This window comes from Procambarus clarkii, chromosome 68 (assembly GCF_040958095.1).
Source record: "Procambarus clarkii isolate CNS0578487 chromosome 68, FALCON_Pclarkii_2.0, whole genome shotgun sequence".
NCBI classification, from domain to species: Eukaryota; Metazoa; Arthropoda; class Malacostraca; order Decapoda; family Cambaridae; genus Procambarus; species Procambarus clarkii.
The window spans coordinates 4253804-4325892 of NC_091217.1; the positions used below are offsets into that span (position 1 = coordinate 4253804).

General features: G+C 43.3%; 1 protein-coding gene and 1 pseudogene across 1 annotated transcript; one reads left to right on the plus strand and one right to left on the minus strand.

Annotated features, from left to right (window-relative positions):
- Positions 1 to 2339: 2339 nt before the first annotated feature.
- LOC123774683 (PGC-1 and ERR-induced regulator in muscle protein 1-like) lies at positions 2340 to 3089 on the minus strand. The gene has a single exon (XM_045769192.1). The coding sequence runs from the start codon at positions 3087 to 3089 to the stop codon at positions 2340 to 2342; it is 750 nt and encodes a 249-aa protein (XP_045625148.1).
- LOC123774682 (uncharacterized) lies at positions 3018 to 44693 on the plus strand (annotated as a pseudogene).
- Positions 44694 to 72089: the final 27396 nt, after the last annotated feature.

Consider the following 72089-nt stretch of genomic DNA (forward strand, 5'->3'; position numbering starts at 1 on the left):
ATTACGTAGCACTCATATGTATGCTTAACAACCGTTAATCTTCAAGAAGCTCCTCGTTAAGGACGGTAGCGCGTACCGAGGATGCTGCCACAGCATTTCCTCTCTAAATAGCAACATTGAGACGCTGAGAAGTGGAACTTGATTTCCTCGAGCATTTCACTTGCCCTAATGAGTCTATCGTCCATTTCACTGACGATCCTGACTGTACATTCACCCCCCCCCCCCCCCAGGAGCCGAGGGCCTCAGAATTTATTTGAACGTAGGACGTATTTATTTGGACGTAATTAGGAGCCTGATGCTTGCACTCAGCGCAGGTGTAAGTGCGTTAGCCAATGTGAATTCTCGTGCATTGTGAATTCTATTTTTTTTCCGAACAGACGTTTCGTAAATTTGGATCACACGCGGGTTTTCTGTCTGATTTTGCGACGTGATGTTTCATAAATGTGGATCACACGCTGGCTTTCAGTCCCCCGCGTCGGAATATTCATAGCTAATCTATGGAAATGTATTCTCGGCGATCTATACGCTAATCGCAGCTATAATGCCATTTCGTTGTATGCTGTTATAGGCAGCAGTAAGTTTCCTCATTATATATTCACACGGCATTACGTAGCGACAATACCGTCAGAAGGGGGGGGGGGTGATCTGGGAAAGGTGGGAGGGAGAGTGACCAGGGATAGGTGAGAGAGGGAGGGGGGGGTTGATCTGGGAGAGGAAGGAGGGTGTGTGATCTGGGAGAAGGAGGAGGAGGGAGTGATCTGGGAGAGGAAGGAGAGGGGGGGGATGATCTAGGAGAGGAAGAGAGGAAGGAGGGAGGGTAAAGAGGGAGAAAAGGGGAGGGGGGGGTGAAATGGGAGGGAAGGGAGGGAAGGATATGAATTTATACATGAAAAGTGAAGGTAGGAAAACATGATATGCTTGAGGAAGAGGAGGTAAAGGAGTTGGGTGATCGATCATTAAGTATAGAGCCAAAGAAGGAAAGAAAGAGGCAAGACAGGGTAAAGAAGGGATAGAAATAAAGAATAGGGAGTATGAATGGGAAGAGAAGGAGTATATTCCAATTGTTTCATCAGTCCTCCATTCTTTCAGTCACTTGAAGACAAATATCTTTCTTACCTCTCCATTTCTATATATTTATCCTTCCTCCTCTTCCTCTTCCTCTCTCCTCCTCCTGCCTTCGTTACCAGGAGGCACGAACCCAGGTATTCTGGACCTACACAACCCAGGCCGCGCACTGGCAATCGTTCCCAAGCTGAATAAAAAATAGAAACCGTTTGGGCTTTACCGTTGACGGGCAGCCGCCGCTGCTGCTGTCAGACGTGGAGTGGTTGTGGTGACTGGAGTGTTAGGAGACCATGGAGGGTGTTGGTAAAGGGGGGGGGATGAGAGGTGTATGGGGGTGTGTATGGGGGCCCAGATTCTCGCCACAGCTATGGTACTCACCCCCATGATACTTCCTGCTGGTGGAATGCAATTCAGAGTGTTAATCAAGCCGTAATATCCCTGCGTTTATAGGCTACATAGAATTGGAATGGCCGAGAAATAGGCATTAGTCAGCGTCGGTGTTTACGGGATAATGAGACGAGGGGAACGGTGCAGTGAATGATGGTTGGGGGCGGTCACGCAGGTGGTCGTGGCCAAGCACACGCAGGAGGTGGCGGCCAAGCACACGCAGGAGGTGGCGGCCAAGCACACGCAGGAGGTGGCGGCCAAGCACACGCAGCAGCAGGAGGTGGTGGCCACCTGGAAGCCTCGCAACCATCTGTTTGCTGCTCGTTTGCTAGGACGGGTTGTGTTACGACCCGGAGCGGCCAGTAATTTCCGCGGCGGAAGTGTGTGTGTGTTGATCATTGCCCTGCGCTCTCTCTCTCTCTCTCTCTCTCTCTCTCTCTCTCTCTCTCTCTCTCTCTCTCTCTCTCTCTCTCTCTCTCTCTCTCTCTCTCTCTCTCTATCATTATAGCTAGTCGTATATATGAATTTCTGTCTGTGTCATGTATCTTTCTCTGTCTTTTATCTTCTCCGTGTTTTCGTCCCTTTATCTCCCTCTTTTTCTTCAGTTCGTTATTGCGGTGACTGAGATTTTTCTCTCTCAGTCACTTAATGAAGAAATCTTGCCTAATTAGCGTCGTAATCCGTCAACTTTTCTTTCCATACCCCTTTTTTTCTAATCATAATTTCAAAAGAGGGTCGGTTTCCTGTGGACGAGCGTCTCGTCTCGAACACGGTCGAGACGAGATGATTCATCATGAATGATTCATCATGAATGATTTATCATGAATGCCTTCCTGATTCATCATGCAGTATCTAAGTACTAAAAATGTAGCTACTTAAAATGTAGTTTATGTCACCAACCTTCCAGGACGATCCTGGAAGGTTGGGGACGATCCTGGAAGGTTGGGGACGATCCTGGAAGGTTGGGGGCGATCCTGGAAGGTTGGGGACGATCCTGGAAGGTTGGGGACGATCCTGGAAGGTTGGGGACGATCCTGGAAGGTTGGGGACGATCCTGGAAGGTTGGGGACGAGCCTGGAAGGTTGGGGACGAGCCTGGAAGGTTGGGGACGATCCTGGAAGGTTGGGGACGATCCTGGAAGGTTGGGGGCGATCCTGGAAGGTTGGGGGCGATCCTGGAAGGTTGGGGACGATCCTGGAAGGTTGGGGGCGATCCTGGAAAGTTGGGGGCGATCCTGGAAGGTTGGGGACGATCCTGGAAGGTTGGGGACGATCCTGGAAGGTTGGAGGCGATCCTGGAAGGTTGGGGACGATCCTGGAAGGTTGGGGACGATCCTGGAAGGTTGGGGACGATCCTGGAAGGTTGGGGACGATCCTGAAAGGTTGGGGACGATCCTGTACGTTGGGGACGATCCTATAAGGTTTGGAACGATCCTGAAGGAGGTGTAAGGTAGGATCCTGGTGGGGTGGCGGGAAGGGCTGGTGAGGATACAGGGGGGAAGGGGCTGTACTGGGAGTGTGTGGGGAATGGCAGGGACGAAGGAGAGAGTCAGTGTTGGTCTGGACGTCGGAGGTGACGGAGCGGCAACAGGCTGCTGCTGCTGCTGCTGCTGCTGCTGTAACAGAGGTTCCCGCCATGTGGACTGGCTGCACCGAGGGGAGTCAGTCACGCCTCTGCCGTCGTCCGCTCTGCGTCGCCGCGCTGCTCCGGTGAACACTTGTGAATGCTACAAGCAGCAGAAGCTTGCAATGAAATACTCTGACGAGAGGCGGTTCTGCGGCCTGTCGAGGACTCTGATATCCCAAGGCTGAGACGTGCATTCTGTTGACGATGTTAGGACATTCTTACCTGGCCCAGGAATATGACTCCTCACTCTGGGGATTATCGATGAGGACTGGCCAGCTCTACTGAGCAGTGATATATGACAATGTCAACGCAATCTGCCCCACGGCGAGGCACATACGGGTGTTCCACCTGTTTACTCTAACGTGAAGACCGACCTAAGGTGAGTCGTGGTTGAATAACCAACCGTAGAATTCTCTTCTCAGGAATAAGGGTAACTTAGAGATAATCTTGTAACTTGCTACTCAATAAGTTCAGCCTGGCCTAAGTTGTTGTAGGGAGGTGTGAGACAGGACCTACACGGCCCCTTGTATGTAACAAACGGTGAAACAAAACACAAGAGGATTAACACCTAGTTAGCACCTAGTTAGCACCTAGTTAAACACAAGCTAACCTAGTTAAACTAGTTAAACCTAGTTAAACACAGCTAACACCTAGTTAAACACAGCTAACACCTAGTTAAACACAAGACAAAGTTAGAGAAGATTCAGCGGTATGCCACCAGGCTCATCCCGGAACTAAGAGGATTGAGCTACGAGGAAAGGCTAAAGGAGCTGAACCTCACATCCCTGGAAAACAGAAGAGTAAGGGGAGACATGATAACCACCTACAAAATTCTCAGGGGAATTGACAGGGTGGACAAAGACAAACTCTTCAGCACGGGTGGGACACGAACAAGGGGACACAGGTGGAAACTTAGTACCCAGATGAGCCACAGAGACGTTAGAAAGAATTTTTTCAGTGTCAGAGTAGTTAATAAATGGAATGCATTAGGCAGTGATGTGGTGGAGGCTGACTCCACACACAGTTTCAAATGTAGATATGATAGAGCCCAGTAGGCTCAGGAATCTGTACACCAGTTGATTGACAGTTGAGAGGCGGGACCAAAGAGCCAAAGCTCAACCCCCGCAAGCACAATTAGGTGAGTACAATTAGGTGAGTACCTAATTAACACCTATAATTTTCGCGGCGAATTATGTTAAACTCGTGAAAATTAGCATAATATATATCATAATTTTAGCTACTTATTGGATCTCAGTCAAAGGAGATTATTTAATTTTCACATCATTGCAGGGGAGAAACTGAATGATAAGTTTCAATTGAACACGAGTTATAACAAGCTGGCATTGAACTCTAACTTTGACAGAAAAAAAACTTAATACTATGTGGGACTTGAGTTGACATCAATTACGATGTAGTATGACTTTCACTCGAGTGACTAGGATCACTCTAGGGTGATGATAAGGATTAATTTAGAGTGCGTTTGCTGACCAGGATTACTCTTAGAGTCCTCTGCCAGGGATTATTTTAGAGCTCGTTACGTGACAGGGGTTATTCTAGAGTGCGTCCACTGACAGGAATTACCGAGTGCGTTCTCCGACAGAGATAAATGAGTGCGTTTTTTAACTAGGATTTCTTTAGGGCGAGTTCTCTGACAGGGATTACCTCTGAGAAGTGCGACTTCGCGTCTATGTACAAGGATTTCTCTTAAGAGTCAATATTATCGAAAATATTACTCTAGATTAAATCCACTAACAATTGTAACCTTAGAGCGCGTTTTCTAGAAAGGATTTCTGTAGAACGCGAGAGAGAATCCGTTTCTGTTGAGAGGATTCCACTAGAGTACAAACTGGATTCTATACAGTTTTCACAAATGTTACCTGGAATACAATTGTTATAAAAAAATAAAAAATATTTTACTTGTATTTTTAGGGGGTCTAATCAGTTGATAAACTAATTAATTGCTTAATTATTTAAGTGATTGGCTAATTCAATCGTTGCTCAGCAGCAAACTGGATTTGGTTATAATTGAATTTAGTATATGTATATTCAAGCCTGCTTGATGTTGTTCATTGTTGTTGTTGTTCATTGTTGTTCATGTTGTTCATGTTGTTCATGTTGTTCATTGTTGATGTTGTTCATTGTTCAATGTTGTTCATTGATTTAATTGTTTTTCATATAATTGAGGAAGGGAAATTTGTTTCACAAAATTCAACTTTTTTTAAACAACAAAGAGGATGCGACTCCTCCTTTAGTCACTGTAGCCAAACCAGTTTAGATTTGTAAATCTGACTTAATACAGCTACAATACAATACAGTTACAATACAATTACAACGCAATGCAATCACAGTAACATAATACAGTAACAATAACGCGGATATAAGCAAGTAACACATGAAGTGAAAGTGATGGTGTCAATGCTGTCTTGGACCAATAGCAGTAAATAGGTACCTGGGAGTTAGACAGCTGCTACAGACTGCTTCCTGGGGGTGTGTAACAAAAAGGAGGCCTGGTCGAGGACCGGGCCGCGGGGACGCTAAGCCCCGAAATCATCTCAAGATAACCTCAAGATAACCGCTAGGAAGTGGTGACGACGCAAGAGTGGGAGAGGGAGATAGTATAAGGGAAGGGGGAGAGGCACGAGTGATGGGAAAGGAGGTGATGGGGTAAGGAAAAGGAATTATGGAAGTCGGTCGGCCGAGGGGATAGCACGCTGGACTTGTGATCCTGTGGTCCCGGGTTCGATCCCGGGCGCCGGCGAGAAACAATGGGCAGAGTTTCTTTCACCCTATGCTCCTGTTACCTAGCAGTAAATAGGTACCTGGGTGTTAGTCAGCTGTCACGGGCTGCTTCCTGGGGTGGAGGCCTGGTCGAGGACCGGGCCGCGGGGACACTAAAGCCCCGAAATCATCTCAAGATAACCTCAAGATAACCTGCATATAAGGTCGACTGGCGCCATACAATATTAATTCCCCCATATTTCAGGGCATTTCACCTACGTTAATTAGTAAAGTGTAAAATTAATCCTGCACATTGCACATGGTCTGAAAGTGTTGCATATGATGCATGTGCTCTTGTCACGTTGCAGTGCCATCTCACAGCATTGGCTCAAACACTGTTCACTGTTATCATTATGCTAGTAGTGATTTAACAATCATTTCTAAGTTCATTTTGGTGTCGGCTGCAACAACTTATTTACGACAAAATCGTATGATACTTGATATTATTTTTTTGCCTCCTTATAAACGATCGCTGGTGAAGTGGTTATGGTACTCTGTACGCCAGAGAGTGATTCCCTACGACGGAGGTTCGAGCCCTGGCCGGGTCATAGAGTTCTTAGGTGATATTTGTATGTTTTGCCCGTTATTAGGACGTTTTCACGACAGTAACGCATATATGACGTTTTCATATATGATGTTTTCGTATATGACGAAAACGTTTTCATATATGAAAACGTTTTCATATATGACGTTTTCACGACAATAACGCAAGAACCGGCCACCTTACCTTATTCGTCAACGACCCTCCAGTAAATACACAGCGTTATTTTAACTATGCATGCGTTATGAGGACGTTTTAACAAGGCAGTAATGATTAAAATAGCTATATGGACTACCTCAGTAGCACACGAAGGTTCGGAATGCATCCAGAATTAGAATGCTGGTCGGATCTACCATGCAGGCATTCCAAGTTGTTCACTGCCTTGCAATCTTGCAAGTTCTTGGTGCTCGAGCAATTTCTTAACAGCCTCAAGTTGCACAAGAACAAGATAATATATACTTGATCAGTCCGTTGAACTGCATGAGAATTATATATATCTTAACTAGACCCCCTCCTCCCCTACACAACTTCCTTACTGGACCCCCCACCCCACACTTACCTTACTGGACCCCCACAGTTCCCTTACTGGACCCCACACAAGTCCTGGACCCCACAGTTCCCTTACTGGACCCCTCCTACACTTCCCTTACTGGGCCCCACAGTTCCCTTACTGGACCCCACAGTTCCCTTACTGGACCCCCCTACACTTTCCTTGCTGGACCCCACAGTTCCTTTACTGGACCCCACAGTTCCCTTACTGGACCCCACAGTTCCCTTACTGAACCCCACAGTTCCTTTACTGGACCCCACAGTTCCCTTACTGGACCCCCCTACACTTACCTTGCTGGACCCCACAGTTCCCTTACTGGACCCCTCCTACACTTACCTTACTGGACCCCCACAGTTCCCTTACTGGACCCCACACAAGTCCTGGACCCCACGCTACTCCTGCTGCACCCCATATTATCCCCCTCCCCCTCCCCTCTTATGAATCTCCGAATAGCCCATTAATCTACCATTATCTCAGACTACTAAATATACTAAAGGGTGAACAGCTCCCATGTTCAACAGGATGAACAGTTATGTGTAACCTGTACATGATGAACAGATACAGTGTACTACACTATGAACAACTCATAAGTACTACAGGACTAACAGCTCCCATATAGATGACGAACCCTCCTGGATCTGAAATAAAAATTGGAAAAACAGATTAAATATTTGTAAATACTTTCAAGAATAGGTTAGAAATTGTATAATGGGAAACTCATATAAAATGGGGAAAAGGAGGTGGCGGGGGTATGGTGATAATTGGGGGATTATAAATATAAATAGGGGTTAGCTGTTAATTTGGTGGTAATTGTAAATGGTAAATATTAATTAATAGGGTGATTAATATTAATAGGGTGTAATAAATGTTAATGGGGGGGGGGTGAAGGAATCATGTTAATGGTGATAAATGCTTAATGGGGAGAATATTAATCAATGTTCTAGAGGGTGAAAATGATTAATGGGTAAGTTAAATATTAAGATGATTATAAACTCTAATGGGATAATAACATCTGAATGGGTTAACGTACATGATATGTATTGATCTTATTATTCATTTCCTCTCTCTCTCTCTCTCTCTCTCTCTCTCTCTCTCTCTCTCTCTCTCTCTCTCTCTCTCTCTCTCTCTCTCTCTCTCTCTCTCTCTCTCTCTCTCTCTTTCTCCCCCCAATAATATTACAAATAACCGAATTATCTTTATTTGCTTCGTATCCTCACGAGCAAAAAACTAACTAATTAAATGAGCAACATGTCAGGTATAATTTTCACTGTTGCGTTAACAGTGAAAGCTGCACCGTGGCTCTGCCCCGTCCATTTACACTCAACTCATTTTCATTTAAAATAATAGCAGGAAAATAACTCTGATTTATCTCTGTTCGGCTTGAGCGCCCGTAGTACTTGCTGGGGGTTACCGTGGGTCATGTGGGTGTGGTGTTGGGCCGACGATACCAGCGTGACCCTAAACGATACCAGCGTCACCCTAAGCGATACCAGCGTCACCCTAAACGATAGCAGGGTCACCCTAAGCGATACCAGCGTCACCCTAAGCGATACCAGCGTCACCCTAAACGATACCAGCGACACCCTAAGCGATACCAGCGTTACCCTCGACGATAATCCATTCATTCGTTGAATTCCCAGAAGGTCACATCATTTCCGACACACACACACACACACACACACACACACACACACACACACACACACACACACACACACACACACACACACACACACACACACACACACACACATATATATGCAAATTAGCTCCCCCGTTAGTCGTTCTTAAATCCTGTAATGACTATCCCCCCCTGACCCCTAGTTAGGACTTGTATAATAATAAACATTTGCTTCATTAATTAAGCTGAGTGAGGAAAGGCGCGGATAGTTGAGCTGTGGAGGCAATTTACCCCAATCACCGTTCATCACATTATGGCTGATTACCTTGTTAGTGGCTGCCCCTTGCATGAATTCCTAAGGATTTTTATATATAAAAATAATACGTGAAAGTGTACACGGAGTGGGGGGGGGGGGGGGGAGAGGGGGAACTTGTCCCAATAATGCTAGTTTGTTTCCTTTCGTGTTAATTATTGGAGGAATATTTTTTTATATTGGATATAATTAACTATGGACGGGAGAGGCTTTTTGGGGACGGTTTTCCTGTCAGGTGTACTCACCGGGTTGTACTCACCCAGGTACCTAGTTGTACTCACCCAGGTACCTAGTTGTACTCACGTAGTTGTACTGACGTAGTTGTACTCACCTAGTTGTACTCACGTAGTTGTACTGACGTAGTTGTACTCACCTAGTTGTACTCACGTAGTTGTACTGACGTAGTTGTACTCACCTAGTTGTACTCACGTAGTTGTACTCACGTAGTTGTACTGACGTAGTTGTACTCACCTAGTTGTACTCACCTAGTTGTGCTCACGTAGTTGTACTGACGTAGTTGTACTCACGTAGTTGTACTCACGTAGTTGTTCTCACGTAGTTGTTCTCACGTAGTTGTACTCACCTAGTTGTACTCACCTAGTTGTACTCACCTAGTTGTTCTCACGTAGTTGTACTCACGTAGTTGTTCTCACGTAGTTGTACTCACGTAGTTGTACTCGTCTAGTTGTACTCACCTAGTTGTACTCACGTAGTTGTACTCACCTAGTTGTACTCACCTAGTTGTACTCATCTAGTTGTTTTTTGCGGGGGTTGAACTCCTCAGTGAACTATGGCCGCAACATAACTGACAGCATCTTCATCTCCTGTAAAGATTTGACCCAACCTGACCCACTGGTGAACCTAGTCCTTGTTACGGCGCCTGAGGTGTGAATTCTATTGTGTAGAGCAAACTGGTATAGTCGCCTCACCTTGACATGTTCCACTGTTAACTGTTCTGTTGTTCAACTCTCTACTGCACTCTTTTTGTAGTAAATGGTGAGCCATATCTTCCCGCCAAACACACACCGAAACTACGACGTTGGTGCAACGTTCGAACAAGTTTTAACACCTCCTAACCAGTTATAACAACCAATATAGCAAGTTGTAACAACGTTCTAATACGTCATAAACACGTTAAGCCAAGATGTAACAACTTTATTACAAGTTGTAACAAGCGGAAAATAGAGACAGTTTCGGTTTGTGTTTCCAGGGTTATTATTTTTACTACAAAAGTCGTCAACTTGGGGGGACTATCAACCTCAATAATCTCAATATATAGGCAAGACAACAAGTGCCGGACAATGCACATAATAAAAGGACTACATCAAAGATCTTGTAATAATTTTTCACAAAGTCACACCATCAGCTGAGACATTCTGACCAGAACGGCTTAATATAATAGACAGATATAGCTACAATAGGAGATTAGACATAGCTGAAGCCGTTCACCCCAAGCACTCTCACTCAAATATTAACAATAAATTTATACTTTGTTATGTCCCAACCACCTTCAGGACCAAGACTGAACTTCAAGGTTACCCCCCACACCTGTTGCCTCTGCTGACGAATGGAAATAAAAGGAAAAGATTACTCAATGCCCCTCGAATGGGCAACCACTTCAGAGTCGAGAAGAACCTCACTCAATACCACACACACACACTCGACAAATCCCTACTCGAGCCACACGCACACTCGCAAATCCTCCGTCGACAACGTACTCAAGTCCTACTGGCTTCACGTTCTCTCCAAAGGATTACCTTCACTCGCAAACTCAACGTACCATCGATTACCAGTGACTTCTCCTTGGCGGGTGTCTTCCACTGCCCCTCTTGAAGCTCAAACACATTCTCAGCCTAACTCATCTGCGTGAGCTATCAATTCTCGTTCATCACCACGAGAAAAAAAATATTGCGTATAAAAGAAAAACTTGATTATCTTTGATTATCTTCATTATCTATATTACCGAAGAAAGATATATATATATATGTGTTTCAACCCTGAGCCCAATTTATTATTCAGCATAATTAAATTGGGGCAATGCCCATCATCTCATTCGCCCTCTTTAAAAGCTAATTATAAAATAATTAGAACTCGTGCACCATACTGCATCACCTACTGATTATAGACGCATTATAAATCTATAATGATCAACCCCCCCCCCCCCCCCCTCCTCCACTTAACCACCACTCAAGCTGTTCTGCTTTGCCAGTCATTATATCCGGCTCATCCTCCTATTTTGGTAGTACAATGAATACTAACTTTGGTAATGATGAGGACCATAGTATATATACCGACATACAACGAAGTTAGATAGTAGAAATCGGCACTATTGAGTTGAGCAAAACCGGAAAACTATTTTCTACTTATGTTGGAAAGACAAAGTAACCTTACCTTCTCAGGCCTATTACACGCTTTCTGAGGCCTAGTATAGTACAAATGTGTGCTATACTAGGCCTAGGGAATATTTAATTTAGTTTTTTAGCTTAACTTTTTCCGACTCTATAAAATGAATGGTACAAGGTTCTACTAATTGCTTAAAACGGCAATCTTTGTACAATGGTGCATATATATATATATATATATATATATATATATATATATATATATATATATATATATATATATATATATATATATATATATATATATATGTCGTACCTAGTAGCCAGAACGCACTTCTCAGCCTACTATGCAAGGCCCAATTTGCCTAATAAGCCAAGTTTTCATAAATTAATTGTTTTTCGACTACCTAACCTAACTTTTTCGGCTACCTAACCTAACCTATAAAGATAGGTTAGGTTAGGTAGGGTTGGTTAGGTTCGGTCATATATCTACGTTAATTTTAACTCCAATAAAAAAAAATTTACCTCATACATAATGAAATGGGTAGCTTTATCATTTCATAAGAAAAAAATTAGAGGAAATATATTAATTCAAGAAAACTTGGCTTATTAGGCAAATCGGGCCTTGCATAGTAGGCTGAGAAGTGCGTTCTGGCTACTAGGTACGACATATATATATATTATATATATATATAATTATATATATATATATAATATATATATATATATATATATATATATATATATATATATTTTATTAAATATGACCGAAAAAGTAAGATTAATAATTCTAACACGAATTTTCTCAATCTTTCGTACATTATGCTTCACTGTTGGAGGTAAATCAAAAATCACTTCTCCAAAATTCATTTTTATTTCTAGTCTGACGCGACACGGGCGCGTTTCGTAAAACTTATTACATTTTCAAAGACTTCACAAATACACAACTGATTAGAACTTGCGTTTCCCTGATTTTATATCTACATTTGAGTGAGGTGGGAAGGGTGATGTGGCATTACATTTGAGTGAGGTGGGAAGGATGATGTGGCATTAGAGGATATTAATAGGGTATTAAAAGTATCAACACAAGACAGAACACGAAACAATGGATATTGAATAGAAGTGTTTGTAGAAAGCCTATTGGTCCATATTTCTTGATGCTTCTATATTGGAGCGGAGTCTTGAGGTGGGTAGAATATAGTTGTGCAATAATTGGCTGTTGATTGCTGGTGTTGACTTCTTGATGTGTAGTGCCTCGCAAACGTCAAGCCGCCTGCTATCGCTGTATCTATCGATGATTTCTGTGTTGTTTACTAGGATTTCTCTGGCGATGGTTTGGTTATGGGAAGAGATTATATGTTCCTTAATGGAGCCCTGTTGTTTATGCATCGTTAAACGCCTAGAAAGAGATGTTGTTGTCTTGCCTATATACTGGGTTTTTTGGAGCTTACAGTCCCCAAGTGGGCATTTGAAGGCATAGACGACGTTAGTCTCTTTTAAAGCGTTCTGTTTCGTGTCTGGAGAGTTTCTCATGAGTAGGCTGGCCGTTTTTCTGGTTTTATAGTAAATCGTCAGTTGTATCCTCTGATTTTTGTCTGTAGGGATAACGTTTCTATTCACAATATCTTTCAGGACCCTTTCCTCTGTTTTATGAGCTGTGGAAAAGAAGTTCCTGTAAAATAGTCTAATAGGGGGTATAGGTGTTGTGTTAGTTGTCTCTTCGGAGGTTGCATGGCTTTTCACTTTCCTTCTTATGATGTTTTCGATGAAACCATTGGAGAAGCCGTTATTGACTAGAACCTGCCTTACCCTACAGAGTTCTTCGTCGACTTGCTTCCATTCTGAGCTGTGGCTGAGAGCACGGTCGACGTATGCGTTAACAACACTCCTCTTGTACCTGTCAGGGCAGTCGCTGTTGGCATTTAGGCACATTCCTATGTTTGTTTCCTTTGTGTAGACTGCAGTGTGGAAACCTCCGCCCTTTTCCATGACTGTTACATCTAGAAAAGGCAGCTTCCCATCCTTTTCCGTCTCGTAAGTGAAACGCAGCACGGAACTCTGCTCAAATGCCTCCTTCAGCTCCTGCAGATGTCTGACATCAGGTACCTGTGTAAAAATGTCGTCAACATACCTGCAGTATATGGCCGGTTTCAAGTTCATGTCGACTAAGACTTTTTGCTCGATGGTACCCATTGATTTACCTCCAACAGTGAAGCATAATGTACGAAAGATTGAGAAAATTCGTGTTAGAATTATTAATCTTACTTTTTCGGTCATATTTAATAAAATATGTCTACAGGAAAGACTGCTACCAAAATATACTAATGTTAAAGTGCACGACCCAGCAGCAAGGAATCAAGCCTTCACGATAAAATATCGCCAGGATCTGATTCGTGATCAGATATTCAAGGCAGAGAATGAAATCAAAGACAAAAAAACGCAACTACTTCATGCTACAAACGAGTGGAGAAATAGCAACATCGACCATAGTATCCGTACCCGCATTGAACAACACCTCGACATCCTCACAGACCAACATCACCTCAGCACTGAAACAAGGATTATCAAGAAACTAACAACATTATATGGAGGACCTATGGCAATTCCACGACCAAGAGATGGCTTCCTGAACCTTGCAGGAATTAACCTCACTGAGGACCAAGTCACTCTCCTAAATCTGGGCATAAACTGTCATGTTATGTCCAGACCGAGTGAAATGGCCCGGAAAGTGGAGTTGGAAATTCTGTTGGACGACATATTCGACCTCGAGACACAAAAGAAGGTCACTACCAAAGATACCTTACAAGCAGAACTTATTGCAGAAGGAGGAAAGAATCGAGGCAACTACAGAAGCACCATACTGTCCCCCGAGCTTAGAGCGGCAGCTAAAAGCCTTCGTGAGAACAAGGAGATAGTTGTCAGGAGAGGTGACAAGTCGCCAATATATGTCATTCTTAAAAAAGACGAATATCTGGCGAAAATGAACATCATACTCTCTGACCAAACTAAGTTCCAAAGGGTAACGAAGGACACTACAGCCGAATTAAAAGCAAAGGTCAACAAACTGATCGAAACTGTGAACGCCAAGAAATCCGGACTCCACCTGCCAAAGATCATTGGGGAATATAAACCTGGATATGCGTATGGAAATGTCAAGACGCACAAGCCTGGAAACCCACTTCGGCCAATCATTAGCCAGATACCCACACCCACGTACAGATTGGCAAAGCGACTCAACGGCCTGCTGACTCCTTATGTTCCTTGCGCCTTCAGCCTGAAGTCTCCAAAGGAATTTGTGGACTTACTGCGGGGTGCACGGGCCACAGGGATAAGAGCCTCGTTGGACGTAGAATCGCTGTTTACCAACGTACCTGTGGACGAGACAATCGGAATGATAGCCGACAGAGTGTATCGTGATCCAGCCTGTACTCCTCTTGACATGACAGAAAGTATTCTGAGGAAACTACTCCAAGCTTGTACTAAAGAGGCACCCTTCTTGAGCCCGGATGGGCATATGTATAAGCAAGTAGATGGGGTCGCTATGGGTTCTCCCCTAGGTGTCCTGTTTGCAAACTTCTACATGGGTACCATCGAGCAAAAAGTCTTAGTCGACATGAACTTGAAACCGGCCATATACTGCAGGTATGTTGACGACATTTTTACACAGGTACCTGATGTCAGACATCTGCAGGAGCTGAAGGAGGCATTTGAGCAGAGTTCCGTGCTGCGTTTCACTTACGAGACGGAAAAGGATGGGAAGCTGCCTTTTCTAGATGTAACAGTCATGGAAAAGGGCGGAGGTTTCCACACTGCAGTCTACACAAAGGAAACAAACATAGGAATGTGCCTAAATGCCAACAGCGACTGCCCTGACAGGTACAAGAGGAGTGTTGTTAACGCATACGTCGACCGTGCTCTCAGCCACAGCTCAGAATGGAAGCAAGTCGACGAAGAACTCTGTAGGGTAAGGCAGGTTCTAGTCAATAACGGCTTCTCCAATGGTTTCATCGAAGACATCATAAGAAGGAAAGTGAAAAGCCATGCAACCTCCGAAGAGACAACTAACACAACACCTATACCCCCTATTAGACTATTTTACAGGAACTTCTTTTCCACAGCTCATAAAACAGAGGAAAGGGTCCTGAAAGATATTGTGAATAGAAACGTTATCCCTACAGACAAAAATCAGAGGATACAACTGACGATTTACTATAAAACCAGAAAAACGGCCAGCCTACTCATGAGAAACTCTCCAGACACGAAACAGAACGCTTTAAAAGAGACTAACGTCGTCTATGCCTTCAAATGCCCACTTGGGGACTGTAAGCTCCAAAAAACCCAGTATATAGGCAAGACAACAACATCTCTTTCTAGGCGTTTAACGATGCATAAACAACAGGGCTCCATTAAGGAACATATAATCTCTTCCCATAACCAAACCATCGCCAGAGAAATCCTAGTAAACAACACAGAAATCATCGATAGATACAGCGATAGCAGGCGGCTTGACGTTTGCGAGGCACTACACATCAAGAAGTCAACACCAGCAATCAACAGCCAATTATTGCACAACTATATTCTACCCACCTCAAGACTCCGCTCCAATATAGAAGCATCAAGAAATATGGACCAATAGGCTTTCTACAAACACTTCTATTCAATATCCATTGTTTCGTGTTCTGTCTTGTGTTGATACTTTTAATACCCTATTAATATCCTCTAATGCCACATCATCCTTCCCACCTCACTCAAATGTAATGCCACATCACCCTTCCCACCTCACTCAAATGTAGATATAAAATCAGGGAAACGCAAGTTCTAATCAGTTGTGTATTTGTGAAGTCTTTGAAAATGTAATAAGTTTTACGAAACGCGCCCGTGTCGCGTCAGACTAGAAATAAAAGTGAATTTTGGAGAAGTGATTTTTGATTTACCTCCAACAGTGAAGCATAATGTACGAAAGATTGAGAAAATTCGTGTTAGAATTATTAATCTTACTTTTTCGGTCATATTTAATAAAATATGTCTACAGGAAAGACTGCTACCAAAATATACTAATATATATATATATATATATATATATATATATATATATATATATATATATATATATATATATATATATATATATATAGGGGGGTACCACCACTGGTGTAATTATAGGGACCCACAGCCTCAGAGAAGGGAACACAGAGCACTCAGGGAAAAACTTGACATTTAACTCTGAATGCGAAAGAGTGTTCACTTCTCCTACCACCCCCTTTTTTTTTTATTATGATGTACACTTTATTATGCAAGGTTATACAGTTACATATCTGATTTCATACAAAAAATGAACATTAAGAGGACACAAGAAAAAGTTCGCTTCCTAGAGGCTGTAGATTTCCTCGAACTCCTCCGACGCCGGGCAGGAACCGAGGATGCAGCGGGCATTTCCCCTCTGGATCGCGACACTGAGGCGCTGAAAGAGAAAACTTGCTGCTCTAGGGTCTCTTGTGGTGTCAATGAGCTTGGAACCAAGATCCTTAAGAAACCTTCTTGCACTCTCACCCCATGGGCCTAGGGTCTCAGACCCTATTGGAACGAAATTGTACCTTTGATCTAATTGCCTGTACTTGACTGACTTTTGTTTTTCTCTGTGTGTCGCTGCGGCTCCTGCCGTGCCGGCAGAGAGGGTGATGTATGTCGTTGCCAGGGTGGATACGCAAGTATAGTCCCATGCTAACTGCCTGCCACCCTTCCACGGACGCAGTGTGATTCCGTCTGGTCGGCCGGCAAAGCTAACAGAGTCACGGTTCAGTAGGTTGCGGGGCTCTCTCTCCGCTGGACACTGAGCAGAGGCAAGGCTTCTTTTAATGATGTCGTTGACTTCGTCGTGTCTAGTGTGCCAACCACCCGATTTTCCACAGTGCAGGCCATGCAATCCATATTCGTCAGCATCTGCCTCGCCGCAAATACACCTGTGAACAGTGTGGATAGGGGCAGCAAGGCGCAGAGCGACTGCAATACGGAGCTCCTGCGGATCAAGACGTGTGCCTGTCGCAGACATAGGGACTGCCAGAAGGAAGTCCCCTGCATGGGTATATATATATATATATATAAACACACACAAGAGTTCTTACATTCTTGTACAGCCACTAGTACAAATAGCGTTTCGGGCAAGTCCTTAATCCTATGTTCCCTGGAATACGACCCGCCAAATCGTTTAACATCCAGGTACCCCATTTAACTGTTGAGTTAAACAGAGGCTACAGTTTAGGATTGACGCCCAGTAAATCCTCCCCGGCCAGGATACGAACCCATGACAAAGCACTCGCGAAACGCCAGGCTAGTGTCTTAACCACTACACCACGGAGACTGCACATTAATAGTTACACAATAGTTACACAAACTATTGTCCAAACAGGAGAATGGGCTGTTATATAATGATCCCAACTACTCATAACTGGCTCATCTCGTGATCCTCAAATTCTTGAATATTTTCCACATTGCGAAATAATTGGCTCTTGAAAAGATAATAATTGAATTAATAAAAGTATAATACAAAAATAATAAATGAAAGAAAATAATTGGCCTTACCGTCAACTGTGTCTAAAGAAAGTGCTGCGAGAGACCCCAACAATCTCAGGAAACTAGGCGATTGGGGCCTCTTAAATGGTGTTTATATCTTAATAACGTTTTAATATGCAGTTTGAGAAATTTGCATCACATAAAAATATGAGTAAGTGCCTAGTTAACATCTTAGTAGCCGTTGTGGAGGGAGGTGGGGGGGTATAGGGGTATGAAGGGTAGGTGTAGTAGGTGTTGAAGGGAGGGGAGGGGAGGGGAGGGGGGGGTTTAAATGAGAATAGAAGACTCCAAGATGAGTCACCTCACTCACCTCCCCCCCCCCCCTCTCATCCCCACAGCTCGTGGGCCAAGAGCTTGGATCTGCTCCATGGAAGCCAAGCTCCATAATACATAATTTCAAAATGAAACACAGACAATAACTCTCCCTCCCCCCTCTTTTCCTCAACTAAAAAAAAAGACCCGTAAGCAGAACGCCAAAACATACATATATCAACAAGGCTCTGAGTGTATACATGCGTATACTACACATGATTTATCTATATATATATTCATATATACATTGAATTTACATATAAGGAATCTGACATACACTTGCATCTCCTTGGAAATTAGTAATGAAATTAGGCGAAGGGAGCAGAAGGCTGAACACAAGGTACCATCTGGGAGGTTAAGTCCTGCAAGAGTCGAATAGAGAGAAAGATCTGGGGGTTGATATCACACCGAACCTGTTCCCAGAGGCCCACATCAGAAAGATATCATCAGCGGCATATGCTAGGTTGGCCAACATTAAAACTGACTTTAGAAACTTGCGTAAGGAATCTGTCCAGGACCCTGTATACCACATATGCCAGACCTATCCTGGAATATGCAGCTCAGTTTGGAGTCTACAACTAGTTAAACACAAGACAAAATTAGAGAAGATTCAGCGGTATGCCATCAGACTCGTCCCGGAACTGAGAGGTATGAGCCACGAGGAAAGGCTGAAGGAGCTGAACCTCACGTCACTGGAAAACAGAAGAGTAAGGGGAGACATGATAACCACCTACAAAACTCTCAGGGGAATTGACAGGGTGGACAAAGACAAACTCTTCAGCACGGGTGGAACACGAACAAGGGGACACAGGTGGAAACTTAGTACCCAAATGAGCCTCAGAGACGTTAGAAAGAATTTTTTCAGTGTCAGAGTAGTTAATAAATGGAATGGACTAGGAAGTGATGTGGCGGAGGCTGACTCTATACACAGTTTCAAATGTAGATATGATAGAGTCCAATAGGTTCAGGAATCTGTACACCAGTTAATTGACAGTTGAGAGGCGGGACAAAAGAACCAGAGCTCAACCGCTGCAAGCACAACTGGGTGAGTACAACTAGGTGAGTAAACAAACACACACACACACACACACACCGGGGCTACCGGGGATCTGGTAGCTGAGTGGACAGCGAGCAAGACTCGTAATTCTCTGGCCCAGGTTCGATTCCCGGACCAGACAGAAACAAATGGGCAAAGTTTCTTTCACCCTGAATGCCCCTTTTACCTAGCAGTAAATAGACACCTGGGAGTTTGACAGCTGTTACGGAGCTGCTTCCTGGGTGCGTGTGTGTGTGGGGGGGGGGGGGGATGGGGAATGAAATAGGTAGTAACAGTTGATTGACAGTTGAGAGACGGGTTGAAAGAGCAGAGCTCAACCCCCGCAAGCACAACTAAGTGAAACACACCTTGCCAGCCAAGAGGTCAACCCGGGAGACGAGACGGTAGCGGTAGAGGGAGACGGTAACGGTAGAGGGAGACGGTAACGGTAGAGGGAGACGGTAACGGTAGAGGAAGACGGTAACGGTAGAGGGAGACGGTAACACTATCAACCATGCTACTGAACAGCCACAATGAGGAAGGCTTCTTGAAGAACCTAACTGCTGCACGACTAGATATTTAAGCCTTCCCTTGGCTGATACTACCCCCCCCCCCTCACCACAAACACCACAACCCCCCCCCCCCCTTCACCACAAACACCACAACCCCCCTTCACCACAAACACCACAACCCCCCCCCCTCACCACAAACACCACAACCCCCCCCCCCTTCACCACAAACACCACAACCCCCCTTCACCACAAACACCATAACCCTCTCCCCCCCACCACCGTCACTCCAACCATCACCACCTCCAACTCCCACAACATGGGTTGTGGGAGTGGGGCACCATTCCTTTCCCCTCGTCCCATCCCTAATCCTTATCCTGACCCCCTCTTCCAAGGGCTATATAGTCGTAATGGCTTGGCGCTTTCCCCCTGATAATTCCCCTCCCTCCTTTCCCACAACACCCCATCCCTTCCCATAATCCCCCCCCCCCCTTCCCCCCACCATTCCCCACCACCCTCTTTCTTCAAAGTTCATTCAGCCACCCCCATTACCAACTTCTTCAGGGTGATAAAACCGAGTAATATCTCTCATAATATCCTTGGTTAATTATTATAGGCTGGAGTTTAGACCTCGCTCTGCCTGGCGGCTGCACCCGCTCTCACACGCTCTCCAGAGGTAAAATGCTAATTATATTGTTGAACTTCTAAGCATGCCGGGAACATTTTTAAATGTTTCTAACTTTTAGCTCCTTTTCTAGTTAAAAAGAAGAAAAGGCACATATCCTAACGACTTTCAACAATTTCAGTGCAGTTAAGCAAGAAAGTTCAAATTAAAATTTCAACGTTAATTAGCTAATTAAAAGGAGGTTGTTAAATGACTGCTTATTGTTCGTCTCGATGGATTTTTTATTTTTTTACATTGATATTACTGAAACATTCTCGTACTCGACGACTGTTTCGTGGTAACAGGTGATTGCGTTGATGGTTAGAGTATTTAGAGGGTCAATCTGACCTTTGACCTCGACCTCACGTACCGTCAAATTGGCATGCAAATGTAATTACTTTTCCCCGCGCTGCTCTGAGGGTTTACAAAGTGTGACAGATAGTGGTATTCTTAAATATTTATTTTGTGTAAAATTCATTACGTATATAATTGTTTTGTTAATGTCATATTGTTTATATACGAATATATTAAATTCAGGATTATGTTTTTTGTCACTCAGTCAATCGGGTTTCAGGGATTGTCTAGTAACTGGATTGGTGACCTCTCTCTCTCTCTCTCTCTCTCTCTCTCTCTCTCTCTCTCTCTCTCTCTCTCTCTCTCTCTCTCTCTCTCTCTCTCTCTCTCTCTCTCTCTCTCTCTCTCTCTCTCTCTCAGAGTCAGAGAAAGTTCATCAGGGACGCTTTCTGAAGTTCATTTTATTTGTAAGTAAACACGTCAGCGTCTATGCATGTTCACTCTGGTAACGAGCTGAACAAAATTGTGTACATGTAGACCTATGCATCTGTGTTCACACCTTCGCACATCTTTACTATGTACAGGCGATGAGTCACAATAACGTGGCTAAATTATGTTGACCAGACCACACACTAGAAGGTGAAGGGACGACGACGTTTCGGTCCGTCCTGGACCATTCTCAAGTCTATTGTGTCGAAACGTCGTCGTTCCTTCACCTTCTAGTGTGTGGTCTGGTCAACATCTTTACTATGATTATATGTGTTCAGAAGACACACATGCACACTATTTACACACCAGCACCGCCAAACATGGTGCAGATGTGTAATTGGGACCAGGTGGGAGACCGTTCTCAGGTGTTGGTGATCTTAGATAGGGGGTAATAGTTCTCGAGACCTAAATAGGGGGTCCTAGGTCTTGAGACCTGCCAATTAGCGATGATTGTCTTGAAAAAGTCATCATAAGACTGTGTTAATTAAAAATGCTGCCATCCATCCCAAAAATGCTGGGGCCTCGTAGCCTGGTGGATAGCGCGCAGGACTCGTAATTCTGTGGCGCGGGTTCGATTCCCGCACGAGGCAGAAACAAATGGGCAAAGTTTCTTTCACCCTGAATGCCCCTGTTACCTAGCAGTAAATAGGTACTTGGGAGTTAGTCAGCTGTCACGGGCTGCTTCCTGGGGGTGGAGGCCTGGTCAAGGACCGGGCCGCGGGGACACTAAAGCCCCGAAATCATCTCAAGATAACCTCAAGATAACCTCCCTAAAGAAGCATTCATCAATGTTGCTGTGTTGTCCAATAAAAACGTATAATTTCCGAAATTGTAAATAATAATAATATATTTTAGTGCCTATTAAAATTTAATTTATTGCCTTTTATTTATTGATTTTTTTTTAAATTATTTTTTTTACTTATTTTTATTTATTGCTATTAATTTAGTGCCTTGGGTAGGTTTTGTATCGTATTTTTTGTTCTGTTAACATTCTTTGTGTTTGCAGCACGTGGGTGAGGCGCTCAGAGTGGTGCATTTAAACGAATGAATTGAGTGAAGCAATGTTCGAGGAAAGATTGAACGTAATCAGTTCTCGTTCACCCATAAACATTGGGACGAGTGCATTGGGATTAACGAGGATTTGTGCAATGTTCATGAGCTAGAGTGTGAACCCTGAGCACGATTTTTTTGAGATTTTGAGATGACAATTGAAGGCACCCCCTCCTCCCCCATCATATCCTCCCCGCCCCCCACCCCCAACCCCCTCTACCCTTGATCCACTACACTTCCTCTACGCTTCAGCCTCCAGGTAAATTGTTGAAAGGCCGAGGCGTACATTTGCCTAAGAGGCCGAAGGGGTACATCTGCCTAAGAGGCCGAAGTGTACATCTGCCTAAGAGGCCGAGGCGTACATCTGCCTAAGAGGCCGAGGGGGTACTTCTGCCTAAGAGGCCGAGGGGGTACATCTGCTTAAGAGGCCGAGGGGGTACATCTGCCTAAGAGGCCGAGGGGGTACATCTGCCTAAGAGGCCGAGGGGGTACATCTGCCTAAGAGGCCGAGGGGGTACATCTGCCTAAGAGGCCGAGGGGGTACATCTGCCTAAGAGGCCGAGGGGGTACATCTGCCTAAGAGGCCGAGGGGGTACATCTGCCTAAGAGGCCGAGGGGGTACATCTGCCTAAGAGGCCGAGGGGGTACATCTGCCTAAGAGGCCGAGGGGGTACATCTGCCTAAGAGGCCGAGGGGGTACATCTGCCTAAGAGGCCGAGGCGCATCTCTCCAGCACTACGCAAAAGGACTGCTATACATGATCTCAAAAGTTCCATAATTTACATATCATGAAAAGTCGTATATATATATTATTTTTTTGCGAGGGACTCCATTTAAGTTTTGATTCACGTGACACGATTGCTCGTGACAGCATAGCAGCTGTGAAGGAAATGGAAAAAAAATATATGTTCACATCACAAGTTTATTTGCTAAAGTAAGACTTTTCGGAAGTTGAAATCCTGCTTGAATGGAAAATTCGTAATGTTCGAATTTGAAGCGATGAGTCTTTCAAGTTTTGTTGGTATGAGGGTTGAGGTCAGTATATAAGTATTTAACTGTTTAGAAAAGAACAATGTACTTTGTGAATTCTTATTTGTTACGTGTTTGTTGAGATGAACTTTCTGAGCGGCTGTGTACATCGATATGATCGTCCAGTCCTTTGAGAGATGTTTCATTCAGTTGCAGAGATGTTAGTATATAGCCACTGAAGCTATAGCAATGTTTCTTAGTGTTCTTGCTATCTCAGTGAGGGATCTTGTTGTTGATACGTCTGTTATCAGAGCTTATCATAAAATCTCAATATCTCTCTCTCTCTCTCTCTCTCTCTCTCTCTCTCTCTCTCTCTCTCTCTCTCTCTCTCTCTCTCTCTCTCTCTCTCTCTCTCTCTCTCTCTCTCCAGCTTACCACTGACCTCCCGGAAATAATTCCCCGTCATATTAGGGCGTGTAAGCCACAAGTAATAAAAGTTTCGAGAATCACAGAGGCAATCCAGATATCAGAGGACACGCCAGTAAAAGTTGCTGTTAAAAACTTCCAATATTACCCGCCATCACTTCATCCGTCGACCGGCCGAGGCCTCGGCCGGGGGCGCCACCAGCGCCTCCAGCACTGATCTTCCAGACCTGTGCATGGGGCGCCAACCAAAGTCTCCAGCACTGATCTTCCAGACCTGTGCATGGGGCGCCAACCAAAGTCTCCAGCACTGATCTTCCAGACCTGTGCATGGGGCACCAACCAAAGTCTCCAGCACTGATCTTCCAGACCTGTGCATGGGGCGCCAACCAAAGTCTCCAGCACTGATCTTCCAGACCTGTGCATGGGGCGCCAACCAAAGTCTCCAGCACTGATCTTCCAGACCTGTGCATGGGGCGCCAACCAAAGTCTCCAGCACTGATCTTCCAGACTCTGGGCCATCACTGCCGTTGTCACTGAACAAAAAGTAACGTCGTACAGCGATGTTAATGGAGTTCCAGATGTTTATGAAAGCGGAAAAGGACTGAACCTGTATAAGGTGTCTATAAGGACAATTCCTGCGCCTCGAAGTCAAGAATAAGGAAAAAATGCAGCAAAATTGAGAGGTCACTGAATTCATCAGCTCAGAATCTGCTTATCCCTGTCAGACACAAACATTTTTCCTTGTACTTCAAGGAACAAAGCCCCGTTGCTCTTAGCCTTTCCTCTCCTGGAAAAATAAAATCTATCTACTGTTGCTCTTTTGTTTTTCATTCGTGAATCTGAACTTCCCAGCGTCTTCGTTCCAGTACACATATGCATATGTGTAAAATTATATTATGAACTTTCGGCTCACTTTCACCACGCTTTCAACTACGGCTTTTCACCTGATCTTCAACAAGTTTTCACTTAACAATAACAAAGTTTTCACCTGACTTTCTCCAAATTTTAACCTGACTTTCACTAGGTTTTTCACCTGATCATCGCTTTGCATTTAACTAACCCTTACCAAGTTGTCTGTTGAGTTTCACAAAATCTTCACTAATTCATCGGGTTCAATGATATCACGATAAGCTAATATCCAGTCAGTGTGATATTAGCTGTCAAAATCAAACTGTCAACATCAATGGCTCCATCCCACACTAGAAGTCCTATATGAATGAGTTTTAACACGTCGCTCCTTGCTCTCTCAAGGAAAGGGGAAAAGGTGACCGGAGACCAAAGGACAGTATACGATGAAGGGAAACTACCTTCCGATAACGACTCGAGAAAATGACCTAGGAATGAACATAACGCCAAACCAAACTCCAGGGATATAAATAGGACAACGACAGCGGCATACTCTACGCTAGCAAAAGTCAGAACATCATTCAGGAACCTAAATTACGAGGCATTTTGATCGCTGTACACCGCCTGCGTGAGACCAGTTTTTAAGTATGCCGCCCTATCATGGAGCCCCAATGTAAAATAAAACACATAAGGAAACTCGAAAAGGCTCAGAAGTTTGCAACAAGACTCGTCCCAGAATTGTGAGGGATGGGGAATGAAGAGAGACTGAAGGAACTAAACCTGACGACGCTAGAAAAGAGAGAGAGAGAGACTAGAGTAGCGACGTATAAAACACTTAGGAGAATGAACAGACTGGAAAAAGAGGAAATGTTCACTATGAATATCAATAGAACAAAAGGATATGGATTGAAACTTGAGACTCAGATGAAACAGAGATCTTAGAAAGCTTTCGTTTAGCGTAAGAGTAATGGGAAAATTAAATGACCTAAAGAACCAGGTTGCAGAAGCCAATTTCATTCATAATTTAAAAAGTAGGTAGCATAGAGAAATAGGTCAAGAGTCATTGCATTACACAACCGGCGGCTAGAAAAGCGGGGTCCAAGAGCTAACGCTCATTCCTGCAGGCATAACTAGATGAGTACACACACACATGCACTAAGAGCTAATCAGCAGTTCCCATCAATAGTTCAATTAGCAATTTATATAACTATGTAGTTCAAGACTAAGTGTTACACTCGGCGTTCCAGGAGGCACATAAATGAACTTTGAACTTTGAATATATTATATATATATTTATATATATATTTATATATATATATATATATATATATATATATATATATATATATATATATATATATATATATATATATATATTTATATATATATATATTAGTATATTTTGGTAGCAGTCTTTCCTGTAGACATATATTATTAAATATGACCGAAAAAGTAAGATTAATAATTCTAACACGAATTTTCTCAATCTTTCGTACATTACGCTTCACTGTTGGAGGTAAATCAAAAATCACTTCTCCAAAATTCATTTTTATTTCTAGTCTGACGCGACACGGGCGCGTTTCGTAAAACTTATTACATTTTCAAAGACTTCACAAATACACAACTGATTAGAACTTGCGTTTCCCTGATATTATATCTACATTTGAGTGAGGTGGGAAGGGTGATGTGGCATTACATTTGAGTGAGGTGGGAAGGGTGATGTGGCATTAACACAAGACAGAACACTAGGGGATATTAATAGGGTATTAAAAGTATCAACACAAGACAGAACAGAAACAATGGGTATTGAATAGAAGTGTTTGTAGAAAGCCTATTGGTCCATATTTCTTGATGCTTCTATATTGGAGCGGAGTCTTGAGGTGGGTAGAATATAGTTGTGCAATAATTGGCTGTTGATTGCTGGTGTTGACTTCTTGATGTGTAGTGCCTCGCAAACGTCAAGCCGCCTGCTATCGCTGTATCTATCGATGATTTCTGTGTTGTTTACTAGGATTTCTCTGGCGATGGTTTGGTTATGGGAAGAGATTATATGTTCCTTAATGGAACATATAATCCACTTAATGGATTATATGTTCCTTAATGTTGAAAATGTTTGAATTACATTAATGTTTGAAAATGTAATAAGTTTTACGAAACGCGCCCGTGTCGCGTCAGACTAGAAATAAAAATGAATTTTGGAGAAGTGATTTTTGATTTACCTCCAACAGTGAAGCGTAATGTACGAAAGATTGAGAAAATTCGTGTTAGAATTATTAATCTTACTTTTTCGGTCATATTTAATAATATATATATATATATATATATATATATATATATATATATATATATATATATATATATATATATATATATATATATATATATAAATATAGGTTCTATAGTGGCTTGTGTATATAAGGCTCTATAATGGCTTGTGTTGATAAAGACCTTATTGAGGAACCATTGAGTCTGTACAATGGGATCAAATCCACGTCCCTGGATTCCTAACCTTGAGAACTCAAGAGTTTCTCATAGATGCTTCATCTCTTCCTGATACAATTACAGATCTGATTGTTTCACAACAGATGAGGTCAAAACAACAAAGTTATTGACCGCAGGAGAAAGACTAGAGACATATAATTTGAGACAAAAAGGATATCATCAGTGAATTAAACAAGGATAAAGTAAATATGAGGAGAAAGCACTGTAAGGCAATAGGAGCATATAAGCACTTGGAAGGATGATAAGGATAAAGATCTGACATTGGACTGAGGGAAGGAATAGTGGCCAGTCACTTGAACTATTGGGGGATCGAACGCCGACCTGGATTGAACGAAGCCTCCGTTCTACCGACCAGTCGAAAAGGATGGAAGTGAATTAAGGAATGAAACCCCCCTGAATTTAATGAGCGAAGAAGCACCTGTTAAGTGAATCTTGGATTAAGTTTTAAGTAACTCAATCCAAGACAAAGAGAAAAGTTAGAGAGATGCAGAAAGTGAATTAGGACTTAAAGGAACGTAAATCCAAAATTCCAAGAAAGTTTTCCAGAGGCAGCCAAACCGCCTAAGTCATTTAACAAAGCTGCAGCCATTGTGACATAAGGGCTAAGATTTAAGGTATGGGGTGAAAGAGAAATCACAAGGTATCCACAATTGACTAAAGATTGAGATGAAGACGGCAATATATTAACTTTGACTTGAGTAGCATCGAGAAAGACATGGCATGAAGAATATACCTACTTTAAGAAGGGTCTATTATAAAGATTTTGATCAAAATGTTAAAAGAAAAATAGATAATTAAATCCACATATACAAAATGTAATTAAAGTGATGAAGTTTCGATCAAGTTTAAAACACTACTCCAATAGCCAATAAGGCTCTAGGCTGGATTGAATTATTCGTTTTGATAAAGATTATATATATATATATATATATATATATATATATATATATATATATATATATATATATATATATATATATATATATATATATATATATATATATATATTAGTATATTTTGGTAGCAATCTTTCCTGTAGACATATATTATTAAATATGACAGAAAAAGTAAGATTAATAATTCTAACACGAATTTTCTCAATCTTTCGTACATTTCTTTTCACTGTTGGAGGTAATTCAAAAATCAATTCTCCAAAATTCATTTTTATTTCTAGTCTGACGCGACACTTGAGCGCGTTTCGTAAAACTTATTACATTTTCAAAGACTTTAGTTAACACATACACAACTGAATAGAACTTACACATCTCCGATTTTGTTTATATCTACATTTGAGTGAGGTGGATGGGTGAGGTGGTATTTAATAAGGTATTAATTTCATCAACACAAGCCAGAACATGAAACAATGGGTATTGAATAGAAGTGATTGTAGAAAGCCTATTGGTCCATATTTCTTGATGCTTCTATATTGGAGCGGAGTCTTGAGGTGGGTAGAATATAGTTGTGCATTAATTGGCTGTTGATTGCTGGTGTTTAATCCAGGTTTATATTCCCCAATGATCTTTGGCAGGTGGAGTCCGGATTTCTTGGCGTTCACAGTTTCGATCAGTTTGTTGACCTTTGCTTTTAATTCGGCTGTAGTGTCCTTCGTTACCCTTTGGAACTTAGTTTGATCAGAGAGTATGAGGTTCATTTTCGCCAGATATTCGTCTTTTTTAAGAATGACATATATTGGCGACTTGTCACCTCTCCTGACAACTATCTCCTTGTTCTCACGAAGGCTTTTAGCTGCCGCTTTGAGCTCAAGGGACAATATGGTAATAACACCAGCAATCAACAGCCAATTAATGCACAACTATATTCTACCCACCTCAAGACTCCGCTCCAATATAGAAGCATCAAGAAATATGGACCAATAGGCTTTCTACAATCACTTCTATTCAATACCCATTGTTTCATGTTCTGGCTTGTGTTGATGAAATTAATACCTTATTAAATACCACCTCACCCCATCCACCTCACTCAAATGTAGATATATACAAAATCGGAGATGTGTAAGTTCTATTCAGTTGTGTATGTGTTAACTAAAGTCTTTGAAAATGTAATAAGTTTTACGAAACGAGCTCAAGTGTCGCGTCAGACTAGAAATAAAAATGAATTTTGGAGAATTGATTTTTTAATTACCTCCAACAGTGAAAAGAAATGTACAAAAGATTGAGAAAATTCGTGTTAGAATTATTAATCTTACTTTTTCGGTCATATTTAATAATATATATATATATATATATATATATATATATATATATATATATATATATATATATATATATATATATATATATATATATATATATATATTATATATATATATATTATATTATAACCTATTGATCTTAAGGGAACTCATTGCTGGGCTGAAGGGACTATAGACATCTGAAGTTTGCCTTCAGTAATATTAAATACTTAGGGGAAGTGTGAAAGATGGTTGAATGATGTATGAAAGAAACGTGTAAAGATAAAAATTGTATGAATGTGACAATTAGAAAAGATCTCGCAAGATTAAAAATAAATATATCACAATAATACGAATGATGAAACCTATCAAATAGGATTAACCACGACTACCAAAATTATTCAAATTTCAAAAGTGCTTTATACAAATATACTTAAACTGAACAAATACTTAAGGCAGTATACTTAAACTGCCTTCTAAACACTTCGAACTAATACATTTGATGAAAGTATAGGTACCCCCTGATACTGCAGCAATGACAGAGACTAAACCTATGTGAGAACATATTAAAAAACTTTGTCTCCACCCTCCCGAAAAAAAAATTATTAATAGAGGAGATAGAACTTGGAAAAGAGGTGTGGAAGTCTTCCGAAAGAAAGACTGTTACTGCACGAGACTTCTATTTTTCCTGTGATCCTACATATCATATTATACAAGTTAGTCTTCATACATTAACATGCATATATTTTCCACACACACACACACACACACACACACACACACACACACACACACACACACACACACACACACACACACACCACACACACACACACAAGACGTGTGTGTCTTGTGTGTTTGGAAGACAGCGAAGGTAGTCCCGATATACAAGAAGGGGGATAGACAGGAGGCACTGAACTACAGGCCAGTGTCCCTAACTTGCATACTATGCAAGGTATTAGAGAAAATTTTGCGAAAAAAGCTAGTGGAACATCTGGAGCGAAGGAACTTTGTGACATAACGCCAACATGGTTTCAGGGATGGCAAGTCATGCCTCACAGGATTAATTGAATTCTACGATCAGGCAACAAGCATCAGACAAGAGCAAGAAGGGTGGGCAGACTATATATTTTTGGATTGACAGAAAGTCTTTGACACAGTTCCACATCTGAGACTAGTGCGAAAGCTGGAGATGCAGGCAGAAGTGAAAGGGAAGGTACTCCATTGGATAAGGGAGTACCTAAGTAACAGAAGACAGCGAGTCACTGTGAGGGCTAAGGTCTCAGACTGGCGAGACGTCACCAGTTGAATCCCGTAGGGTTCAGTCCTTGGACCCATACTGTTTCTTATATATGTAAATGATCTTCCAGATGGTATAGAATCATTCCTCTCATTGTTTGCTAATGAGGCAAAAATTATGAGGGGGGAATTAAAACGGAGGAAGATAGTATGAGGCTACAAGATGACCTAGACAGACTGAATGAATGGTCTAACAAATGGCTACTAAGGTTCAACCCGAGTAAATGTAAGGTAATGAAACTAGGCAGTGGAAACAGGAGGCCAGACACAGGATACCGAATGGGGAAGGAAGTCCTTCATGAAACAGACAGAGAGAAAGATCTGGGAGTTAATATCACACCAAACCTGTCTCCTGAATCCCACATCAAAAGAATAACATCTGCAGTGTATTAACATCAGAACTGCCTTCAGGAACCTGTGTAAAGGAATCATTCAGAACCTTGTATACCACATATTTAAGACCAATTCTGGAGTATGCGGCTCCAGCATGGAGCCCGTACCTTGTCAAGCACAAGGCGATGCTTGAAAAAGTTAATAGGTATGCCACTAGGCTAGTCCCAAAACTAAAAGGCATGAGTTATGAGGAAAGGCTGCGGGAAATGCACCTCACGACACTGGAAGACAGAAGAGTAATGGGAGACATGATCACAACCTACAAAATTCTCAGAGGAATTGACAGGGTAGATAAAAATAAACTGTTTAACATGGGTGGTACGCGAACAAGGGGACACAGGTGGAAACTGAGTACCCAAATGAGCCACAGGGACGTTAGAAAAAACTTTTCAGTGTCAGAGTAGTTAACAGATGGAATGCATTAAGCAGTGATGTGGTGGAGACTGACTCCACACACAGTTTTAAATGTAGATATGATAGAGCCCAGTAAGCTCAGGATTCTGTACACCAGTTAATTGACAGTTGAGATGCGGGACCAAAGAGCCAGAACTCAACCCCCACAGGTACAACTAGATGAGTACACACTCTCCCTACAGGTATACCAACACATATACCCACATGGGGGTCCAGTCACCAGTGGACAAATATTCACAGTAGCTATACCAAAAGGCTGGCCAACACGACTGTTCCTCCTGTCATTTAACTCTCACTATTCATACATAGAAAACATGTCGTTGGCAGTGTGTTCACCCGTGATCCGCAACGAGGGCCACAATTTGTGGCCTCTTCCTCGGAAATAGAGCGATGGATTCCGTGTGTGGTTATGTACCCGGGCAATTTAGTGTAGAAGAATGAGGGAGTGTGATTGGAATCACAGACAGACAGACAGACAGACAGACAGACAGACAGACAGACAGACAGACAGACAATCCTCGGTCGAACTGTAACATCCAGTAGAGACAACAGGAGAGAACAGCAGCAATTATAAGAAAAACAGTGATAAATAATTATACTAATAATCATAATAATAATAATAATAAAACCACAACAGCTACAAGAATACAAAGAACAGCACTAATATATATATATATATATATATATATATATATATATATATATATATATATATATATATATATATATATATATATATATATATATAAAGCAAAGCAGCATGTTGGGTGTTCTATGATGAGAACCTGTTGTCACGCCCAGACAACTCGTCAGTTTTAAATTGTAAGTAAACTTATTTGATTTATAATGCAATTCCAAATACTTTTATAAAGCTATTAGGTGTGTAGATTATCTCCAGCTCTTCCTTATGCTAACCGTATGTATCTTTACCAACACTCTAATCGCCAGAGCCTTGGCATAACAACCTTAGAAGTGTGTATATGTATGTATGTATGTATATATATATATATATATATATAAATATATATATATATATATATATATATATATATATATATATATATATATATATATATATATATATATATATATTTATAGGAGAAATATATATTTATATTTATAGGAGAAATTTATATTAGTTAAGATTAAGTTTTGACAGATTTTCTCCGAGCTCTTGCCTTTAATATTATCGTAAGGTAAATATGTTTTCCAAGGTGATGGAAGGCGGGGTGGGGGGTGGGGGAGGAAGTAACACCAAAGTTACATTAAAAACATTTCTAATGACATTCTATTAACTTTAACTCAGATCTCTTTCCACCTTTTTTTTTGTCCTAAAATATCTCAAATCATGGTCATCTTCAGACTTGTCCACGAGTCGCACTTGGTTTTAGCCTCGACCCAAAAACATTAAAAGACTCAAAAGTTCATTTATCTCCTGTGAACTCCAGCATCAGAAGCCGTCGACGGTGTCTGAGGAGTGGGGGGCCCATCCTGTGAAGGGGGTGTGGCGCGGCGAGTTGACGGAGGCGTCGACGGTGTCTGAGGAGTGGGGGGCCCATCCTGTGAAGGGGGTGTGGCGCGGCGAGTTGACGGAGGCGTCGACGGTGCCTGAGGAGTAGGGGCCCATCCTGTGAAGGGGGTGTGGCGCGGCGAGTTGACGAAGCCGTCGACGGTGCCTGAGGACTGGGGGCCCATCCTGTGAAGGGGGTGTGGCGCGGCGAGTTGACGGAGGCGTCGACGGTGCCTGAGGACTGGGGGCCCATCCTGTGAAGGGGGTGTGGCGCGGCGAGTTGACGGAGGCGTCGACGGTGCCTCTGGATTGGATTTCCTGGTTGCTGAAAGATGAGGCTGGACCTAGCTGCGACTGCCGCTCATCTGCACCTTCTGCTGCTCCTTGGACTCGCCGCCAGGGGCAAGTAACTCTGCTTTTACTAACATTAATAACATCTCTCCTTTCAGCATGTTGAAAATTCTTAATTTTTTTCTGCATTAGTCTCCTTATATACGGTTAATTTTGCATCTTTTTCTGTGGCATGAATTTCCTCTTTCTGCACGTCCTTTTCTTTTAGTACATAACGTGAATCTCTGCTGGGCAAAGACCATTTGTCAGAGCGACAACCCTAGTTTCTTGCAGGATCGGTGCTCGATTCTCGATAGTCCATTAAGTTAGACACCTTTTCTTCACTCTGTCCACTTGTCCTAGCTCCTATCCCTCATATTCCTATATGAGTCATAGCTATAGTGTATAGCCATAGTGGCTTAGCCATTGTAAGTGATGTGGCTGTTCTTAATGATCCACTGTAAATGTCGAGCCTGTTCTTAATGATCCACTGTAAATGACGAGCCTGTTCTTAATGATCCACTGTAAATGTCGAGCCTGTTCTTAATGATCCACTGTAAATGTCGAGCCTGTTCTTAATGATCCACTGTAAATGACGAGCCTGTTCTTAATGATCCACTGTAAATGTCGAGCCTGTTCTTAATGATCCACTGTAAATGTCGAGCCTGTTCTTAATGATCCACTGTAAATGTCGAGCCTGTTCTTAATGATCACCTCTAAATGACAAGGCTGACTGTTCTTAATAACCCACTGTAAATGACGAGCCTGTTCTTAATGATCCACTGTAAATGTCGAGCCTGTTCTTAATGATCCACTGTAAATGACGAGCCTGTTCTTAATGATCCACTGTAAATGTCGAGCCTGTTCTTAATGATCACCTCTAAATGACAAGGCTGACTGTTCTTAATAACCCACTGTAAATGACGAGCCTGTTCTTAATGATCCACTGTAAATGTCGAGCCTGTTCTTAATAATCCCACTGTAAATAATGAAGCTGTTCTTAATGACTCACTGTAAACAAGGATACTGACTGAACCCAAGCAAACACCCCTATTACTGTTAAAACCTGCACTGACCTGTAACTTCCCCCCAGCAGGCTGGGGCCTGCGGGTGTCTGGGGTGGTGGTACCGTCAGCTGTCGTCTCCGGCTCTGCGGTACAGCTGACCTGTAACTACGAACACAACAAGGACCGGCCCGATCCTCTCTACTCGGTCAAGTGGTACAGGGATGTGAATCAGTTCTACGAGTATATCCCCAAGAGAGACCCGCCCGTCCGAGTCTACCCGCTTCCCCATATACACGTTGATGTGAGTATACCCCACAAGGTGTATCGTATATACACACAAGGTGTATATATATACGTTACACTTTGTGTGTGTGTGTGTGTGTGTGTGTGTGGGTGGGTGTAGAGTTCATATTCATGAAGTAGCATTAATAATCCTTGTGTTCTCTCCTTATTGAGTATATGTTCTCGGCGCTACACATATACGAACTTGTTAATATGATGGCCAAACTACCCATCAGAATATGGAAAAACGACGACGTTTCGGTCCATCATGGGACACTTATCAAGTCGCGTGTGTTAATTCGGTCCAGGACGGAGCGAAACGTCGTCGTCTCCTCATCATGTGATATGTGGTTTGGTCCTCATATCTTCAGCTACATGTTATTGTGACTCATCTTCTGTAACTTGTGAACAATTAAAGTTCTTTAATGGACAGGTAAGGAGACTGGAAGAGAGATATGAGTTGGCCTTGAGATAGGATATCGATAACAAGCAATAGATTAGCCATTAAAATATGCAAAGTATGCAACATATGCAATTGTCATGATGATGTTTACACTGACGGAGGTGGCGTTATGCTGGCGTCAATGTCATACTTGTGGTGTTATACTCGAGTGTGTCAGTGTGGCCTTATACAGAGGGGTGTGGCGCGGGTGTTACAGGAGCCGGGGAGCGCCGGCCCCACCGTGAGGCTGACAGGTGTGACGCGAGCCTACATCCGGCATCTTCCGCTGTGAGGTGATGAGTGACAAGCCTTACTTTGAGACGGACGACCATGCCGTCAATATGACGGTGGTAGGTGAGTGTATCACAGGGAGACAGAGAGAGAGAGAGAGAGAGAGGGAGGGAGGGAGGGAGGGAGGGAGGGAGGGAGGGAGGGAGGGAGGGAGAGAGAGAGAGAGAGAGAGAGAGAGAGAGAGAGAGAGAGAGAGAGAGAGAGAGAGAGAGAGAGAGAGAGAGAGAGAGAGAAAGAGGGAGGAAGAGAGAGAGAGAGAGAGAGAGAGAGAGAGAGAGAGAGAGAGAGAGAGAGAGAGAGAGAGAGAGAGAGAGAGAGAGAGAGAGATTGAGAGCGAGAGAGAGAGAGAGAGAGAGAGAGAGGGAGGGAGGGAGGGAGGGAGGGAGAGAGAGAGAGAGAGAGAGAGAGAGAGAGAGAGAGAGAGAGAGAGAGAGAGAGAGAGAGAGAGAGAGAGAGGGAGGAAGAGAGAGAGAGAGAGAGAGAGAGAGAGAGAGAGAGAGAGAGAGAGAGAGAGAGAGAGAGAGAGAGAGAGAGTGAGACTTTATCAGTATCAAAACACATAACCTTAATCAATATCAAATATATCTTTATCTTGACAAATTCTTCGTTCTGAAAGGCATGATTGTGCTATCATGCCTTGACAAGAGATAAACACCTTCCCCCAATCCCTCTCCCTTCAACCATCCTCCACCCCTATCCCTTTCCCCTCCCCCTCCTATCCATACCCCTCACCCATCATCCGTCCCCCACCCCATCCCCCCTTTGTCCCACTCCACTTGTCTGACTCCTCAGCAGATGTCCCCAAATGGGGTCCAGAGATCACAGGCGTGGTGAAGAACACCCACGCCAGCCAGGGCGCGGGGGTGACCGAGGGCGTGGGCGTGGGCGGCCTGGAAGGGGCGCGGGTTAGGCCAGGAGACGTCGTAGCTGCCCGCTGCCAAGTCGACCGGTCTGACCCGCCAGCGGAGATATCCTGGAGGGTGAACTCTGATCCCCCGCCCCCACACACCCTCCTTCAGCGCTCCCACCAGACGGACCGCCGCGGTAGACTCATCCAGCTCTCGGTGAGTAGTGAGGGTGATGAGTTAGTGAGTGAGAAGAATATAGGGATTACTTGAAGGGTGGATAAAAGTCCTCCAATAGCCAGAGATTCCCTATTTATGGCCAATTAATGGTGTTTTTCTCCTTTGTCCATCTTATAGGTCCTCGTACTGCTTAGTTACGCGGACCAGGTGTATATTACATCTACATCATACATTAAATAGATGCATTACATCTATCGCTGCTGTATAAGACTTTAGGATACATTGATGCCGTTGTTGTTGATGAGGATTTAGTTATGCTGCATTTGATTGTGTTTTCATGTACCGTATGTGTACTCGCCTAGTTATACTCACCTAGCTGTCTCATCTAATTGTACTCACCTAGTTGTACTCATCTAGTTGAACTCATCTAGTTGTACTCACCTAGTTGTACTCATCTAGTTGTCTCACATAGTTGTACTCGCCTAGTTGTAGTCACCTAGTTGTACTCACCCAGTTGTACTCACCCAGTTGTACTCAGCTAGTTGTATTCGTGCAGGAGCTGGAGGCGGTGGTGGGGGAGACGTGGTTCATGCGGGGGGCCCTGACCCTTGAGTGCCGGGTTCGAGTCTCCAGCGTGTACCAGCAGGTGGCCAACGTCACTCTCATCCACGCCGACCATCCGCAGCCGGCCGGCTTTGGCTGGTTCTCTAAAGGTGAGTGACCGGCGCCGCCCTGTGCTAGTGTGTGAGTGACGCCTCCTAGTGTGTGTGTGACGCCTCCTAGTGTGTGTGTGTGAGTGACGACTCCTAGTGTGTGTGTGAGTGACGACTCCTAGTGTGTGTGAGTGACGCCTCCTAGTGTGTGACGCCTGCTGTTTAGTGAGTTACCTCTCCTGATTAGTGAGTGACGCCTCGCAGTAGGCGAGTCGTAGTATGCCCAATTGGTTACTAAAGGCCCCCCACCAGGAGGTCTGACTTCCTAATGCCACTTAAGATCTCATTTACGAGACTATATAGCACTTGGGTGTGGTCAGGATAAGGATTTGGGATGGGACGGGGGAAAGGAATGGTGCCCAACCACTTGTAGGACGATCGGGGATTGAACGCCGACCTGCATGAAGCAAGACCGTCATTCTAGCGTCCAGCCCAAGTGGTTCGGCAGAATTTGTCGAGATGTAAAGTTCTCTTCTCTGAAACTTGCCCAACCACTTGGGATGGACGGGAGAGTGACGGTCTCGCTGCATGCAGGTCGGCGTTCAATTCCCCGACCGTCTGCAACTGGTTGGGCATCATTCTTTTCCTCCCGTTCCATCCCAAATCCTTATCCTGACCCCCTTCCAAGTGCTATATTGTAATAATAGCATGGCGCTTTCTCCTGATAGCTCCCTTTATCTTCTCCGAGACTTTCTCCTCAGCATCAAGAAACAACTCATTGTACTTTGAGACACTCATTGTTATGATGAGTGGGATGGAAGGCATCTCCCATCCTCATGAAGGATGCTGTTTGTTAATCTATCCCCCTACCCCCCCTCCCATCCACGTCCCTCCCCCCCCCCCATTGCAAGACTCACGTGCACAAAAGAACAAACTCGAACAAATGCACGTGAAATGAACTCACGTGCAGATGATTACGCTCGCAAGCATCACGACCAGTCGGCTTGGAGATATGCTGGCGGCTTATCGATCACGGGAGGGTTATTAAGGTCCACCAAAATAAAGAGTACTGATCAACTAGTGAGAAGAGTTTAATCCTGAACATAGTTCAAGACTCGAGCAACTCCTTGTGTGTGTGTGTGTGTGTGTGTGTGTGTGTGTGTGTGTGTGTGTGTGTGTGTGTGTGTGTGTGTGTGTGTGTGTGTGTGTACTCCAAGAAGCAAGGTATACCTCTCTGCTGTGTCTAAAGCCTTTATCAACTTCTCAAGTTTTATTGACACACCAGCAAAGTATATACATTAGCCCCTGAACATAGTTTAGGCTTAAAGTAGACTTTCGGTGTGAGTTTACCGAGTAGTGGCGGGTATACACACCTCTTGGTGTGTATATCCCTGTTATCGGATGTTGCTTCGTTCATTTCCTTTCCTCAAATCACATCTTTCACCCTCTCCCCCCGCCTCCCTACCCACTCTAAATGCTACACCAACAGTCACGTGAGACAATTAAAGTTAATCCAGTCCCAACTGTGTCTGGGTACAAGTGACAGGATGAACAACCCAGCGGGTTTTCTTCCTATTGGGGAGTGTTGTACATTCTGCTATAGCGGTGTGTCCACTCACAAGATGAGTGGCGCTGCCCAATACTGTCACTATGGCGGTGTGTCCACTCACAGGATGAGTGGCGCTGCCCAATACTGTCACTATGGCGGTGTGTCCACTCACAGGATGAGTGGCGCTGCCCAATACTGTCACTATGGCGGTGTGTCCACTCACAAGATGAGTGGCGCTGCCCAATACTGTCACTATGGCGGTGTGTGTCCACTCACAGGATGAGTGGCGCTGCCCAACAAACTCGCCCCTCGGGGTTTAAATTTAAAAAAAAAATAAAATAAAATAAATACAAGTAATTGCCACCAGAACCAGAACACACATAACCCAAAAAATAATTCACATAATTCCATTATATAATAATAATAATAATAATAATAATATATCCTTTATATTTCGGGAAGTATAATTTTTTTTTCCATTTCACGAAACGTTGCAATTGATTAATGTGTCCATGGGGGGAGGAGGGGGAGGGGGGAGGAGGGGAGGAGAGGGGGGAGGGATGTGAATGGCAGTAGTTCGGACGAGCACACAGCTTGATGATGAGTTGCAGAGGATATAGTGGTATAGGCACTCAACACACACACCACACAACTAAAGCAATCAGCTATAGTGAAGTCTGGCCAAAGTGAGGGCCTGCATGGCGTACCATATAAAAACGGACTCAATAGAGTTGGGCAATTTAAATCTTTCATTGTCGGTACATGAGTGTGTAAAGGAAGGTAGATATATATATATAACCTACTCCCCCCCATCCCCCCTCTTCCCCTCCCATGGTCTTTTTTTTTTCCACTGCTGGTGGTCACATCATGGACCGTTCCGTCCTCGAGTCTCTATCGAGGTCGTTCTTACATTGCTTTAGAGAGAGAGAGAGAGAGAGAGAGAGAGAGAGAGAGAGAGAGAGAGAGAGAGAGAGAGAGAGAGAGAGAGAGAGAGAGAGAATATATAAATATACGTATTAACATACACAAAATAGACGTATCAACATAAGGGTGTTTATCTAGCGTGGTCCAGTTTCTTGATGCCGGCAAGTTGGACTACAGGCAAGTTTAAATTTGGCTTGAGGAGACCTCGTTGCCTACAAAACCATTGCGTAACGATGATATATCCATTAATGTTGAATTCATTGATGGTCATGAGCGAGCGAGTCGGCGACCAGGGACAAGTTGAGAGAGAACAGCCAGTATAGCTGTTCACACAACTCTCACAGATAGCGATAGGTTGAGACAACACAGCCAGCCGGTACCTGCTCACACAACACTCGCTGGTGGATAACTTTGAGACTCTCTGAGAGGCTCTATAAAACTCTGCCGATACGAGACATTAAATCATTCTTTTTTCATCCTTTTTTAGCGACACGAGCTGAGACAAATCACCCTCTAGGGGCCTCCCCCGCTCAGCCTTATAGCGCCTGAGGGAGCCGGGGGCTACGTACCGTTCCTCAGCGACAAAACAATGCCAAACACCAATTGTCTCACCGTAGAAAAGTCTGAAACTCTGAACTTAGGACACAATGAATAGCAGCCCTCTCAACCCAGCCCGTGGTATAGGTACTCCTTTAAACGGGGGGGGGGGGGAAGAAGCTTCAGCCGCTCCTCCCTCGCAAGATAAAAACTTTTACTATTACACCGTCGAAAGTTTAACTCAGCTCAAAGTTTCCCTCCAGCGCTGCTGCTGAGTATCAGACAACTGTAAACATCGCGGATCTTCTGGACTGGCTGATACGGAGGAGCTGATAAGCGGCCAGGTATTGACTCCTCTCTTACTCCGGCAAGGCCCTGAGATCCGGCCTCGGAAAGAACGTAGCATTTGTATTACTCTCAGTTGAGATAGCAGTTAACAAATGATGTTTACTTGAGAATGAGATTATATATATTTATTTTCAACATCTATGGTAATAAAGGTCGGGAGGAGATAGGGAGAAGAACGAATTTTGAAAGTAATTATGTCAATAGAAGAAGGGCAAAATGCTCTTTAACTCAAGTTTATTAAGGAAGTGTTTGAGTACACGCCAGAGAAACAACGTCTCCTTTGCTTAAGATGACTTTAACGTAGTGTGTTGGAGAATATCAGGTGTTTTGAGAGTGTGTGAGAGAGAGAGAGAGAGAGAGAGAGAGAGAGAGAGAGAGAGAGAGAGAGAGGGAGAGAGAGAGAGAGAGAGAGAGAGAGAGAGAGAGAGAGAGAGAGAGAGAGAGAGAGAGAGAGAGAGAGAGAGAGAGAGAGAGAGAGAGAGAGGGGGAGAGAGAGAGAGAGAGAGAGAGAGAGAGAGAGAGAGAGAGAGAGAGAGAGAGAGAGAGAGAGAGAGAGAGAGAGAGAGAGAAGGCAGAAACTGGAGCAGAACTATGAGAGAGTAGACTCATTTCTATTCAAGTCCTGTTGTGGTATGACTGGTCAGTACATCAAAGCCTTCAACACCTGAGAGATGTTGGCAACTTTACTGTTATGTATAAAGCCAACGTCCGCAAGGTTCCGCATCTGGCTCATCTTCGTAGACAACCAAAAGTTGGCAACCATAACATAAGGCGCTCAGCCTTCAGGAACTTCATACCAATTGTGCTGTTTTCACTCCAAGAGAAACAGAGAGAGAGAGAGAGAGTCTAATCACAATAGTTCTTTTTCTTGCCTAATTTAAAGCCTGAGTATCAGTATTTTTTGGGCTAATGTTAATTGCCACAGTAATTAACATCAGCATTAGTGCTATCACCAGTATTGGTACATGGAGGTGGGTGCTGTGTATGAAAATTTTATACTAATAGAGTTCCTCTCTTTCATACAGGTTCCTGTCAGTGGGTGTCAGTGGCGCTGACGGTAACGGTTGTGCTGCTCTCAGTGACGGTGGTGTGACGCTGTTCCTGTGACGCTCACGTGACGCTGTCACTGAATCCGTACAGCAGTCACGTCGATGTCGCTCTAGCGATGGTGTGGCGGGGGATGGTGTGACGCCGCTGATGGTGACATAAAGTGATGTGGCAATAATGATATATGGCTTTGTCATGATGATGAGGATGATAGTGAGGATTATGCCGTATAGATCTGCAAATGTTAATGTTATTGGCGCTGTGATATAGTGTCGATTGAGTGTTACTCTGTATGTGACGGCAGTGGTGAGGGCAAGAGTGCGTCACCATGGATCGGAACTGTGACGGACACCACTGATGGTGACGTTTTGTAAACTATTACACACCCCCACTGTTGTGACGGTGTGTGATGCCGTCAGGTGAAAATGACACACCTCTCCCCCCTTACGAGATGGTGACGGCACTGAGGCTGTGACGGCACTCGGGGCACTCCGGTGACGATCGCGTGACAGTGAAGACAGTGACGGGGGTGGTGACGGAGGAACATATCTTCCCAGTGATGCAATGATTTTGGCGTAACACCAAACCCCTCTTGTATGATACAGTCACCTTTTGAAACTGGCGATGAGATGTAGTCAGTCGTTTAGGGGTGTAGAGAACTATCAGATATATCTACCCCCCCCCCCCCAACACCACCCCCCATTGTGAGGTTAAGTAACAAACACACATACACACACACACACACGTACACAAACACACACATGTTGACCGCATCGCTGCTGGGGAAAACACCTGCTATATATACCCATGTTCGCGCATGAGTGCATTGGCTTGGATATCGATTTTGTTTTTAGTGAATAGTTTGTTGACGATATAGTCCCCCCCCCCCTGCAACACTCGTTAGACGAGGCCTCTAATGGCCTCATTTTCTGATGTATTTTGTTACCTGTTTTGTTTTTCTTTCGTACCAAAGCGCCAATCTCTCTCTCTCTCTCTCTCTCTCTCTCTCTCTCTCTCTCTCTCTCTCTCTCTCTCTCTCTCTCTCTCTCTCTCTCTCTCTCTCTCTCCACATCCTAACAGTTATCTCTCACTCTCCAAGGATTTTCCCCTCACACTCATATAGAGCGCCCTATAATATGCTTCTCTTTATACGAGACCCGCCCCTAATATACAGCCCTCCCTTTATATAAAGGGACCTTTATACAATGGTCGCCTCTACCAGCAGCTAAACCTTTATATGCCGTCTGCGTATCCTCGTTACATGCAAAACCTTCCCTCTCCTTATATGCATATCCACTCTCCTTTTATATTCGGCTCCTCTCTTTCCTTATATGGAGGGGGCCCTTTTCTTCCCTTTGCATGTTGTCCTCCCCCTAATATGCTAGCCCCTTTCTCGGCCGGTGGTTCCTGCCTTACTTCTCCTGTAGTGCATCATGACTGTGCCACAGAGAGAGAGAGGGAGAGAGAGACAGAGAGAGAGAGACACAGTGAGACACAGAGCTGGTGAATGTCATTACTGTGCAACAGGTAGAGGCGATCGGAGGGCCTTACCATGCACTCTTAGCCCGGTACTGTGAGCTATTAACCCTCTCTGCCCGGCACTGTGAGCTAGGAACCCCTCTCTGCCCGGCACTGTGAGTCAGGAACCCTCTCTGCCCGGTACTGTGAGCCAGGAACCCCTCTCTGCCCGGTACTGTGAGCTAGGAACCCCTCTCTGCCCGGTACTGTGAGCCAGGAACCCCTCTCTGCCCGGTACTGTGAGCCAGGAATCCCTCTCTGCCCGGTACTGTGAGCCAGGAACCCCTCTCTGCCCGATACTGTGAGCCAGGAACCCCTCTCTGCCCGGTACTGTGAGCCAGGAACCCCTCTCTGCCCGGTACTGTGAGCTAGGAACCCCTCTCTGCCCGGCACTGTGAGCCAGGAACCCTCTCTGCCCGGTACTGTGAGCCAGGAACCCCTCTCTGCCCGGTACTGTGAGCTAGGAACCCCTCTCTGCCCGGCACTGTGAGCCAGGAACCCTCTCTGCCCGGTACTGTGAGCCAGGAACCCCTCTCTGCCCGGTACTGTGAGCTAGGAACCCCTCTCTGCCCGGTACTGTGAGCCAGGAACCACTCTCTGCCCGGTACTGTGAGCCAGGAACCCCTCTCTGCCCGGTACTGTGAGCCAGGAACCCCTCTCTGCCCGGTACTGTGAGCCAGGAACCCTCTCTGCCCGGTACTGTGAACCAGGAACCCCTCTCTGCCCGGTACTGTGAGCTAGGAACCCCTCTCTGCCCGGTACTGTGAGCCAGGAACCCCTCTCTGCCCGGTACTGTGAGCTAGGAACCCTCTTCAGTGCCATTTTCTTGAGTTATAAGTGTAGATACAGCTGTATAAGAATTATTTTATCATATTGTATATTTACCAATGAAAATGGCACTAATAAGTGTATTTAATTTGTAAATAAAGAAAATATATATACATATAATATATATAATGTCATTAAACACAACAGCATTGTGACTATTGTTAATTTTCTTTTGGATATATTCCATTCTACGTTAATATCTTCTATCATCTGGAGGGAGAAGAAACACTAGATTACTTAATCTTTCCATATAATATATATATATATATATATATATATATATATATATATATATATATATATATATATATATATATATATATATATATATATATATGTAGCTATTGTTATAGCTACACATGACTTCTGAACACAGCGTTTCCTTATGGATACGTGCCGGAAGTAGGTGTAGAAATATGTCTATCTTAGGGCTCTCAATTTGGAAGTTTCGTTGGAATTTCTGAAGTTTTGAGACGAAGGAAGGTTTGAGAAATTCTAAGACATGTTGAAATTCCATGGTGGTCAAGTACTAGTGTAATGTTGTGGATGGAGCCATGATTTGCTCCGGTGAGGTGTGTGTGTGTGTGTGTGTGTGTGTGTGTGTGTGTGTGTGTGTGTGTGTGTGTGTGTGTGTGTGTGTGTGTGTGTGATAACAGCTCCACCACCCCTCCCCCAACTAATATGGGGTAGAACCCCCCTTTAAGATCCTCCTGCCTTGCTTCCAACTCAAATGATGTTCTGGGGATGCTGTTGCTGCTGCTGGTGTTAGCAGCTAGCAGGTGTTGACGAGTATTGTGGCAGATATTTAATAGGGCTGTGGCACGAGGCTGTTGTTTACAATGAAAACACATTTCAACACTTTTTTAAACTTGATGCACTGGAGATTAAAAATAAGAAATATTAGCCCACACACACGCGCGTGTGTGGGGTTGCGACACACGCAACACATACGCACAAACATGATATATGCAACATGGACTCACAAGCACAAACACTTACGCACTTACATATGAACAGGAAGAATACAAGAAACACTATAAGCTGGTTTAACCTAAGCTCAAACATAGATAACACAGACATCCTTACACACACACACACACACACACACACACACACAGCATGGAGAGCGTATCGCAACTGTACCTACAAACAGGTGTCTTCCTACACATATATTGGATGTACCATTATCAATAAAACATATCCCTACCTGTACAATACCTGTCTTATTTGAATTCCTACTTCGAAGGCAATTCGTCGCGGTGGAAGATGGAACAAAACCTTGTTGAAAAATGTTCACATTTTCCGTGTCTATATTTTGTACATTATTAACTAGGAGAGAGAGAGAGAGAGAGAGAGAGAGAGAGAGAAAGAGAGAGAAAGAGAGAGAGAGAGAGAGAGAAAGAGAGAGAAAAAGAGAGAGAGAGAGAGAGAGAGAGAGAGAGAGAGAGAGAGAGAGAGAGAGAGAGAGAGAGAGAGAGAGAGAGAGAGAGAGAGAGAGAGAGAGTCAACAACTTAACCCAAAAACTAATGAAAACATGACAAAAATACATATAATAACTACAAAAAAATACAAAAATCAATAAATATATCTAGACCACGTGAACCCTTGGGGCTTGCAGCCCACACTACTGCAAACGGGGAAGCGCAAAACGACTCCAAACAAGGTGATTCGGTCGTACAACAAAACAAAACAGAAAAAAAAGGTGAATTTCGAACGGCCTATGAGCTCGTTCGATGTGTGGTTCCCCTGTCATATATAAATGGGGGGAGGGGGTGGGACAGGCAATGCAAATGCGTTCAGCAACAGTCTGGTTGGTCACCACAAACGACAATGGCAGCATTGATGGAGAGTTGAGGGGACGGAGTTGTGCAGTTGCCAGTGCATTGCGAGAAATGGGCTCTGGTATGGCAACATGGGATGGTGGTTAGTATGGCAACAAAGGGATGGTGGTTAGTTTGGCAACAAAGGGATGGTGGTTAGTATGGCAACAAAGGAATGGTGGTTAGTATGGCAACAATGGGATGGTGGTTAGTATGGCAACAAAGGGATGGTGGTTAGTATGGCAACAAGGGGTGGTGGTTAGTATGGCAACAAGGAATGGTGGTTAGTATGGCAACAAAGGGATGGTGGTTAGTATGGCAACAAGGGGTGGTGGTTAGTATGGCAACAAAGGGGTGGTGGTTAGTATGGCAACAAAGGGGTGGTGGTTAGTATGGCAACAAAGGGATGGTGGTTAGTATGGCAACAAGGGGTGGTGGTTAGTATGGCAACAAGGGGTGGTGGTTAGTATGGCAACAAGGGGTGGTGGTTAGTATGGCAACAAGGGGTGGTGGTTAGTATGGCAACAAAGGGATGGTGGTTAGTATGGCAACAAAGGGATGGTGGTTAGTATGGCAACAAGGGGTGGTGGTTAGTATGGCAACAAGGCATGGTGGTTAGTATGGCAACAAGGCGTGGTGGTTAGTATGGCAACAAGGCATGGTGGTTAGTATGGCAACAAGGCATGGTGGTTAGTATGGCAACAAGGCATGGTGGTTAGTATGGCAACAAGGCATGGTGGTTAGTATGGCAACAAGGCATGGTGGTTAGTATGGCAACAAGGGATGATGGTTAGTATGGCAACAAGGGATAGTTAGTATGGCAACAAGATGTAACGCAGGAAATGCAAATTTAAGTCATTGGAATGTGAATCGGGAATTACTGGGAATTGGAAAATGGAAATAGGGACGGGAATGGTATGTGATGGATGGAAATTGGGAATAAGGGATAGCAATGCAGAACGTAGATATAGTGAATGGGGGATAAACATATAAATTAAATAATAATGATAATATATATATATATATATATATATATATATATATATATATATACATTAACATATATATACTATATATATACTACATTAACCTCAGTGTTGCACAACCAGGTGGCGCTGCCACCCACAGGGAAGCAGCCAAATCCCGTAAGTATAGTGAACTGGATCACCACTACAATTTTGTCCCCATTGCTTCTGAGACACTCGGCGCCTGGGGTAAAAGTGCTACCAGTTTTTTGAAGGAACTGGGTTCTAGGCTCATTGAAACAACAAGGGACCCAAGAGCTGCAAGCTTTCTTTTCCAGCGCCTCAGTGTGGCGATACAGAGGGGAAATGCGCACTGCATCCAGGGTTCCTGCCCGCCATCTGAGGAGCTGGAGGAACTCGACAACCTATGATAACCATCTTTGTAACCCGTATGTAACTCCTTTTTTGTAACACAGTTCAAATAAAGTAAATATATATGTGTACATACAAAAGAATGGGGGTGGTAGGAGAAGATAATATTAGTGTTCAGTGAGAAACCACAAGGTCTCCTCTGAATACTTTTTATTTTCTTCTCCGAGGCTATGGGTCCCCACATTGGCACCAGAGGTGGTACCCTCACAAACTTCTATATATATATATATATATATATATATATATATATATATATATATATATATATATATATATATATATATATATATATATATATTATCTGAGGAGCTGGAGAAACTCGACAACTTGTGACAAGAAGCCTTGTACCTTGCATGTAACCAATGTTGTAACCCTTTTTGAGTAATGAAGTTTTAAATAAGGTAAAATGACAAAATATAAAAACTATACGGGGCTGGTAGAAGATGACAATATGTGAGTGTATGCGGGTGCCACACAAGGCTCCCCCGGATGCTGCATATCTTCTTCTACGAGGTCGAGGGTCCCTACAGACGCAACCAGAGGTGGTACCCCCCCCCCCCTATATATATACATATAACGAAATTGAAATCGTGAATCACGGGCTAACAGCGCTCGAAAATAAAGAATAATTGTAATGGTATCTACGTTAACTGAACACATACGATCGCTTGCATTAATCCGGAGATTACCCAACCACTTGGTCTGGTTGGAAAAGCGAAGGATTTTGCTCCTTGCAGGTTGGCGTTCAACTCCAAGGAATATATAACCTGGTAGCTGGAACCGATCATTTCCCTCCGTGATATCCCAGTACCTTGTCCTCTTATCCCAGCTCCTTGTTCTCATGTCCCAGCTCCTTGTTCTCATGTCCCAGCTCCTTGTTCTCATGTCCCAGCTCCTTGTTCTCATGTCCCAGCTCCTTGTTCTCATGTCCCAGCTTTTTGTTCTCATGTCCCAGCTCCTTGTTCTCATGTCCCAGCTCCTTGTTCTCATATCCCAGTACCTTGTCCTCTTATCCCAGCTCCTTGTTCTCATGTCCCAGCTCCTTGTTCTCATGTCCCAGCTTTTTGTTCTCATGTCCCAGCTCCTTGTTCTCATGTCTCAGCTTTTTGTTCTCATGTCCCAGCTCCTTGTTCTCATGTCCCAGCTCCTTGTTCTCATGTCCCAGCTCTTTGTTCTCATGTCCCAGCTCCTTGTTCTCATGTCCCAGCTCCTTGTTCTCATGTCCCAGCTCCTTGTTCTCATAGTCCCAGCTACCTTGTTCCTCATTATCCTAGCTCCTTGTTCATCATATCCCAGCTCCTTGTCCTCATACCCCAGCTCCTTGTCCTCATATCCTAGCTCCTTGTCATCATATCCCAGCTCTTTGTCCTCATATCCCCAGCTCCTTGTCCTCATATCCCAGCTCCTTGTCCTCATATCCCAGCTCCTTGTCCTCATATCCCCAGCTCCTTGTCCTCATATCCCAGCTCCTTGTCCTCATACCCCAGCTCCTTGTCCTCATATCCCAGCTCCTTGTCCTCATATCCCAGCTCCTTGTCCTCATATCCCAGCTCCTTGTCCTCATATCCCGTCCTAGTGTTATTTTAGTTCTGCCGTTGCGCTCTCTCCTGATTCTCTATTAATTCCGTTTAGTTATTAACAGTGAAAAATAGTTACTTTTTAGCTACTTAACAGCTACTTAAAAATTGGAGAATATTTTCTAAGGTCAGGCACGGGTTAACTATAACAAGTCAGGGGTCAGGAAGAGCCAGTTAGATCAGATACTACCAATCAGGAGGTCAACCAGAGTAGCTCATACAAGAGCAATTAGAGAGTTCGACTTGAGAATGGTCGACTTGAGAATGGTCCAGGACGGACCGAAACGTCGTCGTCCCTTCAACTTTTAGTGTGTGGTCTGGTCAACATACTTCAGCCACGTTATTGTGACTCATCGCCTGCAATTAGAGAGACCCACTTCAACTACGGCCAACCAGGTGTGTAGGGTCAGGTAAAGGCCAATCGAGGTCAAGCTGTGGCCCTTGAGAGATGGAAGGGGGGGAGGGAAGGCCTTGAGGATCGCAGCTGCTCAGACGTGAGTAATGGCGAAGCAGCAGCTGCTGTATCACAGCTGTTCCTAATAGCCCACGCGGAGCGCAGCTGATATCTCCCATGGCAGAGCGGAGCCCAGCTGATCTCTCCCATGGCAGCCATAACAGACATACGCTACCATGATCGCTATAGCATAAAACACTGCTGTTTTCATCTTTCAACCTTCCTTAGGCCTACTGTCGCATAAATTGGGTTGCAAATGTGTTGCAAATCAGCGCCTTGGGAGCTGTTGTTGATAGAGGAGAAGTGAAACAGAAATCGCCAGGATCCGTCCACTAACAGTAACTCCGCAGTGAGGGTCGTCGTGATTACGTCGTTATCCTGTTAAACTGATGAGTGGTTGGTGAGGTGTGAGGGTGAGGTGTGAAGGTGAGGTGTGAGGGTGAGGTGTGAGGGTGAGGTGTGAGGGGTGAGGTGTGAGGGTGAGGTGTGAGGGTGAGGTGTGAGGGTGAGGTCGGTGGGGTTAAAGGTTAGGAGGGAGAGGATTGGGGGATTGAGATCGAGAATCGGAGTCTACGTAGTGGTTGAGGGATTCATCTACTCCCCTTCCACTATGTGGTCGTTCCCATCGTTTCCTGATGTACCAGGTGAGGGGGAGGGGGGTGTAAGGTACCAGGTGAGGGGAAGGGGGGTGTAAGGTACCAGGTGAGGGGGGATGGGGGTGTAAGGTACCAGGTGAGGGGGGGAGGGGGGTGTAAGGTACCAGGTGAGGGGGGGAGGGGGGTGTAAGGTACCAGGTGAGGGGAGGGGATGACGTTGGGTAACGGGAATGGGACTTGTGATTGGAGGGAAGGGGGGGGGATTAAATGTAGTGAGAGAATATGAAAATAAATATGAACGAACTGAAAAGCATAGAGAGAGAGAGAGAGAGAGAGAGAGAGATAGAATGAGAGAGAGAGAGAGAGAGAGAGAGAGAGAGAGAGAGAGAGAGAGAGAGAGAGAGAGAGAGAGAGAGAGAGAGAGAGAGAGAGAGAGAGAGAGAGAGAGAGAGGGAACGAGGAATGTGAAGGATGGGTCCAGGGATAGAACAGATTGAATACAAGGTGGAGATGGAGAGACACACGGAGAAAGAAATGGGTGGAGGGAGACAGATGAACTGACAGAAGATGAAGATAGACTAATGGAATCTTCGCTATCAACACATAATTATGCATAATTGCCTCGTATTATATCTTTAACTGCCATATATGCCGCCTGTATATTATATATATATATATATATATATATATATATATATATATATATATATATATATATATATATATATATATATATATATATATATATATATATATATAGGAAAAGTTGACTCAAGATATAACCAAAAATTCGCCAGGAAAAATATTTATGCGGTATGTGTTGTTCAGAAGTACGTGATATCATGGAATAAATAGCAACCCAATTCAAGATGTGATATCATTCCCTTAAGAGCACCTTAAAAAGACACTTCAGAAATTTATCTCTCACCAGAATACAGAGTATTTAACAAAAATGGCACACCAATGGCTACATGTTGTTATCCCGGGCTCCCCATGACCTGATATCGGAACTTGGTTATGTCATTTTAGGCATAGGGTTGGTTATCCTTGAGGCGCAGCTGTCAGGGTGTCTGACAGCAGAGTGGACAGTGCTTGGGATTCGTAGTCCTGATGTTCCGGGTTCGATCCCCGGTGGAGGCGGAAACAAATGGGCCGCGTTTCTTTCACCCTTATGCCCCTGTTCGCCTAGCAGTAAATAGGTACCTGGGAGTTAAGACAGCTTGCTACGGGCTGGTTCCTGTGGATGTGTGAAAAAAAAGAAGGCCTGGCCGAGGACCGGGCCGCGGGGACGCTAAGCCCCGAAATCATCTCTCATCTCAAGATAACCTCCATATCTCTTTGCTGACCTCTGCTCACCCTAGAGGTATGAAAAGGTCATTATGAGGAGAAAGTGCTAAGCCAGTATAACTGTTGTTTAAGATTCGCTACTTGGAACAAAAAGTTCCAAGTAGCACGGGCTATGGTGAGCCCGTCGGCCGAGCGGACAGCACGCGGGACTTGTGATCCTGTGGTCCTGGGTTCGATCCCAGGCGCCGGCGAGAAACAATGGGCAGAGTTTCTTTCACCCTATGCCCCTGTTACCTAGCAGTAAAATAGGTACCTGGGTGTTAGTCAGCTGTCACGGGCTGCTTCCTGGGGGTGGAGGCCTGATCGAGGACCGGGCCGCGGGGACACTAAAAAAAAGCCCCGAAATCATCTCAAGATAACCTCAAGATAAGAAGATAACCATAAAGCACAAAAATAGACTCCAACACCCCTAGAAGTTGTTTACTGGAATATTAGAGTCAATTAGTATGCAGTGTGATAGCGTGGAGGAAACTGAAGTGTATTAAGTGTGAGGACAGGTTGCAACCCAGGATATCTAACCCAGGATAGAACCCACTTGACAGGTTGCAACATAGGATAACTGGTTGGAGCGCTCATTGACAACACTAACCTCTGGTTCCTTACATCAGTTAGGTCGACTGGTGGACAATGGAACTTTGCTCCGTGTAAAAATGATTTTGTGCTTTCATTCTGCTTTCCATGCCCAACTGATAATAAAAAGATAACACATGAGCCTCAATAATCGTGCATTATATTTTGCCTATCTTATAAATGAGACAAGATTTCCTGGATAATATTATCTGAATTTCAAATTTAACATATATATATATATATATATATATATATATATATATATATATATATATATATTCTAATCTGATATCTCGTTGTTTTTTAGTGTGATTAGTTTAGCTTTGGCCTCGTGTGCTATGTCACGTTGTTTGTAATTCTTTGTCTCTATGCCACCCCCCGGAGCTGCATCTACAGCATCAGATTGGCTAACAATAATTAGTTCATAAGATTAATCGGAACAATTAGGGGCCGGCGTCATTATCGCTGAGACCATTAACATACAGACGACATTATTACAGCCCTTGACGTCACTGAGACTACCTCCTGCAGCTGACTCCACAGCCACTCCTAGCCCCCTGTTCTATCCTGGCTGTCTATCCCTTTCCTATCCCACTTTCATCTCGTCTGTCTTATTTCTCTACTATCCTCGACTCTCTCCTCTTCCGTTCCCTGGTCACTGCATTATTTTCTGTGTGTTTGTCGCTCGCGCTTCTCTCTGTACGTTTCGTCTATTCCTTTTTGTTTCGTCATATTCCTTTCTGCAAAGTAACTTTTTTTTTTATTTCCTCACCCGTCCCTTCTTCTTCTTGATCAAAATTGTATTTAGCTCTACCGTCTGTTTCCTTATATTTGTCATTTTCTATTAATTCTTTCTACTATTCCTTTTCTGTTCGTCTACAATTCCTTTTTGACAATCCTCCTTCTCTGATAATTCCCTCATTCCTCTTTCTGTCCCACTCTTTTTCGTATCTTTCTTCTTTTCTCTTACTTTCATCTTCACTCTCCTTCCCCCTATTCATTGTCTTTGCTTGCTCTCTCTCTCTTTCTCTCTCTCTCTCGCTCTCTCTCTCTCTCTCTCTCTCTCTCTCTCTCTCTCTCTCTCTCTCTCTCTCGCTCTCGCTCTCGCTCTCTCTCTCTCTCTCTCTCTCTCGCTCTCTCTCTCTCGCTCTCTCTCTCTCGCTCTCTCTCTCTCGCTCTCTCTCTCTCGCTCTCTCTCTCTCTCTCTCTCTCTCTCTCTCTCTCTTGCGTCTGGTCTAATTCTTTTCTCACTCATCGTCCTCTCACCCTTCTTTCTCGTTCTCTCCCTTCCCTGTCCTCACTCTCACTCTCAACCTATCTGAGCTATCTATCACTCTCAAGCTATCTGAGCTATCTATCACTCTCAAGCTATCTTCTATCTAGCTGAGATAGAAGCAGCTATCTCACTCTCTTCCCATACTTCTGTTCTCCTTTACCAGTCGTTTATCTCTCTCTTTGTTCTTCGTCCATCATTCTGTTGCCGAGAACTCTGTCATAATCGCTTATCTATGTTTTTTAGTTTATTCTCAACCACAGACGTGGCCACACATTTATGTAATGCTGACCAGAATTATATAGATATACTTCTGTCTTCCATAACCAGATAAAGATCTGTTAGACACACAGAAGAAATGAGTTATTGAGCACTCAAGCACAAATGGTGATTGAGGTGTTCAATAACATTGATCATTTCAATCACCTTTTGATTGAATGACCATGCTTCATGAGGGGATCGTCAGGCTTTAGTACTGGTGCTGGCCTTTGGCTTGTTAGCCCTTTAAATACGTCTGAAGTGGATTAGGAGGAAAGTTGACTCGGGCCTGAAACAGTCGATGACCACATTAGGAGGAGTCTATAGTTACTATACCAAGCTCAAAAAAGAAATCCCCTCAAATGAGTAAACCTTTCTTTTCTTCCCCTTTGTTCCCTCCTCTCGTCCTTCCCCTCTTCCTCCCCTCTGTCCCCTTCTCACAGAAAATAGATTATTCAGAAGCACTCAAACCACTGCATGGGCCTACCAGAAAATATGTTATTACGATTACTAAAAACGTCACGAAAATCACAGAAATATATATTTGATACTTGAGTCCATTTAAACCTCCTGGGGGTGTTTAGAATTGGTAATATTTCTAAAAGCATTTAGCTTAGGCCTACCCGACCATTCTATATGTCAGTCTCGTACCCAAACCATCTCCCTCCCCCCCCTTCCGACCGTCCAAGTAGTTGGGCACCATTCCTTTCCCCCGTCCCATCCCCAATCCTTATCCTGACCCCTTCCAAGTGCTATATAGTCGTAATGGCTTGGCGCTTTCCCCTGATAATTCCCTAGCCCCTTCCCTCCCCCCCCCCCCTTTTGCAAATTTGGGTAAGGTTAGCCTTTGGCATCTGGCTTCCACTGCTTGTCAGTCCTGTGACCAAGGGAGCCGGTCGGCCGAGCGGACAGCACGCTGGACTTGTGATCCTGTGGTCCTGGGTTCGATCCCAGGCGCCGGCGAGAAACAATGGGCAGAGTTTCTTTCACCCTATGCCCCTGTTACCTAGCAGTAAAATAGGTACCTGGGTGTTAGTCAGCTGTCACGGGCTGCTTCCTGGGGGTGGAGGCCTGGTCGAGGACCGGGCCGCGGGGACACTAAAAAGCCCCGAAATCATCTCAAGATAACCTCAAGAAGAAGAAGGTAGGAGGTCAAATGCTTAAGGATAGCCTCACTAAGCTTTTCAGGATAACACATTTTTGTTATCATAACTATCATAAGCAGGTCGGAGTCTGCCCGAATGCCCACTTTTAATAAGATCGGGTCCTATTACGACTCGCAGCGACTCTTATGAAGTCTGAAATGGGGGTACATTTTCTATAGAGTTTTTATCCTGACCTTCAAATGTTCATCAAACGCAACGTAACCATAATGTTCTCACAACGTTGCATATATATATATATATATATATATATATATATATATATATATATATATATATATATATATATATATATATATATATATAATATATATATACATTATCATACAGGATAATGTTTCATCAAGCAGAGTAAAGGATGCCTCAAATGCCACTCAAAATTTGTATTAAGTGCCACTCAAAAGCAGCAGCGAGTGCCAGAGAAACAAAGACGTGCCACAGAGTCAGCAAGAATGGGTCAACTGTGTCAAACAGAAACAATATTTACCATCGTCTTGTGCCATCGCAACTTTAACGATGGGGGTTGTTAACCATTCGATACGTCAACCACTCATAAAGTTTACAAGCTGATTCGTCAACATTTCAATGCGTAGATAATTCGGTTAATTAACAACTTGATACAACAACAATTTGACAAGTCTACAATTTGATACGTCAACAACTCGATTTGTCGACAACTTGATATTTCGACATCTTGATAAGTCAACAACTCCTCAACTCAATTCGTCAGCAACTTAATAAATCAGCAACTCAATACGTCAGAAACACAGTACTTCAACGACTCATTACATTAGCAACTCAATTCTTCATCAACTCATCATAGTAGCAACTCAATACATCTAATATATAAATATATCAGCAACTCATTACATTAGTAACTCAATTCATCATCACCTCATTGCGTCATTTACCTATATGTCAGGAACTCAATACATCAACAACTCAATACCTCAGCAACTCATACTTCATCAACTCAATATGTCATCAACTCAAACACGTCATCACCTGAATACGTCATCAACTCAATACGTCAATAACTCAATATGTTAACTACCCAGTACGTCAGCATCTTTTTACGTCAGAATTTATCTTTTGTAACCCAAGATAGTGAAATTTGCTTTATAATTCGACAACAAAATAAATAATAATAATAATATTAATAATAAAAATAATAACTCCTCATATTTCTGACGCCCAATATTGCCATGAACTACGAAAGTATTTTTTATCATTGTCATTTGGGAAATAAATGATTCTAATGCAGTTGTTTACAAGCTAATTTTTTCCCGTCTCGTCTGAGGCATATTAATTCCTTTGGGTGACTGCATACCTATACCCCCTTTTAAGAGATTTGTTTTTTTAATTCAGAACATAATTCAATCGGTTTATCATCACAATTTTCCACGAATCCCATCAATTTGTAGATCAAAAGGGAATGCAACATGCATAAATCACACGATATGTGAATTGCTATAATGTCTATTTTATTGCATTAATCAGGGATCTATAGAGATGGAGTCAAGTTCCGACCCCTCATCCTTCATGCATATATGAATACTTGATTCCTCAGTCCGTGATGGTGCCCAAGGAAGATACCATTCCCTTGGGATAGGGCCGGAGCAGAAGCCATCCCTCCCCCCCACACCACACACTCAGACACACACCCTGCCCCACCTCACCCGTCCTTAGGGGATAGGCAAGAATCAGAGCCATCTCGAATACGACTGGTAGGTCTCCCTATCCCTACCCCCACCTCCTCGGAGCCTTCGTCAGGAGGATCCCATGACATCACCTATCAAAGGATATTTTGTTCTCTCTCTCTCTCTCTCTCTCTCTCTCTCTCTCTCTCTCTCTCTCTCTCTCTCTCTCTCTCTCTCTCTCTCTCTCTCTCTCTCACCTCGTCTGTGGTATTTGCTGCTTTGTTTAGTGATCTCTGTGTCAGGTGACTGTTTGGTTCTGTTAATATGATGGGGAAGAGGGGTTACCTTTTGTGTATACGTGTGTGTGTGTGTGTGTGTGTGTGTGTGTGTGTGTGTGTGTGTGTGTGTTTGGTGTGACGAGGAATGATTGTTTGGAACGACATGGCTGACTACCAACCAAGGTTGATGTGTGTATCCTAGAACGTCAAATATACCAAAATGTAAAACAGAGTAGAGTGAAAAGAAGAGGCACATGACCAGGAATGTCGGAATAAGCACTATGGCGTTACCCCAACAGTCACACGACGGATAAGAATGTTACAGGCAACAAAAGTAACACAGAGAAGAATACTAACCACCTCAGCAAGTAACAGAATAAACGCCCAAACCCATAAGACACAACTAAGCTGTGCTTCCCAGCAAGGAACACCATCAGGCCCAGCAAAGGAACGCAGCGAGGAGCAGCAGCAGCAGCAGCAGCACAAGGCATCACGGAGCGCCAATATTACCAGGGACAAGTGACCTTCTTTGGACAAAAAATGTAATATTATTCTGGGTTCTCTGGCTGGTCGTTGAGCGGTGCAAGTTAGACAAGTGCATCTTAGCTTGACACTATTTCGGCTCACCTATTTATGTCTGCGAGGTCGAGCTTCAGTTCTTGGATTCTGCCTTGCCAGATACTTGTCGTCAAATTAAGTGACTCTTGATCTATATTTCGTCAATTATCTCAACTTTAAAAATCATGTTTGTGTGTGTTATGTATTTACCATTTTTATGTATTATTGGTGCCTTCAGGATCGGGCTGCTAGCTCTTGGACCCCGATTTCCTAACCGTAGATTATCTAATATACTGGATCCCGATCTATTTTTCCTCTATCATATTTCTCTCTCTCTCTCACACACACCCAGCATGCAGCCCGTAATAGCTGTCTAACTCCCAGGTACCTATTTACTGCTAGGGGAACAGTTGGATTAGATGAAAGAAACTCTGCCCATTCGTTTTTCCTTCGACCGAGAATCGAACCCAGGCTCTTAAGACTACGACCCCAGAGAGCCGTCCACTCGGCTGCGTCGACCAGTTGTGTGTGTGCGTGTGTGTGTGTGTGTGTGTGTGTGTGTGTGTGTGTGTGTGTGTGTGTGTGTGTGTGTGAGTATTATTTTATAAATATATCCATTTATCTTGTCTGGCTATCTATTTGTGTATTTACTTTTAGAGTTAACTTTCCATATATTAGCATATATATATATATATATATATATATATATATATATATATATATATATATATATATATATATATATATATATATATATCCCCCCTTTTCTCTATTCCTTTCATAGCGCCTATTCTATCTTTCTTCTCAGGATAAGGATTTGGGATGGGGGGGGGGATGGAATGGTGCCCAACCACTTGGGCTGGACGGTAGAGCAACGGTAGAGCGTCATGCAGGTCGATGTTCAATCCCCCGACCGTCCAAGTGGTTGGGCACCATTCCATTCCCCCCCCCCCCACCCCTTATACCAACTTATACTTATACTTACACCAAATCCTTATACTGAACCCCTTCCCAGTGCTATATAGTCGTAATGGCACGGCGCTTTCCCTTGATAATTCCCTCCCCTCTCTATCTGTCCCCTCTCTCTCCTTCTGTGCTCTCTCTCTCTCTCTCTCTCTCTCTCTCTCTCTCTCTCTCTCTCTCTCTCTCTCTCTCTCTCTCTCTCTCTCTCTCTCTCTCCCTCTCTCTCCTAGCTGCCCAGGAGGGCGAGGTAGGACATTTCGAACAAATATTACCTAGGGAGCCCTCACGCACCACCCAATAAGGCCACTTTACCCTGGGATAAATTCACTTTAACAATTCTATGAAAGAGTTTGACTGGGCGGGAATTTTCTGAACTTTGAGAATTGAGAGTAAGACGAGGCTTTCTCCCTGTCTGCCTCCTCCTTCCCTCTTGCTCCCTCCCACAGTGCCTCACCTTCCCTCCCTCCTTCCTTCCCTTCCTCCCTCCCTTCCTTCCTCCCTCCTCTTCCTGCTGAGCAACAAGACGCCTTCGATGGGTCGGAAGAATCGTGGTAGACGAGAAAGTATAATAACTGGAGAAGGATAGAAGAGATATGATGATGATAGTGGGAGGGAAGAGAAGCAACAGGGCTATAGAAAGAGTCCTCGCCAGTGACAGAGCTAAAAATAGAGTTTACACGAAAGGTAAAGCTAAAGAAATAGTCCTCACGTGGTGAGTCAAGCAATAGACTCATCGCGAGTCATAGAGCTTAAGACAGGTTTTACACGAGCTTGGTGTCAGCTTGTCAAGCTTGGTGTCAGCTTGTCAAGCTTGGTGTCAGCTTGTCAAGCTTGTGGTCAACTTGTCAAGCTTGTGGTCAGTTTGTCAAGCTTGTGGTCAGCTTGTCAAGCTTGTGGTCAGCTTGTCAAGCTAGGTGTCAGCTTGTCAAGCTTGGTGTCAGTTGCAGGCGATGAGTCACAGTAACGTGGCTGAAGTATGTTGACCAGACCACACACTAGAAGGTGAAGGGACGACGACGTTTCGGTCCGTCCTGGACCATTGGTGTCAGCTAACAAAGCTTGGTGTCAGCTAACAAAGCTTGGTGTCAGCTAACAAAGCTTGGTGTCAGCTAACAAAGCTTATCAGCTCTACAAACTTAGTGGCCTCTACATTACGTGTTCCTTAATAATGTAATCACAATTAAAACAGAAACAAACATTCTCAAAATACTGCTGTTTAGTCATGAAATAAAACAGTGACTACGGTGTCTACAGTGACAACAGTGAATACAGTGACTACTTTGACTACTGTGACTACTGTGACTACAAGCCCTTTCATAGTTGACACTTACCTCTCTTCGCAAGCCTAGCAGATTGATTGGTGCAATTCGACTGTTTGGGCTTTAATAACTCTGATGGAGATATACAGGGCTATCAGGTTTATTGAGGGCAGGTGTGGTGGAGGTGTGGTTGGGGGAGAGGGGGAAGGAGGTGGGGGGGGGTGTGGTCAGAGTTGTGAGGGGGGGTGGCGAGAGAGAGAGAGAGAGAGAGAGAGAGAGAGAGAGAGAGAGAGAGAGAGAGAGAGAGAGAGAGAGAGAGAGAGAGAGAGAGAGAAGCCAAATTTATTAGGACAGAGCCTTTCACAAATTATATTCATATAACAATACTAAGGAGATATAAGGATTCAGGAAAAGGCAGAGTTATAAGCCTTATTTCTGACTGGTCCTATATTTATATCTAGGCAAGCTCATTTATATACTAATCTAACCTACGCTTGAAACAATCAAGTGGACCCTCGTCTGTTATATGTTAGCTGGTAATATGTCGCATAAATCAATAGTGCTGAATGTAGCAAGTTTCTTCATACTTTTCAATAGTGTTGGAGGATCTGATGAGGGCAGCCTGGGGTCCACTGGGGGTATGGAACACCCCCAGTAAACCGGCTGTGAGCTACCAAATATACAACATATTACATATATACCACATACAATGTATATATATACATATACCAAATTATACCATATATCAACTGCAGGGGGGTTTGGACAAAATATGACCATCGCCGTTTTCAGTAATTGACATATTTTCGGTATGATAAGTCGTAATTTTGAAATGCAAATATGTGCAGAGAGCCAAAATTTAGATCAAAAATGAACCTCACGAGTCAAATTTCCGATATTTCAGATATTTTGAAAATTCCCTCATACAGGGGGTATGAGCAATAAATGACCCATCGTCGTTTTCAGTAATTGACATATTTTCGGTATAAAAAGTCGTAATATGAAATTGCAAATAGGTGCAGAGAGACCGAATTCGGCTCAAAATTGAAGCTCAGGAGTCAAATATCCGACATTTCAAATCTTTTGAAAACTGCAGCGGGGTTTGGGCAAAATATGACCCATCGCCGTTTTCAGTAATTAGCATATTTTTGGCATAAAAGATCGTAATTTGAAAATGAAAATAGGTGCAGAGCGTCAGAATTTGGCTCAAAAATCACGCTCATGAGTCAAATTTCCGACATTTGAGATATTTTGAAAACTGCAGGAGGGTTTGGACAAAATTTGACCAATCGCCTTTTCAGTAATTGGCATATTTTCAATATAAAAGTTCGTAATTTGAAAATGAAAATAGGTGCAGAAAGTCAGAATTCGGCTCAAAAATCACGCTCAGGAGTCAAATTTCCAACATTTGAGATATTTTGAAAACTGCAGGGAGGTTTGGGCAAAATATGACCCATCGCCGATTTTAGTAATTAGCATATTTTCGGTATTAAACTTCGTAATTTGAAAATGAAAATGGGTGCAAAGTGTCAGAATTCGGCTCAAAAATTACGCTTAGGAGTCAAATTTCCGACATTTGAGATATTTTAAAAACTGCAGGGGGGTTTGGGCAAAATATGACCCATCGCCGTTTTCAGTAATTAGCATATTTTCGGTATAAAAGATCGTAATTTGAAAATGAAACCAGGTGCAAAAAGTCAGAATTCGGCTCAAAAATCACGCTCATGAGTCAAATTTCCGACACTTGAGATATTTTGAAAACTGCAGGGGGGTTTGGGCAAAATATGACCCATCGCCGTTTTCAGTAATTAGCATATTTTCGGTATAAAAGATCGTAATTTGAAAATGAAAATAGATGCAAAGATTCAGAATTCGGTTCAAAAGTCACGCTCAGGAGTCAAATTTCCGACATTTGAGATATTTTTCAAATTTCCGGGGGAGTTTGGGCAAAATATGACCCATCGCCGTTTTCAGTAATTAGCATATTTTCGGTATAAAAGGCTGTAATTTGAAAATGAAAATAGGTGCAGAGAGTCAGAATTTGACTCGAAAAAATCACGCTCAGGAGTCAAATATCCGACATTTGAGATATTTTGAAAACTGTAGGAGGGATTGGGTAAAATGTGGTGAGTGAGAGGGTGAGCCAACATGAGAGACATGGAGAGCCAACATGAGAGCGGGTTGTCAACATGAGAAAGAGAATTCAACATGAGAGTTGATGGGTCAACTTGAGAGTTGATGGGTCAACTTGAGAGTTGATGGGTCAACTTGAGAGTTGATGGGTCAACTTGAGAGTTGATGGGTCAACTTGAGAGACAGAGGGTGTTAATATGAGAGATGAGGGGGGGGGGTCCACCACAGCCATCAACCACCACAGCCTTCAACCACCACAACAATCAATCACTGCAATAATAAACCACCACAACCTTAACCACCACTACCATCAACCACCACAACCATAAGCCATCACTTGCACCAATCACAACTACCACCAATCACTACCATTATCCACCACTATCACCAACCACAGCACTAAACCACTACCACCAACCACAACTATCTACCACCACCACAACCATCAACCACCACAACCATCAACCACCACAGCCATCAACCACCAGAACCATCATCCACCACAGCCATCAACCACCACAACCATCAACGACCACAACCATCAACGACCACTACCATCAACCACCAACCTCAACTTCCTCCAATGACAACCATTACCCACCACTGCCACCAACCACAATCCATTAAAGACCACCACGACCATCATGGATTCTCCATTAAGTAAAAAATAATGAATAAAAAATGTTGAATCTATCTTTATTATACTCCAGTTTAATGTCTACTCAATGTAGAAATATATATATTTTTTTACATTTCTACATTTTTATATAATCCATCAATCACGAAAACTTCTTTTATGCAACATTTAAGGTTGCCACAAGGTTTTAAAAAAATTTTAACCAACGTTTAGTACAGTAAGTTGTGGCAACCTCTTTACGAGCACACAATAACGCGACTAATACGTGAAAACAAACGTTGCCACAACTTTCAAACACTTTCCAGGAACGTTGTGGCAACCTAAAATTGTTTGCTGAGTTGGAGCTAGTTATGGACATCAGATCCAGGAGCTAATTACTGAATGTCAGGTCCAGGAGCTAATTACTCAGGTCAGGTTCAGATGCTAATTACTAAGGTCATATCTACGAGATAGTTACTGAGGCATAACTCTAAATCTTAGAATAAAGTTAGAATGAACAATATTTTCAGAGTCCTCGTCTCTTCTTGAGGTTAGATTTTGTATCACAAACACATAATAGCCTCAAAAAGCTCTTTGATTCATGCAGTATTCAGAGTATGCAAATTGATGTAATGTAAATACTGGCTAGTGAAAGCTTCAGTATGTGTCTCAATATTCTCTTCAGTATGCTCCTATTTAAAACTGATTGGCTGATGAAGATTAAGCCACCCAAGAGGTGGCACGGGCATGAATAACCCGTAATCGGGCATGAATAACCCGTAATCGGGCATGAATAGCCCGTAATCGGGCATGAATAGCCCGTAATCGGGCATGAATAACCCGTAATCGGGCATGAATAACCCGTAATCGGGCATGAATAACCCGTAATCGGGCATGAATAACCCGTAATCGGGCATGAATAGCCCGTAATCGAGCATAAATAGCCCGTAATCGGGCATGAATAACCCGTAATCGAGCATGAATAACCCGTAATCGGGCATGAATAACCCGTAATCGGGCATGAATAACCCGTAATCGGGCATGAATAACCCGTAATCGGGCATGAATAACCCGTTATCGGGCATGAATAACCCGTAATCGAGCATGAATAAACCCGCAATTATTTAAAGCCACCCCCAATCTCATTTTGATATATGTCTAACCTTCGCCCGAAACAACCCATCTCTCCAATATCTAATATATTAACACGCTGTTCAATATTGGAAGTTTTATCGCCAACGCTTCTAGAAATAATTCCCAGTATTTATTTTTTTTCATACATTTATGCGTTGATTTGTTGGCTAAAGATCCCCAATTAACCCTGACTCCCAGACGTTCCTAAATATTTAAAATATTTAGGAACTAAATATTTCTTGTGTTCAAGAAGAAATCAACTAAATCACGAAATATTTTATTTATTTTTTATTTATATATATTTAAACATATTAAATATTTATACAACTAAATATTAAATATTAAATATTAAATATTAATAAATATTAAAAATATTAAATATTAAATATTAAATATTTAAACAACTAAATCACGAAATATTTAAAATTAATTTTATACCCCAAGTAGATTGTATATATACATCAGGGATACATCTCACCTGAAAGAGATAACAGAACTCAAATCTGCGGAAAATTGTGCAGAGTTTCTAACTGGCTCTTTCTATGCATTTGGAGTTGCATATTCATAGAATGCCTTCACATTGCTCTCTTCCTGTATTGCCTCAAAGGTATACATATGTATGATTTAGGGGGATCAAGGGAGATTTCTTAATTTGCCTCTATAAACATTCCCTTAGCTGTATCTTCTCTTGTTTGTTGAACACAAGAAAACCTGTAAGCAACATATGGCCATAATCACGATGGAAATTATTAAATAATTTGTCATGTAAATTTAAATAATTTAAATTATTATATTAAATAATTCTGTTATGTTGACTGATAGATGAAGAGGAATTTTAAACATATGCAGAAGAATGCAACTTATGGGAAGTTCAGCCACAATAAATGACTCTTATGTTCAATACTGCAAACCCAAACACAACTCGAAACAATGTATGCAAACTGCTCAAATTTTCACACAGGAAAGACCTGGGTAAATACTGGCTGGTAAACAGGAGTGTAGATTTATGGAACGAATTATCGTGTAACCAAATATTCGTGGCTGGACTGTTTCAATCGAAAGTGAGACATATAGAGAGAGATATAAACAGGAGCTGCCTCATATAGACCAATATATAGGCTCTCATCTGCTTCATTCATTCCTATAAACAGCAAGTTTCGCTACATATTTCACTTCTTGAACCCTGGGGTTTAACGGCAAGTCGACCGACGCTTCCTCTAAAATAAACAGCTTTGGATGGCGTGACCCAGAACGACTCGGTGCATATACCGATCATTCTGAGAGATTTATCGCTTCACAACAGATGTCACCTCACCTTTGATCACCAGTCCGGGCTTCACAGACGGGAGGGAAGCCCACGACAGAGGCCTGAGTAGGTGTGGCAGGTGTGTCCGCCACACCCTATATACACCTGCCGGAGGGGAAGGTATATATGGAGGCGTCTCATGTCCTCGGCTTCGTAATGGCGTGTGCGTGGAATATTGAAATTGTTGTTTCACAATGCATTGAATGCTACAGACACCTTATATGTGGTGTTATTGTACGTGTGTATGTGTGTGTTTGGTGGTTGTTGCTGGTACTGTGTGTACCTGTGTTCGTGATTTCTAACACTGTGTGTACCTGTGTTCGTGATTGCTAATACTGTGTGTACCTGTGTCCGTGATTGCTGGCACTGTATGTATGTGTGTGTCCGTGATTGCTGGCACTGTATGTACCTGTGTGTCCGTGATTGCAGACACTTAATGTATGGGCGTTCGTTATTGCAGACACTTCATACGGTTTCAATATACGAGTGTTGAAACGTATACTTGAACAAAACACGTATAGCAACACTTCAGTGTCACGTAGGTGTCAACTCATCACGTTTGACTCATCCTCTTGACCCATCGTTTCTAAACTCGCCCTGAACGACCTTTCAGGGGACTCATCACGAGATCATTTTAAAGGTATCATATGTTGACCTCTGACCTTTTGGCGCAAGACATGAAGAACTGAAAACCAAATTAATATGTCCCAGAAAAATACAAATTATTATTTAATGATCTTTTTTTGAGAGAGGGCGAGGGCTCACCGAGAATATTTGTTTATGGTGGTTAATCGACACGAATAGTGGCACGTAGGCCTAGTTTCCCCAGTATATATATATATATATATATATATATATATATATATATATATATATATATATATATATATATATATATATATATGTCTATATATATGTCATATATATATATATATATATATATATATATATATATATATATATATATATATATATATATATATATATATATATATACACACACACAACTCTTCCTAGTTGGTATGGTATCCAAAATGAGCAACGTCGCTGACTCAGCGTTGATTCAGCGCTGACTCAGCGTTGATTCAGCCTTGATTCAGCGTTTCTCTTGGCAGTTGTGCCCTCTGGGGGAGGTCGTATGGTCTGGGCCGGAGGAATATGTTGTCTCTGGACAAATATTCTCCTTTGATTACGAACCATAAGACTGTTTTCTGTCGCTAGAGACTCCCAGACACTCTCAATTACTCCGGCCTGGTGGTCGTTCGAGGCGCGGTATTGCCACCTTTGGGAATCAGTTACGAGCGTTTGGTGACGTGATAACACGTGACCTTTGGAGCGGTGGTGACGTGACAACCACGTGACCTGCATGGAGGGTTTCAATCTCCAGCATTCACCTTAGTGTTTCTTGCTTTCACCATGGAGTTCCCTCTATTTCTCCTTCATGGGGCTCCTAACCCCCCCATCTCTTCCCTCTATCCCAAACCTGATGTTCACTTCCCTTAACCTACAGCCACCCACAGCCACCCTCAGTCAAACACAAGCCACCCACAGTCAAATACAAGTCACCCACAGTCACCCACAGCCATCCACAGCCACCCATAGCCACTCACAGCCACCCATAGCCACTCACAGCCACCCATAGCCACTCACAGCCACCCATAGCCAACCCACAGCCACCCACAGCCACCCTCAGCCAAACAGAAGCCACCAACTGCCACCCACAACCATCCACAGCCACCCACAACCACCCACAACCACCTATAGCCACCCACAGCCACCCACAACCACCCACAGCTACCCACAGCCATCCACAACCACCCACAACCATCCACAACCACCCACAACCACCCACAGCCACCCACATCCATCCACAACCACCCATAGCCACCCACAGCCATCCACAACCACCCACAGCCACCCACAGCCATCCACAACCACCCACTGCCACCCACAACCACCCACAACCATCCACAGCCACCCACAGCCACCCACAGCCACCCACAAGCCACCCACAAGCCACCCACAACCACCCACAACCACCCACAGCCACCCACAAGCCACCCACAACCACCCACAACCACCCACTGCCACCCACAACCACCCACAACCATCCACAGCCACCCACAGCCACCCACAAGCCACCCACAAGCCACCCACAACCACCCACAACCACCTAAAGCCACCCACAGCCACCCCAAACCATAACTTTCATAGCTCCAGTAGACGTACCAGCTGCACCCACTGCCCCCTTTCCCATAAAAGACATTATCTAAAGGCATCTTCCCTCCCTCCCTCCCTCAGGAGATATGACCACGACATACCTTACCGGCAGGATAGCCCGGGCCCGCCGTTACCAATAATCCCAGCCAAGCGATTCTCGTTGCTAGCCCAGTGCAAAATGTAGCTGTTTCAGGTAATGGAAAGTGATCTTCTTAAGCCGGGATGCGTCTTATTGGTTTGGTTGGTAATTAGGGAAAGGGGGAACCCGAGAGCTATGGTATGGGTATGTCCTCACAACAATGATTCAGAGCAGTTCAGCAATAACAGCGGGTAATTTAGACTTTAAGCCAATTACGACTAATGGTAAGGAATCGTGTACAAGATCGATTGTATGTTTTTTTTGTTCATAAAATCAGGTGCATTATTTAATGATTTTTTGTTCAATAAATCAGGTGCATTATTGAATGTTTCTTTCATTAAATCAGATGTATTATTGAATGATATTTTATCTTCGTTATTATAGAATAAATATTAGTATTTTTTCTACAGTATTTAGACTCGTAAGTAAACATCAGTTTTTCAGCTGTGGTAAAATTATCTATTAAAATACTCAATTAATAAACATATAATTGGAAGTAAAGTTAAATCAAACAGTAGTCTGCATGAAGTGGCACATGTCAGAACCAGACGTGTCACATGTCAGAACCAAAGGTGTCACATGTGACACCTTTGGTTTCACTCTCCATGTAACACATGCGAGCAATCTGAGCATACAGTCAAAATAGGGGGAATAAAAGGTCCTAACTTAACCTAACCTTACCTAACCTAACCTAACTTAACCTAACCTTACCTAATCTGATCCTAACCTAACTTAACCTAACCTTACCTAAGCTAGCTCGAATGCGGTCAAGACAGTAGAGAAACAAGGATCCTAACTTAGTTGGCATACCCCTAACTTAGTTAACATACCCTAACTAAGTTAACACACCATAAGTTAACATACTCTAAGTTAACATACCCTAACTTAGTTAACATATCTAAACATAGTTAACATACCCCCTAACTTAGTTAACATACCCTAATTAAGCTAACATACCCCCCTAACTTAGTTTACATACCCTAACTTAGTTAACATATCCTAACATAGTTAATATACCCCCTAACTTAGTTAACATATCCTAACTTAGTTAACATACCCTAACTTAGTTAACATACCCTAACATAGTTAACATACCCCTAAATTAGTTAACATACCCTAACTTAGTTAACATACCCTAACTTAGTTAACATACCCTAACTTAGTTAAGATACCCCAACTTAGTTAACATAATCAAACTTAGTTAACATACCCCTAAATTAGTTAACATACCCTAACTTAGTTAACAGTCTCCGTGGTGTAGTGGTAAGACACTCGCCTGGCGTTCCGCGAGCGCTATGTCATGGGTTCGTATCCTGGCCGGGGAGGATTTACTGGGCGCAATTCCTTAACTGTAGCCTCTGTTTAACGCAACAGTAAAATGTGTACTTGGATGAAAAAACGATTCTTCGCGGCATCGGGGATCGTATTCCAGGGACCATAGGATTAAGGACTTGCCCGAAACGCTACGCGTACTAGTGGCTGTACAAGAATGTAACAACTCTTGTATATATCTCAAAAAAAAACAACATACCCTAACTTAGTTAACATACCCTAACTTAGTTAACATAGCCTAACTTAGTTAACATAGCCTAACTTAGTTAACATAGCCTAACTTAGTTAACATACCCTAACTTAGTTAACATAGCCTAACTTAGTTAACATAGCCTAACTTAGTTAACATACCCTAACTTAGTTAACATAGCCTAACTTAGTTAACATACCCTAACTTAGTTAACATATTCTAACTTAGTTAACATATTCTAACTTAGTTAACATAGCCTAACTTAGTTAACATAGCCTAACTTAGTTAACATAGCCTAACTTAGTTAACATAGCCTAACTTAGTTAACATAGCCTAACTTAGTGAACATACCCCTAAATGTATTATGACTCGTCAAATCCCATTTCTCGAACAGTTTCAGGAGTTCTGGAGTCTAAAATGTATCGAAATCCTCTTATCACCAGTTTTTTATTTTTTATTTTATTATAATAGAGGATCGAGTACTATCTAGAGAGTAAATACTATTAATAGTATATAGTATTAATAGTATTTGAATAGGCGACGTGTCACCTATTCAAAGTTGAATAGGTGACACGTCACCTATTTTTAAAATAGACACGTCTATTTTTAGTTGTGTCTTTATATTTATTTTGGAGTTTTTATCAAAATCGGTTGAGAAGTAAAAAGGGAAACATCCTTGTTATCTGTTACCTGTTCATTCCATCCCTTACACATCCCCTGCACACCCCTACACACCACTACACATCACTACACACCTCTACACACCCCATACACATCCTCTACACACCCTTACACACCCCTACACACCACTACACATCACTGCACACCTCTACACACCCCATACACATCCTCTACACACCCTTACACACCCCTACACACCACTACACATCACTACACACCTCTACACACCCCATACACATCCTCTACACACCCTTACACACCCCTACACACCACTACACATCACTACACACCTCTACACACCCCATACACATCCTCTACACACCCTTACACTCCCCTACACACCACTACACATCACTACACACCTCTACACACCCCATACACATCCTCTACACACCCTTACACACCCCTACACACCACTACACATCACTACACATCACTACACACCTCTACACACCCCTACGCACCCCATACACATTCCCTACACACCTCTACACACCCCTCAGCTAGGGACCCCAGGCCTCGTATGATGACCCCAGGGATTGACTGGTGACCCCAGAGGGTCGGTTTGTGACCCCAGGACTCCGCTGGTGACCTCCCCCCTTCCCCAAACAAAGCACTATTCAACAATACTCTTCTTGCAATAAAAAAAAACTCATATTTTCACCCCATATATCTAAGCATCGAGGCGTTTTATTAAGGTAAATCGCTTGCAAGCCATTACTCGATCCCGTGTGTGTACCTGTCTCCAAGGATGCTGTCATTACTCTTGCATTCACCTGGCCATACCTGGTGCCAAGCACATTGTATGTGTGAGAGAGATGCAACATGGTTCTAAAATGCTTCATTCCTAATCATGATTTGAAACGTTTTTTTTTATATAAGGTAAGACAGTTGTAACTTATGCTAATTTGGTTGGGTGAGCTGCCATGTTATTCCTTGCGTCGCTTCTTCAAGACGCCAGGAGTTGTTTATGGGGATATGTTAATGAAGTTAATTTGTAGATTACCTGGTGTTAGGGGAATGGTGAGGGTTCTTTCGTGACTTCCTGCTACCCCTTTCCTTCTCCCTCTCCCTCCTTTCCTCCCTTCCTCTTTCCCTTCCTACCTCTCTCTATACTTCTCTCGCTTCCACCCTCCTCTCTTGCCTTCTTTTCTGTTTCTTCCTTCCCTGCTCCTACTCTCCCTACCTCCCTCCCTCTTTCTCCTCACCAAATTTATTGCTACAATGTAACTTAGTAAAGTATTATCTTTGTTAGTATATTTAAGTGTTTAATAAAACCAATGGTTTCTACCTGGTATCTAATCGAACTTAATTATGTGTGTGTAATCACAGGACTCTGGGATTAAGTTAAAGAAGATTCCAATCACTCTCACCCATGTTTCGACTACTTAAGAAGTAGTCGGAGTAGAAGAAGCAATAAAATAATTTTTTTACTAGCAAAAAATATGTCACCAAGTCGCCTAGAAGGTTAGACACAGGCGTTCTTTCTAAGCTCCAGCAATATGTCAACTTTTGGGAGAATATATCGGACGATAATTTTTACGCTGTTGCTAATATGCTTCACCAAGCTTTACTACCAAAAACACCAGAATGATAAATGATTTCCTCCTTGCCAATTTGTTTTACACAGTTTCTCAGTTTATTGGATCTTTCTGTCTTAGAAAAAATGATGCCACTTATTATTATTATTTCAGATTTATTATTTGTTAAAAGGTAAAGACAAGGTTGTCTCCTTCAATCCATGAATCTGTAGCAATCGGATCTAATATGAGAACTCGTCGAAGAGGGTTTTCTGAAGATACTCTTTGTCTCAAGCCTTGTGTAGAAGAGCGTGTGAGCTTTGATCCTATATTGCTAAACTTCTGACTACTCTTCTGCTCACCCACGAGCGAGAAAGAGAGAGAGACAGAGACAGACAGAGAGACAGAGAGACAGAGAGACAGAAAGAGAGAGAGAGAGAGACAGAGAGAGAGAGAGAGAGAGAGAGAGAGAGAGAGAGAGAGAGAGAGAGAGAGAGAGACAGAGAGACAGAGAGACAGAGACAGAGAGACAGAGAGACAGAGAGAGAGAGAGAGAGAGAGAGAGAGAGACAGAGAGAGACAGAGAGAGACAGAGAGAGACAGAGAGACAGAGAGACAGAGAGAGAGAGAGAGACAGAAAGAGAGAGACAGACAGACAGAGACAGAGAGACAGAAAGAGAGAGAGAGAGAGAGAGAGAGACAGACAGACAGACAGACAGACAGACAGACAGACAGACAGACAGACAGACAGACAGACAATGAAGAGTCTCACACATACACACTCACCCTCGTCATCTGCTATACTCATGTGGTATAATATGTGTATACTCACCCGTAGTTCAAGCATAATTTATCGAATCTTCTGTATTTCCTGCCAGAACGATAGAAACCGTAAACTTTGTGTCAAGCGTACCCCCCCCCCCCCCCGGCCGACTCAACACATCCGGACACCAGTTATTCGGATAAGACAAGGACCAGATACCCGGATAATGATCATTTATCCGGGATCGATTGCGTATATCGTTCACTCCAACTTGTCCTACAGCTGTTCTAAACGCCTTAGGGTATTAATTCTGAACTCCAACACCGCATCAGTTATTGAACCCACCATAACCCTACAAAAGTAAAAAAAAAACACTCACCCCCCCCATGCCCCTCACCCCCCCCCCCCCCCCCCCTCTCCCTGGGGACCACCACCATCACTCCCGTTACCTCTGCTGGTGGGGGTTAAGACAGACTTAAGCCACATCACCAATAATAACCCCTCCTCCACCCTTCATAACTTCCGCTAGAGGGCGCTGCTTATACTTCCCAGATAACCTCCCCCCCCCCCACGATGCAGCCTACAGTGCTAAATGTGACTTTGATGGCACAGTTGCCCCGAAGACTCTGCCACCTGGAATTTGGCTGAGCTCGTAAACACAGGTGAGTCTTGTGTGGTGGTGGGATTTGTTAAGTAATTAGTTTTAACGCTGGGGGATTATATAGGACGCTTAATGATTGTATAGGACGCTTGGACACTATATAAGACGCTTGAAGACTATATAGGACCCCTTGGAGACTATATAGGATCCCTTGGAGACTATATAGGACGTTTGGACACTATATAAGGAAGCTTGGAGACTATATAGGACCCCTTGGAGACTATATAGGATCCCTTGGAGACTATATAGGACGTTTGGACACTATATAAGGAAGCTTGGAGACTATATAGGACCCCTTGGAGACTATATAGGACGTTTGGACACTATATAAGGAAGCTTGGAGACTATATAGGACCCCTTGGAGACTATATAGGATCCCTTGGAGACTATATAGGACGTTTGGACACTATATAAGGAAGCTTGGAGACTATATAGGACCCCTTGGAGACTATATAGGACGTTTGGACACTATATAAGGAAGCTTGGAGACTATATAGGACCCCTTGGAGACTATATAGGATCCCTTGGAGACTATATAGGACGTTTGGACACTATATAAGGAAGCTTGGAGACTATATAGGACCCCTTGGAGACTATATAGGATCCCTTGGAGACTATATAGGACGTTTGGACACTATATAAGAAAGCTTGGAGACTATATAGGACGCCTTGGAGACTATATAGGATCCCTTGGAGACTATATAGGACGTTTGGACACTATATAAGAAAGCTTGGAGACTATATAGGACGCCTTGGAGACTA

Bases quoted from the DNA above. Each gene is read 5' to 3' on its own strand.
- LOC123774683 (XM_045769192.1), bottom strand. From the start codon at position 3,089: ATGGCGGGAACCTCTGTTACAGCAGCAGCAGCAGCAGCAGCAGCAGCC.